Source organism: Ziziphus jujuba, chromosome 5 (genome assembly GCF_031755915.1).
Source record: "Ziziphus jujuba cultivar Dongzao chromosome 5, ASM3175591v1".
Lineage (NCBI taxonomy): Eukaryota > Viridiplantae > Streptophyta > Magnoliopsida > Rosales > Rhamnaceae > Ziziphus > Ziziphus jujuba.
In genome coordinates, this window is record NC_083383.1 from 22879285 (window position 1) to 22951107 (window position 71823).

General features: G+C 33.0%; 4 protein-coding genes across 8 annotated transcripts; 2 read left to right on the plus strand and 2 right to left on the minus strand.

Moving 5' to 3' along the window:
* The first annotated feature begins 2556 nt into the window (after nucleotides 1-2556).
* On the plus strand, nucleotides 2557-5562 carry LOC107421399 (ubiquitin-fold modifier-conjugating enzyme 1). Of its 2 annotated transcripts, none has more exons than XM_048475914.2 (3): nucleotides 2557-2973; nucleotides 3099-3160; nucleotides 3278-4372. In XM_048475914.2, exons 1-3 carry the CDS (start codon nucleotides 2641-2643, stop codon nucleotides 3315-3317), a joined length of 435 nt encoding a protein of 144 aa, XP_048331871.1. In that variant the 5' UTR covers nucleotides 2557-2640; the 3' UTR covers nucleotides 3318-4372. The 2 variants fall into 2 exon arrangements, with proteins under 2 accessions (XP_048331871.1, XP_015886115.1); XM_016030629.4 differs by lacking the exon at nucleotides 3278-4372 and adding an exon at nucleotides 5312-5562 and having other exon boundaries at nucleotides 2558-2973.
* A 257-nt stretch (nucleotides 5563-5819) lies between these two features.
* Nucleotides 5820-11376, minus strand: LOC107421398 (phosphoenolpyruvate carboxykinase (ATP) 1). The gene is made up of 12 exons (XM_016030627.4): nucleotides 10855-11376; nucleotides 10539-10732; nucleotides 10256-10409; nucleotides 9989-10073; nucleotides 8455-8555; nucleotides 7895-8193; nucleotides 7393-7566; nucleotides 7194-7259; nucleotides 6771-6949; nucleotides 6485-6654; nucleotides 6238-6406; nucleotides 5820-6145 (listed from the first exon to the last, which is right to left on the minus strand). Exons 1-12 carry the CDS (start codon nucleotides 11118-11120, stop codon nucleotides 6002-6004), a joined length of 2001 nt encoding a protein of 666 aa, XP_015886113.2. The 5' UTR covers nucleotides 11121-11376; the 3' UTR covers nucleotides 5820-6001.
* Nucleotides 11377-20546: 9170 nt separating this feature from the next.
* On the plus strand, nucleotides 20547-47523 carry LOC107421396 (uncharacterized). Of its 4 annotated transcripts, none has more exons than XM_016030624.4 (27): nucleotides 20549-20992; nucleotides 21600-21759; nucleotides 22108-22200; nucleotides 23936-24038; nucleotides 24197-24368; nucleotides 31331-31505; nucleotides 32299-32427; nucleotides 32522-33121; nucleotides 33232-33852; nucleotides 34712-34780; nucleotides 36635-36745; nucleotides 36854-37099; nucleotides 37669-37716; nucleotides 38757-38900; nucleotides 40111-40275; nucleotides 40358-40420; nucleotides 41315-41425; nucleotides 41567-41650; nucleotides 41746-41793; nucleotides 43026-43100; nucleotides 43438-43533; nucleotides 44360-44440; nucleotides 44531-44602; nucleotides 46197-46241; nucleotides 46356-46439; nucleotides 46538-46641; nucleotides 46979-47523. In XM_016030624.4, exons 1-27 carry the CDS (start codon nucleotides 20790-20792, stop codon nucleotides 47094-47096), a joined length of 4020 nt encoding a protein of 1339 aa, XP_015886110.3. In that variant the 5' UTR covers nucleotides 20549-20789; the 3' UTR covers nucleotides 47097-47523. The 4 variants fall into 4 exon arrangements, with proteins under 4 accessions (XP_024930588.3, XP_015886110.3, XP_015886111.3 ...); XM_016030625.4 differs by having other exon boundaries at nucleotides 20550-20992; nucleotides 24206-24368; XM_025074820.3 differs by lacking the exons at nucleotides 46197-46241; nucleotides 46356-46439; nucleotides 46538-46641; nucleotides 46979-47523 and adding an exon at nucleotides 45142-45821 and having other exon boundaries at nucleotides 20547-20992.
* A 1199-nt stretch (nucleotides 47524-48722) lies between these two features.
* Nucleotides 48723-52623, minus strand: LOC107421397 (probable beta-1,4-xylosyltransferase IRX9H). Its single transcript, XM_016030626.4, has 4 exons — nucleotides 51338-52623; nucleotides 50163-50412; nucleotides 49833-50047; nucleotides 48723-49110 (listed from the first exon to the last, which is right to left on the minus strand). Exons 1-3 carry the CDS (start codon nucleotides 52129-52131, stop codon nucleotides 49877-49879), a joined length of 1215 nt encoding a protein of 404 aa, XP_015886112.1. The 5' UTR covers nucleotides 52132-52623; the 3' UTR covers nucleotides 48723-49110; nucleotides 49833-49876.
* Nucleotides 52624-71823: the final 19200 nt, after the last annotated feature.

A 71823-nucleotide genomic window follows, 5' to 3' on the forward strand; every position in this document is an offset into this window, starting at 1 on the left:
TAGTTAATCTCTCTCTCAAAGGTACCTAAAAGAAACAATAATTATTAGTAGTTGCAATAATAAAAAAGATAAACATTCATACAATTTATACAAACCTCATCATGGGATGGAGGTTGGGATGGAGTCGATGGAGGTTGGGATGGAATCGTTGGAGGTTGGGATGGAATCGTTGGATGTTGGGATGGAGTCGAGGTTGGGATGGAGTCAATCTATCATCGTCGGCTTCATCATTGTCTTGTCATTGTGCGGTCATGAAAGCGTCTGTTATCTCCGAGTTAGTGACATTTCGCTTTCTGCCAAAATACATGTCACTAATACGCCAAGAGATGTTAACCCGCCTATTGGGTTCATAACCAAACCGTAGACCCATAATTATAGCGAAGTCTCTCCGCGTAAATCTAGCACCATGCCCTCCAAAATTGAATACCATAGAATCCTTGTCGTCATAAACACACTGCCTATACAGCATGCTGTTCACAATGTGGCCACTAAATTGTATCTCGTTGGCCTTCAAAAAGTGACCAAAACAATTATCCTCGAACTTCTTTATTTGGGCTAGAGTAAGCTTGAATTTAATATCGGACATGGCTTTCCAGAAGTTAGATCTACAACTAACATTTGCCCTCGATATCTCCGAATCCCAAAACCTTCATTGGTATTCTGAATCCATTTATCTGCAAATCAAATACAACTAACAAATCAAAACATATGCTTGTATATGGAAAGCAAAATCGAAAGAACCAAAAACATATTAAATAGTAAAAAAGAAATATCTAACGAAAATTCCGCCAAACAATTACAACTTGAAAGTTTAGAACAAAAAGATATTTATGCATATATTGGAAACAGTTTTCGAACTAGAGGAATCTGTTTTCCGATGAGAGAAAAATTTCTTTCCGACAGTAGGAAAATAATTTCCAACAAGAGGAAAACGCTTTCTTCCAGGAGGAAATTTCTTTCTGAGGTGGCAAACGCTTTCTGTCAGGAGGAAATTTCTTTCCGACAGGAGAAAATGTTTTTTCCAACACAGAAAATGTTTTTTCTGCCTGGAAGAAAAATTTTCCGCCAAGCAGAAAATTTTCCAAAACCTACAAATGACATACACCTAACAGGGTTTGTGCAAAATTATAATGAAAATGGCTAAAGAAACTTTTCGAACCTGCGCATATCTGGATTTAAAAGCTACAATATCTTCTATATATTAATGTACATTATACATTAATTATTATGGTTTCACATTCAAACATTCCATTAAATTCAACAAAAACACAACTTCATAATAGTTTTAATTTCACATTTCACATTCTAACCATGTAAGGAATACTTTTCTAATATGATGAGTTGGAATGTCTATTGTTATACTCGTGAAACATCTAGATACAGTTATCAATTTAAAGCACCAAAAAATTCTTTTTGGTATTGATAATGTATTATAAATTATGTTTAATAATTTCATGTATTTTAATATTATTTATTAAATTTTCTATATTTGGGTGATAACAAATATTCTATTTTCTTTAGTTACAATAGTTTTTAATATTTATGAACTATATTACTATCTTTATATTCTAATTATTATATTTTTATATTATTTTAATATATTTATTATCTCATATGCAAAATTCTATATTTTAAATATTTACAGTTTCCGTAACTTTATCTACATTTCCATCAATTTTACTATTTTCATAAGATCTTATCTTTGATATTTCCGTCGATATCGATATTTTCATCATTAGTTCCAGTACACACTAAATATATATATATATATATATATATATATATATATATATATTTATATATGACATTCCATTTCATAGCAGCGAGCAATCTAATTTTGTTGTTATATGAACTTATCGCAATTTACCAAATAAAAATAATAATAATAATAATAAATTAAATAATATAATAAAAGCTTACCTTTTTCATACCCCATTTTTCCAATTAAATGATTATCAATTATGATAATTTAATCTCAATTACAAATCTATGAAAAAGAAGATGAAAAGAAGGCCACAGCAAGGTGGGTCAGATTGTTGAAGTAGAATGGTTGGAGTTGAAGAACTTTACGGACAATGCCAAAGATGATAAAAGTTATGCAAGGAGTGAGTTACACATACTGGAGATGAAATGAATAAAACAGAAGTTGAATAATTGTTCTCATTTTTTTTTTTTTTAATGTGTCAAATAGAAGAATTTTTTTTATTTCATAAATGAAACCTATTTACTAATTAATTTCATACTAACCTTTTTTTTGGTAATTTAATGTAAGGGAAATGTTATAAATAAAAAAATAGAAAAATGTAGTGGAGAGAGAAAATTCGGTCGTGTAAGTGGATACCGGCGTGAATTTAACAACATTTGTATATTTTTATATACCTTAAAATTGAAAAACAAAATGATATAAGATTGGCAACGAAAATAGAATAAAATGGAATATTTCTTTAATTTAGATAAATATAACGACTACAAGAAAAATTTAAACGAAAAAGGAAGGGTGTTAACGTAATTTTACATTGCAGACCATCGTAATTTTACGTAATTTTAGAAACGTTTTTGGCTTGCAAAAGGAAAAGAGCCGGAGACAGAGAGAGGCAAAAGGTCGATCAAATCTAGGTTTAGAATTAGCGAAGAAGAAAAATGGAGGGTTGGGACCCCAGCACGAAGTCCACGCTGACCCAAATCCCTTTGCTTACGACGAAAGCCGGACCAAGGGATGGAGCGCCGTGGACGCAGAGGCTCAAGGAGGAGTACAAGGCCCTGATCGCCTACACCCAGATGAACAAGTCCAACGACAACGATTGGTTCCGAATTTCCGCAGCCAATCCTGAAGGAACGCGTTGGACTGGCAAGTGCTGGTACGTCCACAACCTCCTCAAGTACGAATTTGACCTCCAGTTCGATATCCCAATTACGTACCCTGCCACCGCCCCTGAACTTGAGCTTCCCCAGCTCGACGGAAAGACGCAGAAGGTTTTCATCTTTACCTATTTTTTTCTTTTTCTTTAATGTTCATTCATTTTTTTTTTTTTTTTTGGTAACTGTTTTTGTTTTGATTTTTTAATTTTTGTTTTTTCGGTGATTTGGGCGTCATTCAGATGTATAGAGGGGGAAAGATCTGCTTAACCGTGCATTTCAAGCCTCTTTGGGCCAAGAACTGGTAACTTTCTCTTTTGCATTATTTGCATGTTGATTTTTATATGAAGAAACTGATTCATATAAAAATGTATTTTTATTTTATTTTTTTATTTTTTTATTTTTTTATTTTTTTACTTAGGATCGGTGGTATAATTCTTCTAGGAATATGTGGTAACTGAAAGAAATCTGTTTTAAGAGTTTGTATACTTATACTTATGTGGAATTGTAAAAGAATTTGAACTCTTAATATTAGATTAGATCACTTGGTGGGTTCAGTTTTCTTTTGATTTCCTATGTATATTCATTTTCATATGAAGGAACTGATTTCTATAAAGATTTTTGGTTTTATAATTGGGCTCAATTCTTTTAAGAATATGTGGGAACTGAAAGAAATCTGTTTCTAAAGTTGGTGTGAAATATACTCATGTTTAATTGTGAAAGAATTTTGAACTCTTAAGGAACTGAACTCGAATAGATTAGATTACTTGGTGGGTTCGGTTTTCTTTTTATTTCTTATGTATAATGATCTTCATATGAAAGAATTGAAAGAAATATGTTTGTAGAGTTTGTGTTACATTATACTTATGTAGAATTGTAAAAGAATTTGAATTCTTTAATGAACTGAATGGAATTAGACTAGATTAATTGGTGGATTAGGTTTTCTTTTGATCTTTAGTAGTGATTTGGAAGGTAAAGGAACAAAAACTATTGGAATACATCTCTTGCAGATGGATTATTCCCCTTTTTGTAGGAAGTATTGCACTAAAGGAATTGTTTTGAGGAAATCGTTTACAGTATTACTATGTATTAGGTTTTTATTTACTATTTATAACCCTATAGAAGATTAATATTATACATATGCAATTCAATTGTCCTGTAAATTATTTGTTAATCATTGAGAATGGTGGGTTTAGTTTACTGGAATGGGAATGAGAACAATTCCCATTTCGTTTTTCTTTTTCTTTTTTTTCTTTTTTTTCTTTTTTTTTGGGGGGGGGGGGGCTTTTCTTTAATAATCTGTAATGGAAAATTGGGGACCTTTGGAATCCAATTCCAAAGGAACAGGGAATCCATCTCTGGACCTCCCATGAGAATCCAATTACAGCCTCTCATGTGAATCTGATTCCCGTTCTTGAGTTTTTGTATTTGTACTTTTCCATTTTTATCGTTGTATTTCCTACCTGCTATTCTTTTTCTTAAATGAAATTTGTTGACTAATATGCTCATAAATACATTTTCTTTATTCATCCATCTTCTGTTTAGTTATAGTTCTTATTTATTTCTCTATTTTTCTGTTGGGTGATGAACTTTTGTTGGTTATCGGAGAAAAATACTGCAAAAATTTCAATTGATTTATGTCAGTTTTTTGAGCTGCTCAACTTGACCTGTGGCTGAACTACTTGACCCCAGATGAGTAGTTGACTTACTACTATTCTGGGTTTAAGTGGCAAGCCAGATTATGTTGTTCTTATTTATGCATATACCCAAAGCCTTCATGTTTTTATTGATCAAATGTTATTTAAATATTTTCTTTCATGTGTATGTCAAATTTTGTTGATCCTTAATTAAACATAAGTATTTTTCAATATTTTGTAAATATATAGTTGAAAAAATAAAATATAGTTTTGGAAGTGTTTTGCTAATAATATATTTGGTATACTGATTACTAATGGTTAAGTAAATGTCTTCATGGAAATGAGTTTCGTTACTGTTAAAGTATCTTAAATTTTAGCAAACTAAATGAGATCCTTTATTTCATCCTGATCAATTCATATTCTTATTACTGCTTATTTACAGATTCCTGACTGGCAAACAAACCATAAATGTAAAATTAGTATTTAGATGACTATATTTATTTATTATTTATTATTTACTAAGTTTTCGAGTTAATGGAAAGCACTGAGGATTTATTTGAAATATGAACCTACTTCTAGTCCTATCATTTTGGAGTGGCAATGCATGAAATTTATAAGCACAACGTTTTGATGTTGGGTTTTACCCCAAAAAAATAAAAACAAAACAAAACAAAACATATTTTCATGTTGGGATTTGCTTACATGTTTTTCAGAACCTATGGGTTGACTTTCACTAAATTTTCACCTTGCTTTCCTTGGTTCCTTTTTATTCGAGAGTAGGCTAATTGTTGTTTTCCTCTTTTTCTTTCGTCATACAGCCCTAGATTTGGTATAGCACATGCACTCTGTTTGGGTCTTGCACCATGGTTGGCAGCTGAGATTCCAATTCTTGTGGATTCTGGCATGATTAAGCACAAAGATGATGCTACGTCGTCCATAGAATCATAGTTGTTTCGATGTAATATAGAGGCTTTTTTGTACGACTATACAATGAGCTTCAGATTTCTTGGCCAAAGCAAATAAATGTTGATACATAACTGTGTTATTTATAGGATTTTCCTTTATGTTACAGTGTGTTGCAGATATCAGGATCTATTAAATCACAGAAAAATCTTTCACTAAAAAATCTCTATGCTTCTGTTGCCTATGATAAGATGCGACACGCTGGTGAAAATATGATTAAATGTGGCAAATATTTTTTATGTGCAACAAAATTTTGCACTGTTTCTGTAGTTTTGAAGAGGTTAGATCTATAAATAGGAATGGATCATCTGAATAGGAATATTTCATCTTTTGGGCGCAATGAAGGAAAATTGAACTGGAGGATTAGCAAGACAATCATGATATTGCAAAGCGTAGCCAAAACAGCATATTGACATATTCTTAGTTCAATTCACCCAAAAAAAAAAAAAAGACGTTCTTTCTTCATACACCGTGCATCTGATAGACTGATAAAATTGAGCATAAACATTATCCCATTTCAGTTTTCCTACAAAGTAGCTTTCCGATTAAAAAATGGGACCAGCTGCAAGAATTTCGTCAGTAAGACTGCTGTCCTTCCCGATATTGTAATTAGTGAATCCATCAAAGTTCTTCTTGAACAGACCGGCCAGATTTAGTAGTGTGTCTCTGTAGACCTTCTTGTCTTGCCACTGTCATTCAAAAGATTCATGTTCCTCGTTAATTTAGTCATATCCAGGGAATATACCAAGGGAAAATTATGAGGAATAAGAACCAAACTCACAGCGTTTATTGGATCAAGGATTTCAGATGGCACGCCCTCAATCTCAGTGGGGATTTCCAGACCAAACACTTCAGTCTTTGTGTAGTTTGCTTTCAAAAGGGTGCCTGAGTGAATGGCATCAATGATCTTCCTGGTATACGCTAACTTGATACGACTACCAGACCCATATCTGCAAAAACATCACTGTCAAATAACTTGAACAAATTAAATGTATCAATCAAATTTGAGATCAGTAACAATTCTATACCTCCCACCCGACCAGCCGGTGTTGACAAGCCACCCAGTAGCCCCATGCTTTTGCATCTTTTCCGCCAGCATTGCTGCATACTTGGTAGGATGCATCATTATGAACGCTGCACCAAAGCAGGCTGAGAATGTAGCCTGCGGCTCCTTGACTCCATCCTCTGTTCCAGCAACCTATGTTTTCATTGGTAGTTCCCATTAGTAAAATTTTGTTAGAGTCCCAAAGCATTAGCCTTAATGGTCTTCTCAAATAGTATAAAAAGTGTTTGATAACAGAGAAAGACGAATACCAGAGCTGTGTAGCCGCTGATGAAATGGTACATTGTCTGGGCCAAGGTTAGCTTGCTCACAGGTGGGAGAACACCAAATGCATCGCAGGCTAGAAGGATAACATTTTTGGGATGTGGACCAACACATGGTATCTTAGCATTTGGAATGTACTCTATAGGATATGCTGCACGGGTGTTCTCTGAAATATTGTATAGAGCAAGTCAAAGATATGAATTTGCATAAAATAATTTGACTAACATATCTGAAAACAGAAATAAAATGTATGCATTTTATGCATTTCAACTTTCCATGGAAACAAGATAGAACTTCTTTCCCTTCCTTAGCCCTTTGTTTAATAGAATATAAGTGCCAAATATAGCACTAGAAAAAAGAAATAATGACAACAAAAATGATACATATGCTACAGGGAAATTGAATATTACCTGTGACAGATTTTTCAGTGTAGTCCACTTCTCGAGTATGCTCGTCAAACACCACATTCTCTAACACTGTTAAACATAATAACGTTAAATGATGAAGCTAAGGACCATTTACATACTATGCATATTCATTGTGAAATTCATCTATTAAACTTCCTTTTTAGTTTAGTCTGAACAGTACTTTTCAGCATTATAGCCATACCAGTCCCAAACTTGAGAGCATTCCAAATATCTGGCTCCTTCTCCTTGGACAAATCAATGCACTTGGCATAGCAACCTCCTTCAATATTTGACACACCATTCTCACTCCAGCAGTGTTCATCATCTCCGATTAAGTATCTATTATGATCTGTAGATAGAGTTGTCTTCCCAGTGCCTGAAACAAACATATTACGAAAAATTTTAGATATATAGTAGGCTCCGCTTCTTAACAGTTTAATTTTTGAGTTTAATGGTATGCTAATACTACATTTTATAAGAGCCTAAAAATTTTATAGTTGGGTATTTCAATCCTGCTATCCCAATTTCAATTAACAGCATGTGTAATGCCTACTTTTAGACTAAAATGGGAGAATCAGATTTACATAGTAAGGCCTGCTTTTGTACCGATTTAAGTTTTTGACAACAGTCATAATTCAATAAAATATATAATCATTAACAAAGCAAAATTTGTAGTTTAGCCACAACAATACAATTCTCTTTACCTGATAATCCGAAGAAGAGTGCAACATCGCCATCTTTCCCCATGTTGCAGCCAGAGTGCAGGGAGAGGATTTGACGCTTAGGCATAAGATAGTGCATTACGCTGAACAGACCTTTCTTCATTTCCCCAGCATACTGTGTTCCAAGGATAACCATTTCTCTCCTGGCCAGATTGAGGTCTATGCTAGTAGAGGAAGTCATGTGGTGAGTGTAACGGTTGCATGGGAACTGCCCAGCGTTGTATATGGTGAAGTCAGGAGTACCAAAATTCTCTAGCTCTTCGTATGTAGGTCGAATACACCTGCAGCCGACCAAGTTATTGCTAGTATATATATATATATAAAGTAAATACATTATACATTTGCTCCATCTCTGAATAGAACCTTGTTAAAAATCTTAGACAGACATTTCAATGAGTGTTTAAGGATTTCAATTCTAATATAGTTTTAAATTGATTCATAAGAGTGCTATCCTATAGATTTTGACATTTGATGATGCTACTTTTGCACATAAGTAAAACACTGGTGATACAGATTTTTTTCAGTTTCTTTTCATTACTTACATGTTGTGCATAAAGAGAGAATGGTAAGCTCTGGCCGAAACAATCCGAACTTTAATTCTATGCTCTGGATCCCAGTTTAGAAATTGGTCATTCACAAATACCTGCAAAGCGAAATTGTTTTATCATGCCTACTCCTATTTGAATAAACTACAGGAAATGATAAAAAATCTGGATCATCCTGCTTGTCATGTTACCACTTTCCCCTCCAGGGGGAAAACAAAAGCCACATCGGTTCGATTAATTAATCCACATCCTTATTAAACGATATCAGAAAGAAGTCAGTAGTTCGTTAATGAAACTGTCTTGCATTGAATTTTAGAACATAAATTTGTGGATATTGTAAATTTTCATGCGATAATGCTTGTCTAAACACAGCAAGCTCACATAAATAAAAATTAATAAATTAAAAAATTAAAAAACAAAATCAGTAAAAAGTTCATTCGTGATGAAAACACTAGCCCACTCCACGCATCCACCAGAAGTGCTAGCGCTATTGATGACAAATTGCACTACCAATTAAGTCACAAAAGGGACATAGAGAAAGGAAGCAGATGTGCTTTTATTCTATTCCACACCTTCTTAATCTTAGGAGTTACCAATAGCGCTTTTTTTTTTTTTTTTTTTTTTTTAAGAATAACCACTCTCTCAACCAAACATTTCCCAAGTTCCTATCAGCTTTCAAAGTACTGGTCAGATATACAGATCCTCGACGTTTTTCTTCATCCACATATGTTTTGTTTATTCAAGTATCAGGTCCTATTTGGAAACCATCCACAGTAGATAGGCATTAAGGTCCAGCTGAGCGTCACGTGAAGGACCTGGGTCCCTGACACTGTTTTCTTAAAAAGTATGTGGGCCAAGAGGGAAAGCTGTGGTCATGTTTCTGTTGGGATGTCAACCCTCTAATCTCTTCCACCATATGTGAGTATACAATATTGTATCACAGATATTGATATTCGATTTGAACTCTAGATTCTGTATTCTGTTAATGGATACAGTCCAATAATCCCATCAGCATAAAGAAAATTCAATTAATTTTGTATATTTCTAACCTGTCTTTATATTGTTAGAAGTATATATTTATGCCCTTGTGTACCATTTTCACAATGAAGATAAATATTATCGACAGTGTCTGGTAAGAAAAAATAAACCAAAGACCCAACTAGTTGCGCGACAACTTCCTAGAAAGTGATAAGGAAAGTGGCAGACACCAATTATAGTATATACTATAATAAAAGAACAACAAGCCATCGTTATACTCTGTTCCTTGCAACTGTGGCTGATTCCCTTGAATCAAGGAAAGGATAAGGATCCAGCAAATTAAGTTGACTTTACAATATTGCCAACTAATTTACACGTTTATCCCCCATTTGTTCAAAGATGATGGACTTATTCCAAGATTTTGACCCTCTAAGCAATCATATTAAAGTATTATTTTATACAGTTCATACTTTTTCCAGCAGTTCTGAATAAACTAATAACCAAAGATAGATTAATTGGAATTTTGGAGAGCTGTTAGTAATCATTAAAATACCTTGTCCAAAGAGTTCAAATAATCCACAGCTCTTTCTCTGTTCACCAAGAAAGTATGTTCGTCCATTTCAATATTTGGCGAACCCCTAAACAATAAATTAAAGTGAATATTTAATTTATTAATGAAATGACAATTCATATGGTAATTGCTTGTAATTCGGTGCGGCATATAATAAGAAAAATTAATAAAAAAAGTACTAGAAATATATAATAATTTTGATCATTAGAAATCAATGGGATAGAAGTGGGTAACGGAAGCAACACTTACTTTCCCCACCAAAGCTCCTCTTCGGTTGTCTCATCCTTGACAACACGTTTATCTCTTGGGGATCGGCCCGTCTTTGCACCAGAAAGTGTTGCCAATGCACCAGTCGATGTTATAAACGAACCTTTCTCATACTTTATAGCTTGTTCATACAGTTCTGGGTAATCAATGGACATCACATATTTCATTTTCCAGGAATTTCCCACAAACCAAACAGCAAAAAATGATATAATAATGGAAAAAAAGGAAAAAAAAAAAAAACAAATTGACGTGAACATATTATTACCAGCAGGAGAGAGATTGTAGAGAATATGTGTAAACTTGAGAGCACTGTCACTGACGCCGAATTCCAAAGTGGGAATGTGATATTCGTGATGATGAACAACTTGGGAAGCTTTTGGGCTGATCTGTGATTTTCTCGCTGGGTCTCCTTTCACTACCTTTGGACCTGTTTCCCTCATCAACGATGCCAAAGAAGCACTATTTTTTTTTTTTTTTCCACACCCCAAATTCAACACCAACATTTGAATCAGCCAAACAAAAACTCTTACTCCAAATTGATCGCAAATTCGATAAGAAAAAATCAAAATTAAGTTATACACCTGATGGATTGGAGCTGTTGCCTCTGACGTTGTTCATCGGAAATTGCAGCGAAAGGTCCCCTTGGAGTTCCTCCGATCGGAGTGGTCGGCGTCGACTTCTTCTGCTGAAGAGAATGGAGCTCGTCGATCGTCTGTGCCTTAACCGGACGTGCACTGTCGTCGTGACAAACCTCCTCCGCCGTGTTGTTGCCGGTTTGGATCTTCGCCAGCCCATGCCGGCCCATACTTCCGCTCTTTGTGAAGCTGAAAGCTCCGTTTTCCGCCATATTTTCCGCCGAGGAAGAGAAAGTTGACAGCGATAGGCAGTTTGGCAAAAAATTAATGAAAAAGCAAAGAATGAGAAACTGTTTCTCGTGTGTGTGTGTATATATATATATATATATATATAATGGATCGGGATTTATATGGAAACGAAAATGTGAAAGGAAAATGAAGGATAAGCAGCAAAGGCGGAAGAAGTACAAGTGTCAGTCAGACAGACGTAGGCCAAGGCTGGGAGCACCAAGGGGAGAGAGAGCATCCGAGTTGGATGTATGCTGGCGGCTGCAACCGTCTACGCTCCATTAATTTTGTATTCTTTGATCTTAATCATACTTTTTCATTTATTTATTTTTTTACATAAAATATTCACGTAATGTATACCCATAATATATTATGTTATGCATTAGATAATTTCTAATTTCAAAATTTCAAAAACAAAAAAAAAATTAAAGATACATGTTCTTTTCAAAGATGTGGTTCTTGACTTTATACTAAATATGAAAAGAAAATTCAATATTTTTTAATTGTCAAATTAAATTATCACATGTAAATTTTATTAATAATGTCACAGTTTAAATTTTTATTATTTTTAGCTAATGTCACTAGTGAAGGTTCAAAAACAATCCTAAATGGGCTTCAAAATTTCTTATGAAATAATCAAAAACTAAATTAGGTGTTTGATAAAAAATTTTAAATAAATCTAATTCTCTGAGAATCTACGTGCCTTAAAAGGATTTTGAGAAACAACATGAGAGTAGCATTTTTTAATCTTATTTTACCTTCTCCTTTTGATTATCACTAAAACACCAATTTTTATCCTTGTTAATGAAACTAATATTGTTTTCAATGGGCGCATATGCATTAAATATTTGTTTTTTTTTTTTTCCTTTTATAACAATGAATAAAAAATATTATGTTACATAATATTTAATAATATTTTATACAATAAAAATAATTTGTTTTACAATATTATAATAATACTACCAGAGAGATTTTTAATGGACATTTTTTTTTGGTGCATTTTTGAGATAATTTTAACTTCGACTTTGTAACACCCCTAAATTTAAACTTCTGATTTTTTAAATAACTATGAATTTTTATAGTATTTAGATTAAAAACTTTTAAAAATTTTCTATGAGAGGTTGGAAAAAAGTGAAAAAAAATTTCATATATATTTGCTTGCAGTGTGTTGAACTTTTATGCATTTGTTGAACTTTTTATTATTATTTTTTTGTACTATTCTTTGAGCTTGTGGCTTATGATACAAATTAATACAATACAGTCATATGTATTTCAATGTTCTCTTTTATTAATTTCTTTTAGTATTCTTATGGATATATGTCTAAATATATATGTACTAAGAAATTAACTTTACCTTATGAAGACCTCTTAATCTTCCTATGCTTGTGTCTTTTATTAAAATGTATTATTGTATTTTTGCAAGATAGGAAGATGATTTTTTTTTTTTAAGTTATTCGAATTTTCGGTTTTGGAAAAGGATTTGAGAGGGCATTTTAGACATTAGATTGATCAAAAATTTTAAAATTACCAAACTATCCCTTCCTTGTCCATATAACCAAATTTAACCATTTTATATTTCACTAACATTCATCTCCATGTGATTAACCATGTGTATAACCATAATAGATGATTTTAAAAATAATCTATAATAATTAATTATATTTAAAAATATATTTAAAATTTTTGTTGTTAATAAGTATATTCAAATCTTTTTTTTTTCTCAATTTGTACTATAAAAATTTATTAAAAATTATAAATTTGATCATATAATACTATATAATCATATAATTCTAATTCAAAAATATTTATCAATATAATTTTTTTCATATATGAAATTTTCCTATCTAATTTTTTTTTTATTTATGAAATTAAAATTAAAATTTAAATGCATATGTATAATTTAATTCAAATTCAAATATATTTAAATAATATTTTTCATATAAAATTTAAATTTAAATTAAAATATATTTTTTGATTCTGTACAAATAATTAATTTTCATATATGAAATACTAATAGTGTAATTTTATTAATTAACTATTTATTTATTTATTATTATTTATCCTATAAACACATTTTTACCTTATAAGGTAAATTGTTTATGGAATTCAAATTAATAAACATTTACTTATTTAATATAACATTCAAATTCAAATTTAAATTCAAATATATTTATATGATTTAATTCAAATTTGAATATATTTATGTAATATTTCCATCCATCGAATTCAAATTCAAACGTATATTTTGCTTCTATGTAAATAATCAATTTTTCTATATTAAATTTTTATAATATAATATAATTATAATAATTATTATTATTATAACCTAATTAACAATAATTTGGATTTAAAAAGTGGTATATATCAAGGTTCAAAAAATCGATATCGATGGAAATATCAAGAGTTTAAATATCAGAAAATATCGAATACCGATAAAAAGTTATAAAAAATGATGGAAATTTGTTTTAAAAAGTGAAATTTTTTTATTGAAACTTTAGAATTAGTTTATTTAATCCATTGATTATAAAACTTGATAAAATATTGAATGGATGTTATATCCTTCTTAGTGAATTGATTTATAATAAGCATTAATAATCATAGATGAATTATTATTAATAAAATATATAAAAAAATACATATATGATAAAATTATTTATTAACTAAAATATATAAAACGATTATTACAATTATATTGTAGTTCATAAATATCATCTTAATATCACATAGAATTTCTTGGTGGTTGATAATTATCGGTTCTTCTTCATTTTAATTTTGAGATGTGAAATGTGAGAAGTAGTTATGAAAAGTTGTATCTCCTGATAATTTTGCATATAATTATTAATATGCCAACCATATGGATTTTGCATTATTGGTTGACTATCTGCATAACTATTACTTTCTGATGGTTGAGTTTGAGATGGTACCCATAAGTTGTTATTTGATGACATTTCATATATATCCATTAAATAAGGATTATGAAAATGACTTTTAACCCTCATAAATCCAAAATTTGTAGAAATTGAATCTTCTTTTTGTTGTGACATCTACATTGTAGATTTTTATTTACGTATATAGTGTTTTCCAACAGCACCGAATCTTTGACCTGCATCTCTGCTCCCATGATCCTCATCTTGTGTTGCATGTGTGTAATATTGTGCACCAACAAACGGGCTTAATCCAACTTCTTGACTTGGTGATTCCCTTTGACCACTATCGCTTATAACTTATAATTCAGATAATTTATTGAAGTTATTTTTATCATCACTGGAGCTAAAGTAACTACTAAGAGTTTCAAATTGTGAATGTATACCACCTGATGGAGCTGAAGTACTAGTAGTTTTAGTTGGCTCTCTCATAAGCCTTTGAAATGAATCACCACTACTAGAATTTACTTCTTAAGCAATCATTTTTTAAACATTTATTCCCTCTTTTTTAGCTTGTTGAGCAATCTTTGAATCAGGATTCCTTTTATAATCATCTAAATAAATATCTCTAATCCATTGGTACATTTGATTGCCCTCTTCATCATCATCTTCCATTATAGTTTCAAATATTAAAATTTTCAAAGTTCAACAATATAATCCACAATATTTGTATTTTTGCTTTATTAATATTTAATAAATAAGTAGAACTTATTAATATTATTCAATTCAATTCATTCTATTTTGCTTATATCACTAAATGCCTAAAAAGTAATTAAAAGATAAAAAAATTATCATTGAAGTTAATTTGATAAAAAGTTTTACTGAATATCAACAATATTTATGAATTTTTTAAAAAAACTTAAAAAAATATCCGATATTTTCAAAATTTCAGTGGAAATTTCATGTAAATTTCAGAAATTTCTATGGAAATTATAGATTTTTTAACTAAATCGTTAAGGATTTCATGTAGATATTTTATGAAAATTTTCATGGAAATTTTGCCATGGATATTATGGAAATTCTATCCATTTCCATGTTAAACTTAAATTTTATTTTAATCCTTTCAAAAAATGGAAATATCGAAGAAATATCGGATATTTTAAATCTTGGTATATATAATTATACCATATATATATATATATATAGTTTCACTACCATATGTATCGTTTTGTATATTATAATACAGATCAGCATCAAATTATATATAATTTATGATATATTGTATATATTTTATTTTAATATTATATATAATTTGATTATGACCTATATTAATATGTATGGCAATATTCATTATAGTAAAATTATATATATATATATATATAATATTATAAATATATATTTATTGTTTATTTAAAATTTATTTCAAAACAAAAATTTATTTCAAGACAAAAATTAATTTTATATATATTTGGATACAACCATAAAAGATAAAAAAAAATTATATTTTTTCAATCAATTATTTAATATTATAATAAAAATATATATTTTTAAATGTAACCGATAAAAGTAAAATTTTCATACTTTTAAATAGCTGCTTTATTTAGTAACTGATATTTTGATAGAATCATAAGTAATTTAAAAAAATGATTTTTTATTGATAATTTCGGAAGAAATTTGGAATGATAATTGCTGACACATGGCACAGGACTCTTCCACTTTTATATATTATATAAATGTTTACCTTCTAATTTTTTCCATCTACAGAATTTTTCTATATAATTTTTTTCTATCTATAAAATTTAAATTCAAATCCAAATGCATTTATATAATTTAATTCAAATTTAAATGTATTTAAATAATATTTTTTATTTATAGAAATTAAATTCAAATGTATTTTTTTATTCTTTGCACATAATTAATTTTCATACATTAAATACTCATAAAGTAATTTAATTATTATTATTATTTATCATATAAACATATTTTTACCTTATAAAGGTAAATTATTTATGGAATTCAAATTAAAAAATATAAACCTATTTAATTTTTCCATCTATAAAATTCAAATTCTATTAAATTCATATGTATTTATTAACTGAATTCAAATTCAAATATATTTATATAATATTTTCTATCTATGAAATTTAAAATTCAAATATATTTTTTTATTCTTTGCAAATAATTAATATCTCCATGTTAAATCCTTATAATATAACTTAATTATATTTATTATTATTGTTAATATAAACTAATTAACAATAATTTGGATTTAGAAGAGGTATATATATACATACCATATATATACAGTTCTATTACCATGCGTATCGGTTTGTACATTATGATATATATTAGCATCAAATTATATATAAGTTATGGTGTGTTGTATATATTTTATTTTAATATTACATATAATTTGATTATAACCTACATTTAATATGCATGACAATATCTATTACGGTAAATTTATATATATGTAATATTATGAATATATATTTATTGCTTATTTAAACTTTATTTCAAAATAAATTTTGATTTTATATATATTTAGGTACAACCATAGAAGGCAAAATTTTTTATACTTTTTCAATGAATTATATAATATTATAATAATAAAAATACAAATTTTTTAATACAACCAATAAAGGTAAAAAAAAATTCATATTTTTAAATAGTTGCTCTATTTGGTACTGATTAATATTTTGATGGAATAATAAATAATGAAAAAAGAGATGATTTTTTTTTATTGATGATTTTGGAGGAAATTTGGAATGATAATATATTGATATGTGGCATAAGACTCTTCTACTTTTATATATTATATAGATTTTTTCTCCTCATCGCTGGAGCTTCTCTCTTAAGCCTCTCACTTAACTTTTATTTGCAAAATCTCTTTAATCTCTCTTTAGTTCCATCTTCTTCTCCTCTTTCTCGTTGAGTCTTCCTCATCATCTCTCAAATATTTCTAAGCTAGCTTATTCTTGGAACTCCTTGGAAATGTATGGTTTATATCCTTAAGTTTTTTTGTTGGTTTTGTTTTAGTTTTTACCGAAAGCAATGTTTAGCAAATGATTTGATCTTGTTGAATTTTTGTTGAATATTTTCATATATTTATGTTCTAAACTTTGAATATGATAGTTATTGGTGTTTTGATCTTGTTGCATGTTGGTTCCCAATTAACATTTAGCATTTTTGTATGGGAAAACTCATGTGGGCAAGGCTTGATGAACCCGAAATGGCAAAGGAAGCTTTATCATGAGTTTCTCCTATGATTTTCTGGTTGAAAATAAGTGTTATTACATTTGAATTATCCTCCATTTTATACCATAACGATGTGAAATCGAACCCCATGTAACCTACCAAAACCTCTTGCACCTGTCTATACTATACAATCCACCATTTGGAGCTTAGCGTTCTCGTTGACACACTTATGGGCACCCTAATAATATGAGATTAGACATCAGATAGTCTATCAGTATCTCTTGTACCTACTTATACCAGTTAGTACAATCCACCTCCTTGGGGTTTAGTGTTATCACTAACACACTTTTGGGAGGTATAGACTTTGATACTAGTTGTAACATCATGTCTTAACTGGCAGATTTATCATTCTCTGACAAGCTTTGGTATCATTTGTAACACCCTACTTTCATTGATAGACTTATCACTTTCTGCTGATATTATTCCCTAATTAATTACTGCATTCGATATGCATTCTTGTTCAAAGTTTCTAGAGGATTATACATCCTCCAACTAAAACATATTTAACTGTAGAGTTCTTTTAAACTCTGAAACCAACTGCTTTATAAAGGCATCAACATTATATAAGTAACTATTATTATATTTGAATAATTTTTCATTCCACACATAGGAAGATATAAGATTAAACACCAGATAATCTGTCCGTGACTTTTACGTATGTCTACATTGATCATCACACTAATGTTTTCAAATTCCAGTAAGGCCCTTCCTTAAAGTAATTCCAGTAAATTCTTTAATTGTATATATTGAGAAAAAAATTGTCAAAATAATTAATGTGGATATAATAATAGATGAAAAAAATTGTCAAAATAATTAGTGTGGATATAATAATAGATGATTTTTATCAACTTAAAAGTCATAGAGGTCAATTATGATTAAAAAAAAGAAAAAAATGTATATATATATGTGATCTTTTTTCATTTATTATTGTTATTTTTTTACTTTTCCTTTATATAAGTGGAAGAAAAATTTTAGTAATATGAATATATTTTTGAAAAAAGATACTTGTCATATTAAATTAAGGAACTAAAACTTTACATCACGTTGAAGTAAAACATTAAGCCAACCCGGCCCTCCTTTCAATTATATTTAGAGGATTATTACAAAGCAAACCATGTCTAGCTAAGCTATGGGCTACTTTGCTGTTGCCCTTGGTGTGAACATTACTCTCATCTTTTGAAAATAGCTTAACAGATGCTTGACATCTTCCAGAATATTACCTTCAATAGCCATTTATTTTGCCTTCTTTGATCATTGAGCAGTGCTAGAAACACTTGCTCTCACACTCGCTTGTGCACTCTCTTCTCGTTACATATTACACGTGTCCTTTTACTTTTTGCCAAAATCAATACATATATCGTATGAAATATAGCCCACATTTCTTCATCTTAATTACACGAGTGCCCTTAGCAGTTTTCTTTTTTCAATTTTTTTTGCTTTTAAAGTTTTTTTAATAATATCACATGAACGAAATTGCCTTGGATGGGGTTAAAGTTGGCGAGGCCACGGGTTTCTTGACTAATAGAGATTTTAATATACACACTTATATTTAAAAGAAAAAAATTTCAAGAGAATTTAGTATTAAATTTTTTATTTTTATTAATATTAGAATTATTAAATTTATTTTCATTTTAATAATATTATTGTCATTAAAAAATCTATTTATTAAATAGTGGATATTCAATATCCTAAGTGAATATCATTATTTCTATTAGTAAAAGATGCAAAAAAAGGAAAATAATAAAACAACAGAAAAAAAAATAAAGGTTTGAGAAAGTATAGGATATATGAAAAAAGTTAACAAAAAAAGTGAAAAATGAAAACCAATAAATTTTTAAATGATTGATAAAAGATGACCTAAAAAAAAAAATAGTTAATAAAAATTTTAAATTTGTTAAATTAATTTTCAAAATCAAAATATAAAATTGTTAGTTGTATTTTTATGATCAATTTTTTAAAAATTAAAAATTACAAATATGAAGAACATAGTAATATTTTCTTATTTTTAAAAAACTATTTCAAAGATAAGAATCGAAGAATTTTAATTTAGTAGATATAAAACTAATCATTTTTGGGGTTTGGTTTTAAAAAGTAATTAAAATTTGAAAATTTAATGATTTTTATACTAGTTTCTCTTGAATTTTTTTTTAAAAATATAAATGTTTATATTAAAATCTCTGGTAGTTAACAGATCCGTGGCCTTCACTAACTTTAATCCCATCCAAAACAATTTCGTGCATGTGATATTGTTAAAAAAAAAAAAAAAAAAATTAAAAAGAGAAAACTGGCAATAAGGGCACTTGTGTAATTAAAAAAAGAAGAAATGTGGGCTATATTTTATATGACATATGTATTGGTTTTGACAAAAAGTAAAGGACACGTGTAATAAGTAAAGACAACGGAGTGCACAAGCGAGTGTTAGAGCAAGTGTTGCAAGCACTGCTCTTGATCATTTGAATTGCTCTAGGCGAATCACTTTCAATTTCACACTATAGGAAATTTAGTTCCAAACTCACAGACAAAACCATCAAGTATCAATCTCTGCTACTAATGGCATGAAAGGTTGATTGAAACATTCAAAGAGCAATCATCAATTCTTCTTCTGAGTTTCGTATTACCACACCTACATCAGCTTTATCAATTTCTATATTAGCTCTTTTCTATTTCATCTTGTTTTAAAATTTGTATCCGCTTTATTACAAAATCTAGAAATGGTCAACCCTTCCAACCTTCCAATAGTGGATATATAGATGTGAGCTTCCATATATTCTCCATCTCAAATTACCTTTTTCTTGTACAATTCCATATCATAGGACAAAAGATGATTTAATTTTAGTAGTAACATTGTTATGCACTTTTTCAACTATAAATATTTTATGCCGTTATAATTTTTATTTTTGCATAAATATATTTTTATACCATGGCCATCTTAATGAAATTCCTAGATCTGCCACCACATGGATGTTCCATCATTTAAAATTTGCAAGAATACACCAATTTCTACCATTTCAATTTTTTTTTTTTTTTTTTTTTTTTTTTTTATAAATTATGAAAATCCCCTGAGAAGAAAGGTCTGGATCATGTAACGTCCAAGATGCCAGACTTGAAGGTAGTCGCCGATAAGCATAAAGCGGTAGTTGGCTTACATCAGCATGTAGGCCCACGACAAACCTGTAAAACAGAAATGTGTTCGTGAACATTAACCTCCCAATAAAATTTTTCATTTAGGGAAAAAAAAAAAAAAAGAAAAAAAGAAAAAAGAAAAATAAAAGGTTCAATTTTATTATTATTATTATTATTATTATTATTTTCTCCCAGAGAAAGAAAAGCTTTGGGTAAAGCCCTCCTGTCTCACCCCTTTCAATTCCACCCCAATTCGTTCTAATGCTCTCAAAGCCCCACAAACGAAAACCCTCTCTCCCTTACTTTCTCTTTTCAAAACCCTAATTTCAATTTTCAAACCTTGAATTCCAATTTCAATTTGCAGCCACTTCTCTCAGGCAATTGCGGCGTGCTACCACTAGGTCGGACATGGCTGGAGCTCCCAGAGACCAAGCACTCTCTCTCCTCGCCACGGCTAACAACCATGGCGATTTGGCCGTGAAGCTCTCGTCTCTGAAGCAGGCCAAAGATATCCTATTGTCCGTCGAGCCGTCTTCGGCGGCCGAGCTTTTCCCCTACTTGGTTGAGCTCCAGTCCTCTCCCGAAAGCCTTGTCCGGAAATCGCTCGTTGAGTGAGTTCGATAGCTTTTCTCTACCATTTTGTTTTGATTTTGTGTTTCTTTGCTCTTACAGGTTGATGAATCATCTCAAATTGGATTGTTGAAAAGCTGCTTTCTTTACTCTTTTTTTTCCCCCCTCCTTTTTCTTCCCCTTAACGGTTCTTCATCCCGGGAATGCATAATGCCTTTGTAATCTGGGCCTGGTTTTATGAGTTTGATTTAGCTTTGACCCGAAAACTATAAATTTAGAAGTTACTTTTCTTGAAAACCAAGAGTGGCAAGTGGGTATTGAAGTACGTCGTGTCTTTTGATTGTATTGTGTATTTAATCACAATGTATTAAATCAATCTTGAAATGGGAATACTAGTTTCCGTGATACATTTTTTATTTTTTATTTTTTGAGTTCTAAACCGTTACGGAATAAGGATAAAACTTACTAAAGTCTTATATGCTTACTGTTGCAAATTATACCTATATACGTAGGAAATGTAGGATGTTGAACATGGAGTTATTCAGTGTCACAAGGATTTTAAATATTTTGTTGCGGTAACTGTGTTTGCAGTTGAGTAGTTTGTCTTATAATTTTAGTTTAATCTGTTTGATCTCTTCTGACTGGCAGGGTAGTGGAAGAGATTGGATTAAAAGCAAGGGAGCATTCTTCAGTGCTAATGCCTCTTCTATTGACATTCTTAAAAGATGGTGACTCTATTGTTGCAAAGCAGGCTATTGTTTGCGGCACTAATTTCTTTTGTAGTGTTTTGGAGGAGATGGCATTGCAGGTATCTCTTTCTCCTTTATTCACATGTAAACATGTGCACTTTTTTGTTTATTTTATTTTTTCTTTCTGATTAGAAACAAATTTTAGCTGTCATACTTAACACTCCAATCACAACAAAAAGAAAAACAAACATCTTATTGCTGGAACTACCATCTTTAGAAAAATAGGATTCTCATTAGTCCATTATTCTTTATTCATAGATGATTCAATAAATTCAAAACAAATTTGACATGGACATTTTGTACACTACTCTTTTTTTGGTCTGAATGTATTTTATTTTTACATTTCCCTTCCCTAAACTTCATGTTATAATTTGTTCAAATATGCATTGCTTATATGAAAATTATAGTTTCATCGACATGGTAAATTGGAGAGATGGCTCGAAGAACTTTGGTCGTGGATGACTAAGTTCAAGGATGCTGTGTTGGTTGTTGCATTGGAGGTAAAATAGTAGCTTTATCGTTTTCCCCTTGTTCCTTTTGTTTGTCATAAATTTTCTTAGTCTTATGCAGTTTTATATATCCATTTCCTGTACATGATAAACTTCTTTTAGTTTTCCATTCTTGTATGTGTATGTGTATGTGTTCGTTATTGTAAACTCCTTTATGGGTGTCTAGGTTATAGATATATTTATAGAGTGAATTTCTTTATTAAACTAAGTGATGAATATGATTTTAGATGCTTCCATTCTCTCTGGTGATTTCTATGTGGTGGATATTCTAAATTGGAAGGAGGTAATATATATTGTGATTGTTAGAAACTTCCAAGGTCTCATTATGAATTTTTTTAAGTTGCCACAAAACCTAAAAGCATAATCTATTAGAAAGTTGACCTAATCATGTATTAAGCTAACAAAACTCATACTTTATCACACCACTTCATGTGTAGGTACCTTCAAATAACAGGACAAAAATTGACCTTATATATTAAATATGAGGGTTAACAGATCTCTTGTACCGTTTATCAATCCTAAAAGCTAGTAGTCAGGAAGTCAAGCCATTGTGTACTCACATTTTGCCATGATAACATAAAATAAAATCTCATGTATATGTCAAAGTATTTAAAAAAAAAAAAAAATGAAGGTTTGGCCTAATACCATGTTAAGTAACCATCAATTCTAAATGCTTGAGCTGTTAGCAAGTGGACTCTCTTTTATATATCAAAGCTAACACAACACATCGTTTTGAACAAAATCAATAGCTGAATTATCTGTATTGGAACTAATGATGATTATGTCTGGTCCATTATACTTAAAGATCACAAACATGTCTAAAATCTGAAAATAAAATGTTTACCTTTCCAAACATATCCAGAACTTGATTCATTTGTTACTCTGAAGTTGGTTAAGAGCATGTATATGACACTACTTGCTTGGAAATGTAAAATCATAGTGGGAAAATGGGGGCAATTGTCTCCATTGAAAGCCAAAATGTTTAAAATATTAGTTTAAACGCTTAAATAGTTTTAAAATAAATTATTTTGCCCCCATTATAATCCTATAAAATAATATTGTTAAAACTATTAGCTATTTACTGTGGTAGTTTGATACAATTAGTTGGCCCCAGCCCTAGCTACTTAAGCTTTTAGTTACAGTGGCAACTTCACATGGCAACGGAGTCTAAATATCTATTAACCCTCATATCCATAACCTAATTGTTTTGCTAGTGTAAAAAGTAATTTCTGGCCTACGTTAATGGGGCAAGTCTATGCATGGGAGTCTTATGGTTGTGTAAAAAGTAATTTCTGGCCTACGTTAATGGGGCAAGTCTATGCATGGGAACTATCTTCTTTTATAATATATGTATATATATATATAAATATATATTTATATACATGTATTATTATAGTCCTTATATGGTCTGAATATTTGCAAGTTATCCACATCTTAGAATTATTATGTATTACTATTTGTTTTTAAAATTTTCCATGTTTTCTTGGTGTGTTTGTGTTGGCTTGGTACAGTTAAGCATGCTTCCTTATAGCTTAAGTACTTTTGGAAGGGATGGTAAATTGATATGGTATTAGACCCTTGGTTGTTTGGTGATGTGTCTTTTGGGTAATTTCTTGTCTGAATTTGCAAGCTTGCCTTCATTTCTATCTACAAGGGGATGTAGTTCATAGCTATTAGATATCTTAAATATGTCTAGGCTGAAATTTGTTTTAATTTGACATTGCAGCCTGGTTCAGTTGGGACAAAGATTCTGGCATTCAAATTTTTGGAAACATATGTTTTACTATTTACTCCTGACATCGATGATAGTGAAAGACCTTCTGCAGAAGGTATTGCATTCTAACTAGAAGGTTAGGTGGCTATACTGCAAAGATGTGGCGTGGGTTTTAGAAAGTTGAATTACATATTTTTCTAATTTGCTTGCCAACCTGTTGAGGAGTTTGTTCCCTTTCAAGAAGCTTTATTCCTGTGGATAATTTGGCTTTAGATGTTACAGGAAGCAGGAGGGCATTTAATGTTTCATGGCTGGTTAGTGGTCACCCAGTTCTTGACCCATACTTGCTTATGTCAGAAGCAAATAGGACTCTTGGAATTCTATTAAATTTGTTGCGGACAGCTGGTAGCCTACCTGGTTCCTTGACGATTACTATTGTCAATTGGTGAGTGTTATGCTTGCTCTTTTTAAATGCTTTGTTCATTTTATTTTTGCATTTTGTGCAATATTACATTTTAGCATGAATAGGACTGCTTTTTGACTTTTGACTTTTTCTTTCTTTTGTTCATATTTTAGGATTTCTGGAGGCTTTCACATTTTCCTTTTTAATCTTTTAAACATGTAGTTTTGGATCTTCATGTTTAATGTGCATGTTTACTGGATCTGTTATCAATTATTTACAGGAAAATTTATCTGTTGCATCACATCTTGAGGTTTTCATTTTGTTGCAATGTTCCTTGTGGTTTTCTGCCTGAACTCTGAATAATGTCATTCTCAAAAATCTGTTTTTTCTTATTCTCCATGCTATTAAATATACCTTTTTTTTTCCATTTCTTTCTCCATTTGTCCATTGTGGCCTGCACAATGTAGTTGTCATGACTGTTTAAACTCTTTTCTTTGGTCTTACACAATAATTCTTGTGTTACATGTTCTTGGTTGTAATATAATTTCTTACATTAAAACCTTCATCTTTTTCGTTATACTGACATGCAGGAGGGTTTTCTTTTAAAAGGAGAGCAGCATGTCATGATTAACGAACAAATGTATGAATGTTTATTTTATTGCATAAACTGCCACTAGGAAAGTTGGTGGTTACTGGCTAGATTAGGACAGGAGGATTATGATTACTGTTCTAGAGTGTCGGCATGATCACAGAATCAGTCACTTACACTGGAATATAAATACAGGTGTACGTAAATGCATATAAGTTTTTTTCAGATGGCATTGATACATATGCCAAATTGTGAAACATTTTTGTATTTGTCAGTTCAAACGTTCAACTAAGAGAGTTCCAAAATAATTTAAAGTAAAATTGAGTCATGTATTTCTTATTCTTTCTCTGATGATACTTTGAGGCTTTTATTTAAAAAACAGTTGACATACTTTATTTTATAATGTTTTTGCCTTCTCCCCTGATAAAACATTCCCATACATGCATGATGTTCACTTGTTATTAGTAATCTGGATATTGCAAGAGTAATGTATTAGATTCCAATTTAATGTAATGTTATCGTGTCTCCTCACCAGTACTGATGCCGTTAAAATATCTTCAGATTAATCAAGGCTTTAAAATTTTAACACATAGATGCTAAACTGGATTTTTTCCTCTGTGTAACTATCTTGAAATTTATGAAGAGGATCACTGAAGCTTGGAAACAGGTTGTAGAACTCATTCAACTCCTTGTTTGTGATAGAACAAGTCCAACTGCTTGTTTGTGGTATTATTGCAGCATGCTGACCAGCTCTCTTTTAAGGAGTTAATGGCATTGGATACTGTTGCATTGGTGATTCAGATAATGGGAGTTACAGGTCTAGACAATGTTAAACTGCACATTGTTTGGGCACTTGGGAGCACCCGTCGCCAGTGATAAGATTGGATAACTCATGGAAAAAAATAGTCGACTGGTGTTCTGAGGGAAATATGGTGGTTAAGGCATGCAGTTTATGTTTTGCAAACTGTTAGAGAGGCCATTTGCTTTTTCTATTGTTTATGCTGTATGTAAATACAGTTGATAATGTGTGAGCTACTCAAAAATGTATTCATTATTTCAACAGTTAAGCACATTTCACACATATAATAATCAAATTTTCTTTTCAACCAGGGGTTACTGCAATATATTGATCCACTGCTTTGTTGTGGTTTCCAGTTTTGCATTATTTTTTTTATTTATATTTTTTTAACAATTGATGTTTTCTATCAATCTGTTTGTTCTTCTCCTCAACATTTTCTTTGAACTGTTATATGGTCATTTGTAGTTTTGAGCCTAGAATGCTACTGGTAACTCTTCACCTGTTTAGTTATTGGCTTTGGAAGGTGGTATTATTCTTTTTTGTTATTCCTTACATGATGGTAATACAAACTTGATTTGTAAAATTAGATTGTACTACCCTGACTATCAGATTAAATTTGGTGTCAAACTTTGAAATTTTTAAGTTGGTTCATTAGTCATATATGACAGCCAATATGTGCAGAATGCAAAAAGGGCTAGGTAACGTAACATATTCTTTACTCAATGCTTGGCAGCCATCATACTTCATGAGGAAGATGCATTTTATCGACTTGGTTAAAATAAGTTGCAAAGTAATTTAGTTGTTGACAACTTAGTTTTGATGCTTTTGAGTTCTGACAACCTGTCAAATGCCTCAAATTTATCATATCAAGTTTTCAGTCAGATTGGAGATAAAAACTTCACTTGAACTTGCTTTTACATCATTGTATTTTGAAGTTATTTACTGACAAGTATTCACCATCAACATAATTTTCAAAAATTTGTTGTCAATTGAATCATTGACCTAAACTTTTAAATCTTTTACACAATGTCATTTGTTCTCTGTCTATTTGTATGGAAAATGGTTGGACTTGATGTAAATTCATACAACATAATGTCTTTAACCATCCAAAAGATTTACATTGAAAGCAATCAACAAAAGATGCAGCAGAAACTGCAGTTGGATGTATGTTTTGTGCTATACAGGAAAATATAGTTAGATGAGATGGTGTATCATCTAGTTTATCTAATTATCCATGCTTGCTAATCTGTTTTTGGAGTTTATACAGGTGGCCATTTTCTTGCCCTTGTACAGTAATCATGATTCATGAGCATGTCCTGTGTTTTCAGACTATTCAATTTACTAAATATTTATGGCTTGTTCATCATTCAGAATATAAAGCAGAGAGTACATTCATTATTTTACTAAAATCATGTTTGAATTGAGTCAAGATGCTGCAGTTGTTGATATTTAGGTATATATGACAGCTAAACTTTCAAGATACAGTGTCACAATATGAATTGCAGTGTTCGTTATCAGTTGATGACTGTGAAAACATTTCTTTGTGGAACTGCAAAATACACTTAAAAAGGTTGACCGACTCGCATAGAGTTCAAGCTGTTGCAAGTGCTGAAATGAGATAATGCTCATACCCATCCATTCTCTTATTTGTTTTTGGCAAACACTTAGAATTGTGTTAGAAATGTTTGGAATCATGCTAAGTTGGATGTAATATAGATATACCTGAAGCATTTTTTCACACAAAAAATCACTCCAAATTCTAGTATAAATATGTAATGAATTTGTGTTGTCATGTATGTTAGAACTGCTACTTGTGTTTTCTTCCCACCATCTTCTGGAGCAACTCTAGGGAGCAGTAGTGCTGTTTCACTTATCCTATGACATGTAGCTTTAAATTCAATATCATACAATTTTTGTCTTGCATGGAAATAATATTTGCTTTAGAATATGGATTGCGATGTTATCATAGAACCTATGGATCTCGCAATTAGTTTCATCTGTTGATGTTATGATTCTGTGCTGATGCTTAATGGGGTATGCTTGTTTGAACTATCCTCTGTGCAAAAATTGGAAATTCAAGTGCTTAGTGGCCATAATATTGACATTAAGATACATGAGATGCCTTTTATTGGCGGTTTTAATTTGAACTTCTGGGAATGTATTCTCTTTCTTCTGTAACTCTTAAGATTTCCTTTGTGAAAGCTTGTCTTGATTTGGTGCGTTGAAGATCCCGCTATGTGTTTTCTTGGGCAGATAATTTCCCTGAGATCTTTAATTTGGCCAATCCTGTTTAACTGTTTTTGTTTTTGTTGTCAATTAATAATTTGTATTTATTAGTGCTATTTATAGTGACTAAGATACAGCTATGGACCCTTGTTGGAAGGCAATGTAGTTTGTTGGTGGAAGCTACTGAAGCAACTTGTTGTTTTTATTTGTATTTTGTCGAGAATTTATATATTTAGTGGCAGGAAAAGAAATTAAAATGATTGTGGAATGAAGTATTTTGATCCATTTTTGCTTGTAGATTATGGATGGCATTTAGGCTTTCCATTGTGAATTTTGTATGATGGATGATGTTAAAGTTTTACCTGCTAGATGAGCTATAAGGGTTGATTAGTGTTGATTTACTTTGTAATCTGCAGGCTGCATGAGAAGCCTTTTGTAATCTCAAAATCAATATCGTGGACATTAATTTCAGTTGAGGACTTTAAGCTTTCTGAGACTAATAAATTCTTGGCTAATTTAATTGCAAAAAATGCATATCCATGCTAAAAGTCTCCAGAATGATCATATTCTCTGTGCTTTGTATGTAAATTTGACTAATGCCACCCTAAATTGAAAGAGAAGCTGATGAAGCATTAATATTTTATACTCATTCAAGGATTAACCATGAACTAGTTATTAGCAGTTCTGATTCCAAAGTGTGAAAGTTGTGAAATCAGTCTACATCTCCATGTTTGAATGAAATGCTTTTATCTTTTCACTTGTAAATCTATGAACTAAAATCCAATAACTTTCATTACATTTTAACATTTTGTACTGTGGATGTTGGCTAACTAGTGTCACTTCCTGAATTTGTGTTTGAAACTTCAAAATGTTTCTTGATTATGTGTAAGAAAGTCTTATCCTAAGAGTATGGTTTTTTAATATAGAAATGTGATGGGTTTGTGCTCTTTTATTCATTTTTCCTAAAAAAAGTGTGATGATAGCTTATAATATCCATGCACAAAAAAAAAAAAAAAAATGTGTTGTTTTTTTGGGAGCCACAGGACGTTCCTGGAGTTTCCGTCAGGACTTTATTAAATAATTTCTGAAAGAGGATTTCATTCATTAGGTTGTCATGTATGTTCCTGGTTTTGAGGTTATGGCAGTGTATATCAGTATCTTATGTAGAGAAGAGCGTGTATCACTTTTATCATGATTACAATTGTGGTGACTAGGACTGAGTTTTACTTTTAATGGATCACTCTCTTCACTAAGACACATGCTTCACCCGCTAATGTTATTTGAAATTTTATTCACCTGGAAATTGACTTCAGAAAGTATAATACAATTTGAGCAGTCTAGTTATAAGGGTTGGTCAATCCTAAAAATTTATCTTAGGTTTCATCAAGGTAGAAGCGTTTTGTCATTGGCTCTTCATTATCTGTAGTTTAGATACAAGTTGGATTTGCTTGGTTGTTAGACCTAGGCTACATGCTTTCTATTCTTCCTCCTGGTGTTCCATGTGCCAAGATAGGGAGCGCAAATAATATATTTTTCATTAACAAAGTGGCTGAAATTTATGAAATAGACTGATTGGTGCGGCAGGTTTTCAGTATGTGCTACCATGATGTTGTGTGTCTTTGTTCATTGACAAGTTGGTTGGTTTTGGCCCTAGCAAAAGGGCAGTGGTCTTAGGAAATTGCATGCTTTGGGAATTTTCTGGTTAATTTAGCTGGAGAAAAAATTACAACATTTGAAGGCAGAGTTCAAGAGGGTGTTTTGTTATGGGATAGTGTGGGATTCTTGTCTTCTTCATGGGTTTCATTTTCTGTAGAGTTTAAATGTTCCCTGTTTTCTTAAATTAGAAAGCTGTGCCGTAATACGTTTTGTTATGTTGTTATGTTCACCCTGGCAAAGGGCAGTGTTCTTATGGAATTTTATGCTTTTGTAATTTTTCTGGTTAGTTTAGCTGGAATGGAATGGTACAACATTTAAGGAAGATTCAAGAGGTATCTCTTTATGGGATAGAATGGGATTCTTGTCTTCTTCTTGGGTTTTATTGTGATAAGAGTTTAAAGGTTCTTTGTTTTGCTAAACTAGAAAGCTGTGGTGTAATAGGCTTTGTTATGTTGTTAAGTGGATTCATTTTCCACTTCTTTTTTATTATTTATTTATTTATTTATTTTTGTTACAGCTTAGATTTTGTCTTAATAAAAGTTCTGAAAATAAGTTCCTTTTGCCCTTTCTTCATGATATCATAGAACAGTAGCTCAAGGCAGTTTATGCAATTTGGCAAGGCTTTATAAGCACAAAGCAAACCTTACAATTAAGTCTCAAAAAACACAGAGTGCAATCAATTTTTCTAGATGCCCATGAAAGAGTTGTCTAAAAGTGAATATGGTTGCCGATGCAGGGATTGCTTTCAAAACAGTTATTTTTGAACTTGTGCTAAAATTCACAGTTGCTAAAACTGTTGTCTATATTAACTTGATATTATAGTTGGACTCACTTCTTAATAGCTTAAGCTTTTGCAAATAATGGTAATTAAACATGGTATCACACTAAACATGTATAATCATATGTTCAAGTCTGCTAACCACTATCTTGTTAAGTAGCTTTTGCATCTGTCTGTTAATGGGCGAGCCTAGACATGATGTGGAGTGTTAAACTGTCTATTGTGTTAACTTGATAGTCATAGCTGGGCCCACTTCTTAATAGCTGAAATTTTTTGTGAACGGTGGTAGCTTACAATAACTATACCCCAGTCTTGATCCTTTTCTTTATTACATATTTATGAAAATTTGTGTTTAGTGAGTCCCAATTTCTAACCTCTTAATCTTGTTTTTTGATGGTGCTGACCTTAATATGTATGTGAGAGCCGGAGTGTTTATGTGTGTTTCTGCTAGCTCAATGTACAAAGTTGAGTCACTTCCTAGCAGTTTTAAGTTAGAATTGTTGTTAATATTATATGATATGGATTGATTTCTTTGGCTCACACAATATTTAGTCTTTGGGCTAGTTTGATTATTCATTGACTGCATGATGATCTTTGTGTTTAGCACTTTTCGCCTTGAGAATTAATTGTATTTTAAATCTTTATTCTGGTTGGTAGCCATTTCAAAAGTCTTAAGGGGTTTATGTTATTGAAGTGGTTGTCATGGTGAGTAGGTAGTTGATGGGATAAGAACTGGAAGTGACATTTTGTTATGGTTTCTGTGGCAGTTACTCTGGTGGTCATGTTAAGGGGTTTGGATGTATTTTTTATTTCATTTTATTTTTTCCCCCTTCTTTAGGATTATTTTCCACTATGTTGTTATGCTGGAACTGGCAATTCGCTTTTCTCTTAGTCCTATCACTGCTATGATCACTATTATTCGTCATTCATCTCATGTCATAATTATTTGTTGACAGTCTTGCGGCCATAGGAAGGAAGAGATCTAATCACTACAATACCATTCTCTCAGCCTTGCTTGATTTTGATCCAAACTTTGAAACAGTGAAAGGATGTCATACTGTCAGTATTCAATATTCTGTGAGAACTGCCTTTTTGGGATTCCTTCGGTGTACTAACCCAGCCTTTGTGGAGGTAAGTTTCTTTACATGTTATAATTTTGGTTGCTACCATTGCTATTATTGTTCTTATAACAATTATTGTTTCTGTTGTTCTTATAACAATTATTGTTGCCGCATCAATGACATCATCTTCTATCTCTAGTATTCCTGGAGCTGCCTAATGTATTTAGATATTTGTGGGTTTCAGCAGTCACAACTGTCTTTTCTGGTTTGGTTTTTTAACAACCACGCCTTTTATCAGATTCTTCTAACAGTTGTTTGTAACAAGATTCTTTGATTTGCATATATCTTGCGATGTACCTTCTCAAAATGAACTACAATGCTGAATTTTCTACTATTTTAATGACTTTAAATGTTCCCTCTTATGTCAATGTGTAAAGGACATCCAAATGATGAATAATCTGGTTACCATTATAACCTTTGCTAAATTTACCATTAGAATTACATTTTTTCATATAACCTATTTTTCTGTTAACTTTGTTCTCCCCTCTCATTGTGAATGTTTGAATTATAAAAAAGCTGAATCCTGATGAACTTACAATCTATAGGCGTGACTTTGTTTTATCAAAATATCCTTTTTACTGTTTATATTAGATACATTTTAATTAGTGAATCATTTCTAAATAATGTTATATGGATAGTTAAGTATTTTCCAGATAATCTCCCATATGCAGAGAAGAAAACATAAATTAATGATACAAGGGATCTTTATTATGCAAGGCATGCTGATGTCAATTGGGAATCCAAATGCAGAACTGAACCTGATACTTTTTCCTGACAAGTTGATCCTTTTGCTTAATTTGCAGTCAAGAGATAGGTTGCTTAGGGCTCTTCGAGCAATGAATGCTGGGGATGCAGCTGATCAGGTTATCCGGCAAGTTGATAAAATGATTAAGAATTCTGAGCGTGCTTCTCGTGATGCTCGGTTGGGCAAGGTAGATAAAAGTTTTGCTGCCTCCAAAAGTTATAATTTTCTAATCCCTAGAATCTGATAGCTTAGTTTTATTTTGTTGTCTTGGAACACCACAGGATGATCAACTGTCAAGCCAGGTACTTGCTTCAGGGGATCTGTTTAAAAAGAGATCCATGCCTCTTGATAATGATGCCTCAGCTAATGCCCATGATGTGGCTTTTAAAAGAACTCGTTATGGTTCAGAGGCCTATATGGCTTCACCAGTACAATTTAATGATTTTAGGAGGGATGAAGCTTCTGGTAATGGGCTGTCCACTGATTTACCATTGTTGGATGGTGAATTGACTCCTGTGGAGAAGATGATTGCTATGATTGGTGCTTTACTTGCTGAAGGAGAAAGAGGTGCTGAATCATTGGAAATCCTTATTTCAAAAATTCATCCTGATTTATTGGCTGATATTGTCATAACTAATATGCGGCATTTGCCGAAGTCACCCCCACCCTTGGCAAGGCTTGGAAACTTGCCAGTATCACGGCAAATAAGTCCTTTAAGTAGTCAAGCACAAGTTATGGTTGGACCTCCAGCAAATTCTGTGCAATCTCCTACTCTTTCTTCCCAGATGCCTTTCTCTTCAGCTACTATAACAAGTTCAGTGGTCTCTGATACTCCTGGTGTGAATAATCTTCCTACTGATTTGAAACGTGATCCACGACGGGTAATGTTTTAATTTTTTAATTTCTTTTGATTTACAAAACTTAAATATGTGTCATATATACATTTTAAAAGTTAGATACAATTGAAATTGATTCCTGGTAGCTTTTGCAGGATCCCCGTCGCCTGGATCCACGGCGTGTAGCAGTACCTGCTGGACTGGCATCAGCACCTACTGTAGAAGATACTAATGTTATGCTATCTGAATTTGATGGTCCTTATTCTTTGGCTAAACCTAATTCAGTTCCTGCTACAACATCGGTTGAAAATTCTCCAGTACCTCTCATCTCTAAAATGAATAGTGATGAGATTTTTGAAAGTCCATTAGTTTCTGGGACTGGTCAGCTAACTCCTGAGGAGGTTTTGGAAGGACCTGAGGAAATTGCTCCCCCACAACAATTAAATGAGTTTTCAGATGTCATTGATTCTCCTATACGCACACCTGATGAGGACTCAGTTGCTGTAAACTTGTCAGATATTCCAGTGAAAGAGGAGGCTGATACATCATCTTCTCTGGAATTTGATCATCATTCTCCGGTTCTTTCGAACACATCTGCATCTGAAGATACCTGTCAGGATTTACCCCAGCTTCCAATCTACGTTGAGCTAACCCAAGAGCAGCAGCAAGGTGTGAGAAAACTGGCAATTGAGAGGATTATTGAATCATACAAACATTTATGTGTCACAGATTATAATCAGATGCGTCTAGAATTACTTGCACGATTGGTTGCTCAGGTAATAACCTTACAATTATAATGAATTTCATGGACGAATTTAGTACAAAATTTATTTGAAAATTTTCAACCAAATGAAGTGTTTGTGTCTGTGGAAGTCATGGGGTAAAATTATGGTGTTAAGTAGGTAAAGTTACTGCAGGATGAATTTTTCTTGCATTCAACAGTTTTTGCTAATACATATAAAGATATCCCCTGCTGGGAAAAAAAAAAAAAAATTATAAATTGCCTCATTGTTTGTTTTCTATGTGTTATAATATATGTACATCACCTTATCGTTATTTCCTTATCTACTATCCTCCTGAACCCATCTCTGTGACCCTTCTTAAGATGTCACTTCAAATTTTTTTCCTTTTTTATTTTATTTTATTTAGGATGGCCTGTTTTGTTGAAGCTGGTGCATTCCTTCTGCAGCCTATTGTATACCATTCTGTTCTCCTCCCCTCATCTAATACTCTAGTTCTTCAATTCTAATTGTTGTATTTAGCAAGTGATCAGAATTCATGTTTAGGATTGTAGTGATTTCTTAATGTTTAAAACAGTAAAAAGTAACCTGTTTGTTGAATTGGTAATTGATGGCCATTCATGGCATTTTCAACTTTGGCAACTGAACCCTTAAATTATCTACTTTCACTGTATATGGTGATAGATAAATTAATTAGCTTTCTAGGATGTACAAAGGTCATGTATCATTCTTTAGATCTGTGTTTCTCTCTATGATCATCTGTGTTGCCTTTCTTTAATCAACTGTAGTGGGAAGTGTTCTGTAAACTACTAAACCTCTTAGTTGCTAATATTTCCCTTTTCATCGCTTTAGAAAAATGCATTTGTAAATTATCTATAACATTGTCTTCGTGCAGATTGATGCCAATGATGATGTCGTTATGCTGCTGCAAAACCATATTATCATGGATTACCATGAACAGAAGGTACATGTTATCTGAATATTGAAGAGTTCTGTTCTGTTTTGTCTGTAGAAATTTTTCTTGGTAATATTTATGACAGCTGCTTTTATGCACTAAAATTTGGTATCTTTAAACTTTCCAGAAGTTTTGTGGTTAAGTCCAAGTTAAGTAGTAAGCTAATAATGATAATTAAAAAAGTATGTTTTTATTGGTTTGGTTGACTGGATTAAAGTGGTCTTGCATATTGTTTTCCTGAATTGGGCATAAATTTATAGAACCTGGTGTATCCATTGCTAGATATGTTGTAATTGTCATGTAGTTGACTTGGAATGGGAAACAATCTCTAGGTCTTTGGCTATTATGCAATCAAAGATGCATTTAATTACACGTGTCATTTGAATAGGGGAGGAGTGAGGGTTGGCAAAGGCCATGGCATTCCCCAATTTTTTTCAGTTCCTTTTGAAGTATGTCTATGTATTTATTTATATATATTATAGTCCCATTCTCCTAGGCAATGGAGCCAAAGGATATCCTAGGTGATACACATCTCACAATGTGTTGTGCGACATGTAACTCTATTTCAACGTCCTACAACATGTTGCGGGATTTTATGTTGCCAATATCCTATGTATGTATATAGAAGGAGAAAAATGAGTGTTTTCTTTGTGCAATGGCCACTTGAAACGTAAAATGTTGCAGAATAGTAACATTTTAACTAAGAAATTATCATATCAAATTATATTGTTTGATTGAAAGTTAGATTTGTTACACAACTTCTTAAATATTATTTAGTAGTTCTCTTAACTATTTTTATTTTTTATTTTTTTAATAAGGACTGGATTTTTTGTATCTTAGTTTGTTATTTCTCAGTGAATATATACAAATTAAATATGTGTCTCCTCAAATTCCTATGGCCCCTCCACCTTAAATCTTTACTCTGCCCCTCTTTACGAGGAACATTATATTTTGTAGTAGTGGGATCATGTGTCTTGGATCATTCATAGCCTCGTTAGTTAGATGATGGCTCACATGAAGTTGGTGTGCCATCTAGGAAATGTTTCGATTTAATCTGGTTGTCCTTGTTTTTCCCTTTCTGTTTAGTTTAGTATTTCCTAGTTTGTTGCACAATTATAGGTTCTCATGCGTTTGCTGATGTACTTATGTTTCAATATTCTTTCATTTGTCAACAAGAAGAAAAAGCATGAAGGAAATTAGAATTCTCCACGGGAAAGTGAAAGAATGAGAAATATATTTGCACTCTGAGACAGTCACCCAACAACCCCCTTTCTCATGGAAAAAAGGAAAATAATAATAACAGACACAGAATTATACATTTGGAACCATATATCTTTGATGTTATTTATCATGCATAAATCTTTTCTTGTTTTGATCCTTGAATAATTGGTGCTAATCATGTTGTTGGTTCCATATTATATGACTTTGGAGGTCTACTGTTTGACTTTGTTTCTAGTGTTTCCTAGGTTAGATGATGTTTTATGTCAATCTGACTCCTATGAGGAAAGTTCATGAATATGTTGAATGGGTGGGTTGAATTGTATTTATTTGTTTCTCTGAGTGGTACACATTTTCATTCTGTTAGTATTTTCTTGGCATATATAGTTGGGCTCACTTTGTAACATATCAATGGTTACTTAACATGGTATGATAGCTCAAGTTGTTTTTCTGTTTCTATATTGGAATGTTTGTTATATGATTATTAGTATTCATTTTTTTGAGCTTGTGAACACTTGAGGGGCATTGTTATCATCTTTGTGTCACCATGATATATGTATATATGGTTGGTCCTACTTTTTAACAACTTAAACTTATGCAGTAATGGTAACCTTACAAAGTCTAATTTTTAAGTATTCATTTCAGGGGCATGAGCTTGTGCTACATGTCTTGTTCCATCTTCATTCTCTGACAATCTCCGATCCAATTCAAAACACCTATCCAGCTGTTGTATATGAAAAGTTCCTCTTGGCAGTGGTAGGCAATTTTTTAAATAAATAAATCTCTTTTGCATTATTTCTCTTTCCATATCTAACATTCTAGCATACTTCTGTTATTTATTTGTGACCTCATCTTTTGATGCAGACCAAATCTTTGCTGGACTCATTTCCAGCATCTGACAAGTCTTTCAGCAAACTTCTTGGTGAAGTCCCAATTTTGCCTGATTCCATATTGAGACTACTGGATGATCTTTGCTATTCCAACGTTACTGACCAACATGGAAAAAATATTCGTGATGTTGAGCGTGTCACACAGGGCCTTGGTGCTGTGTGGAGTTTGATTTTGGGGCGTCCCCAGTATAGGCAAGACCTCTTAGACATAGCTTTGAAGGTAACCGCTAGATGTCTTAGAGCATACATTTCATTTTTTCTTTAATTATAAGACAGCTTTTACATAGGTTATTGATTGCCTTAAAATCTTAAAAACTATTTGGAAACAAGCTTGATATTGTATATTATGCTTGCTTTGTGTAATGTGAATCAAATGCGGGTTTTACACTTGCAGAAATTAAGATAATTTGTCCTTGATGTTGTAAAATAATTCACTTTAGAAGCTTGAACTGTAAGGAAAGTTTCCAACGATTTCGTACAAGCTTAAGATTATCAAACTTATAATTTGGATACTGATTCTTTTATAAAAGAAAGTCATTTTATTTTGAGAAACTTTTATAGAGCAAAAGAAAAATTGTTTTAATACTGGAGTTGGTTTTGAAGATCACATAGTTTCTTTGAAAAACTTGAAATAGATTTAACCTCTAAATACATTATAAAATTCAAAATTACTAAGTAATTGGTAATTACTCAATGCACATGCATTTGGGGAGTTTTTACTGCTTTTAGTTATATATTAGTCTTGTTAGTTACTTTATTTGCTAATTAAATGGTAATTCCTGATGGCAGTGTGCTGTTCATACCCAAGATGAAATTCGAGCAAAAGCTATCCGCCTGGTATGTAACTAATTACTTAATAACATCTTGAAGTCTCCTCGGTGGGCAGGTTTCGATCTGTTGGATGATTCACTTAACAGATTAAAGTTCGGTTTTAATTATTTTTCAGTACCGGTATTTTCATGACCTCATTTTTATAAGGTTTCAATTAGGGTTCTCAAACTTAATACAAGCTAGCAGAGTCGGTAACAGAAAGTCATGGGGCTAAAGGGAAAGAAAGTTACGTTTGGATAATGTGACCATTTTGTTGTCAAATAGAACCAAAATGCATGACCTCAATTGTTATATTTTTATGTTTTACTTTTGCTTTAAAGAGTAGAATGTCCAAAATGAAACTCAAAAAAAAAAAAAAAAAAAAAAAAAGAAGATAATTGAAGTTTGTTATATTGTTGTTTTGCTTTTGGGCTAATGTTCAATATCTTTAATGGAAACCTGATGGAAAATAAAATTTTTGTAATTCTTAAAAAATAATAGCTGCTTAGTATTTGGATACTGATATTTAGATTATTTTTTTTAACCATATTATTCTATTATTGATTAAATTTTTATATTTAATTTCATGTAAAAAAGGACAAATTTAATAATTCTTATATCAATACTCAAAACTGTTATGTGATGACTATGATTTATATATAATAATAGTTTTGCAAGTTACAACTAAGTTTCTGCTTATTAGGTGTCAGTGTTAAAAACTATGAACACTAAGAAACTAATTTTACTTTGTTTATCAAGTTTCATTTGTAAAATAGTTATTGTCTTTCTAGTTACAATTTTGATTCATTCAAGATCAAAAAGTCACATGATTAGGATGTGATTTTATTTCCCTTTGCTTGCATATCCTTCTTTTATAATTGTCTTTAATTGGATGAAATTTGTAAATTGACAGCATTAATTGTAACTTTTTAAACTTGAGGGCCTTGCTTGAATATTAGTGAAATTCTAATGTATTAAAGAACAGTTCACCATAAAAGTTTTGTTCCCATCTGAGGATGTAAGAAGATGTTCTCATATGTACTTTTATCTTTATGCGTCTGGGACAGGTGGCTAACAAACTATTTCAGTTAAGTTACATATCAGAAAATATTGAGCAATTTGCAACAAATATGTTGCAATCTGTACATCGCGGTGTTTCAGATGTTGAACATTTGCAATATGGGTCCACTGAGCAAAGAGCTGAAGGGGAGGTAGGTTTTTTTAAGTACTTTCTCTTTCTTTTTTTTTTTCTCTCTCTCTCTCTCTCTATCTCTCTCTCTCTCTCTATATATATATATATCTCTCTCTCTCTCTCTATATATATATATATATAATATTTCTATATATATATATATTATATATTCATTCTTTGTCATCTTTGTTCCAACCATGAGAATACTAAGTAGTGAAGATAATTTGTTGTCAATTTTTGTCTTTTCTTGGTCCTTAACAATGATACCTGCATTATGGAAGCTGAGGCAGAACTTTTGAGTTTTGCACATGCATGGCCTTCTTAATGTTCTGTATTCATTTTGTGGATGTCTAAATAACTTATTCCCTGAAAATGTAATGTTGCTTGTGTTCAAGGTATGTGGCATTTTGATGATCCTAGTTCCACAATGTTATTTTGATTGCATCTTTTGGAAGGTAATGGGGATCAAGGAAGTGAAAATCCTCTAGAGGAAACCTCCTTGATGGATCCTTTAATCCCTGGGGTGGGCTTGGACGGCATATATGCCATGAGTCCTGCATAACATTAGCAGGATGGACCAAGAAGTTTGCGTTGACAGGGAAGAAAGTTGATTAATTCATTATGGCTAAGTTCACACAATCAGTTCCTCAGTTACGGTGTTCTTAAGCCAAATTAAAAAAACAATTCGGAAACTGGATGTCATATTTCTTTCTGGGACATGCAAATAAAGTACGAAATGAGTGTATGCAATTTAAATTTACGGTGATATGTCTACGAGCTGGTCTTGGGCGTTTTGGAGTTTTATCAATATCCTGTGGTCTGGGTAAGGGCAACAGTAACATAAGAATTCAAAAAATTTTGAAAGATTCAAGTTTCAAATTTTAGATCATAAAAAAGGTTAAAATGTGTCTCTGTGCAGAAGCTTATGTGCCTTGCAAGCCTTGTTTGTTGAACCTAATATTGTGTCTGCTTTATGTTTTAATGGGAATCTTACAATTAAAAACTTCACTAGGGTGGAGATGGAACTTATGGTTGTATTGTATGTCATGCCTTTTTTGCAGATATATGTAACCATATGCATAATGCATGTACAACGTGTAACATTACTTTTTTGGGATTGCTGTATAAGGGCCAAAATATCTTTGATGTTGTTCTCACATATATATATATATATATATATATAAAACTTTTCTCAAATTTTTAAATTTTCTATCTTTTTGGCCTTTCAGGTTGGAAGTCAAGAAACATCGGTCAGTGGCTCTCAAATTTCAGAGTCTGGAAATTCTGAAAATAATTCCACAAGTCAGGCACATCTAGTTTCACAAAGTTCAACAACCATGTCTCTTCCTGAAGTTCAGCGAGCCATTTCTTTATATTTTGCTTTATGTACAAAGGTTTGTATATTCCTCCTGCATGGCAGGTAAAGTTTCTTTTCTGTTTTTGTTCTGGCATACTAATGCAGATTTTTGCTGTCAGAAACCAAATCTTCTTCAACTTGTTTTCAATATTTACGGACAATCTACGAAAACTGTGAAGCAGGTATTCACTTGTTGGTTGTGATGTCCTTTATACTTGTTAACATTGTATTTTTACTTAAAATATTCTTTTGAATTTTACTGTGCACTATTGGTATTTAATAGGCTAAGTGGGTATGCTATGTGAGTCCACTTCATGATAGTTCAAACTTTTGAAATTAATAACTTAACAGGGTATCTAATGTCAATTATCTGTTTACTCTTGTATCTGAATCTTGGTGACTTTTGTTTATGATAATATATGGTCATGGACATTAAGGATTGGATGGTCTCCTATTATTTTCGGGGCCTAGATTAAGAGGAATGTTAAAGCACGTTTTCTTTCAGCTTGGTATAACATAGTTTAGTCCAGTTCCTACCAATTTAAGCTTATGTAACTTTAACAATCTATCATGGTTCAGATTGTCAGTCTGGTTTTCTGCCAACTTGCACACAGACACACACACACACACACACACACAAGAATTCTCCCATGAGTGATTATAAATCTGAATGAGGGACATGGCATGAAAAATGCTGTGGGATGCCACTTCGCTGTTTGAGCTTTTAGTTTCTAAACTAATCTAAACACATTTCATCATACACATGCTATGTCATGTGTCCATGCCACACGCGGATTGACAAAACCAACCTTTTGTGCATGTAAAAGTATTCTTTTGATAATTTTTTATGAATTGAGGTATAGGTAAGCTATCAGTAAACAAATAATGATTTCCACCATCTGGAAAAGTGACTTACTGTTCTAATGGGGGAAGCTGTTTTCCTCTACCAGTCCTAATTTGATGCCAAATGGCCTACATTAATCCAAACGATAAAAAATCACGGCACAGCTGTATGTTGCTAGTTATATCAATTTCACTTTGCCTGATTTTTTATGTTCACCTCTTGTATGGTGCAGGCTTTTCATCGTCATATCCCTATTCTTATAAGGGCCCTAGGATCATCTTATTCTGAGTTGCTTCACATAATATCTGATCCACCGCAAGGAAGTGAAAATCTTTTGGCACTGGTAGCTTTCGTCCCCTGCTTTTTTTTATTTTTTATGATAATGCACTTATTTTAATTATGCTTTCATTTTTGGTTTTTCTTCTTTTTTCTCTGTCACCCCAATAATCTAATGATGCATATGGTGGTTTTGCTATCTGCTAAGGTACTGCAAATATTGACTCAAGAGACGACGCTTTCTTCTGAACTAATAGCCACTGTGAAACATTTATATGAAACTAAATTAAAGGTTTAAACTATTTAACTAAAACTCTTTTCTTCCACTCAATTTTAATATTGCTATTTGCATCCTTAATCTTAATATTTGATTATTTTCTGATGCAGGATGTCTCTATTCTCATTCCGATGCTGTCTTCTCTTTCCAAAAATGAGGTTTGTGGCATATATGTTTTTTTTCTTCTTTTACTTTCCCCAATAGTATATTTTCTAGGTAATTTGTTCTATTCACTTCATTAATTGCAAAAATAGAGTAGGCAAAGTGCATGCAGATTTCCTTGACATTAATCGTAAGGAAGTTTGCTGGAGTCTGGAATTGAACATCATGAACTAATTATTGCATGTGCCAACATAATTTTTGTCTTTAAGGGATGAGAAAATTTCAGTAGCCTATACTTCCAAACACTTGAGGTACATTAGTCTGTGTATGCAAGTCAACACAACATGCAACACATGCTAAAAGCTCCCACGCACTTGTAGGACCATCTAGTAAATAGAGGGTTTAATTCCATGTTAGGTTCCCAACAAACACAAAGAAGTGTACCTAAATATGTTGTCAATTCAACACCATGCTTGATGCGTGGCATGTAATTAGCAAAGTATAAATATTTATCTTGTTTGTGTGTTAGAAGGATGCTTTCTAACCAACAAGAGCCTCTTTTTTGGATTTGAATATTAATTCAATTTTGTTAAAACTATCTATTGTCTTAGCATGGGAGACATAGGGCTTGGACATACTCTTCAACAATTTAAGTGTTTTGGGAACAGTAGTACCTGGCATGGTATTAGAGCTTTTCGTAATGGTGGTCATGTGTTGGAATCCTACTAATCTCCATTTCTGCTAATTAATTGTTTTGCACGTATAAGGCCTGATTTTTCTCCCAATAGTTGAGGGGCCTAAGCCTGACGGGAAGTGTAGGAACTATCTATTACTTTGGCTTGTTATACATGGTTAGGTTTCTTACTAACCATTTAAGCTTTTGGAATGTCTATTAACTTAGTAAATTTCAGGCCCAAGATTTATAATTAAAAGCCTTCCCTTTTTTTTTTTTTTTTTTTTATAAATTTAATTTAATTTATTATTATTATTTTTTCCTTCTCTTTAACAAGGATTTTCAAGTTAATGTTGATAGATGGTAAAGAGTAACAGAAGAGATCTTCAAGTCTATGTCAATACAATAGTATATTTTGTTCTAGTTCAATAATTGTATCCTTAATTAAAATATGGAATGGGTCTTGCTTGAATGACCTCTAAGAAACAACTGGGTTATCTTACATATATTGTTATTAATTCAAATTGAAGTGGTGCAGTATTGAGTCTGTTATTCTATTAATATCACAGCAATGTTTCCGTACTCTTGTGGTTTTTAATAACTTCATAATGGCAGGTTTTACCTATAATTCCTCGGCTTGTTGGCCTTCCTTTAGACAAGTTTCAGATGGCACTTGCTCGCATACTTCAGGTATTGCTGTCTGTTTCAACTTAGATACATATGCCATTTTTTTAGATGCTAAATATAATACACAGTGGGAGCCCATCAGATGACATGTATCCTCAGCAAAGGACATTTTGAAATGTAGGTCAATTTGTTACTGGACTTTTGTCCTTTTGCAAACAATTGTTACCAGACTTGCGAGAAAACATATCAGCTTACCTTCTAGTAAACAATTTGTGCTAATCAGTTTATCATTATATTGCAATAAGCTTGGGAAGATATTTTTCATTCGGTATTAAAAAGAGATTTTAAAAAGAACAAGAAAAAGAAAGTTCACAAAATTTATCATGTATTTTAATTGCAGGGTTCAGCTCATACAGGTCCAGCTTTAACACCTGCAGAAGTTTTGGTTGCTATCCATGGCATTGTTCCAGAGAGAGATGGTGTTGCACTTAAAAAGGCATGTTTCATTTCTAGTGGAAGACTATTAAGATGATTTTTGGGCTTATGTTTTTTATTAAGACAATGCTGCGTACCTCGTCATTCCATGTCAATTTATGTTTCACAAATCTGTCTGTATCCAAATTTCAGATACGTAAAATGGTTGATTCATTAAATGTCATAAACTTCTCTTTTTTTTCTGACGTTGTAAACTTTTCTTTATTGATATTTTCTAAATGTTGACAACAATCCAGGTCTATAATACTGTATTGGAAGGTTGTAAATAGGAAGACTGACCTAAATCTTAGATTGTTATAGCATCTTGTCTGCATTCCACCTATCTCAACCTTGGTTATGGTAATTCTACCCAAATTCATGTATAAATTGGAACAGGGTAAATTTGGATTTTTCATGTGTTTGTTAGTCTTTCTCATTGAAATCTCTGTCCAGGACATTTTGTAGAACAATCAATTGAAAACACAAAATCAACTTTTAGTTTTCTCCAATATACCAGTTAATGGCTTTTAAGTTGCTGTAGCATGTTGCCTGCATCCACCCTATCTCAACCTTGGTTATGGTAATCCAACCAAAATTCATGTTTAAATAGGGACAGGGTAAATTTGGGTATTTCGTTGGGTTTGTGTACCTATTGAAATTTACATCCAGGATATTTTTAGAACATGAGGTAGATGAAAATCCCGAAACAGACTTTTTATACGAGTCTGTTTTTCGAAAATTTGCTTTCCATTGTAATCTTTTCTTTTGGATCTTTAGTTCTGTTAATTATTATGAACGATCTTAGTCATTGCATGGATATGATTTATTTTATCTGTTTTAATTTGCAGATAACAGAGGCTTGCTCAGCTTGTTTTGAGCAACGAACAGTTTTCACACAACAGGTCTTGGCAAAGGCATTGTCCCAAATGGTGTGATATATTTCTTATAATTTGTTGCCATACAATAAAATAGTTCTTTCTAGTTTACTTTATTTATTTATTATTTATTTTTTATTGTAGATTGACCAAACTCCACTACCACTTCTCTTTATGAGAACAGTTATCCAGGCAATTGATGCATTTCCTTCACTGGTAATTTCCTTTTTTGCTCACTATTGCTACATTCAAATCTTGGTTGCCATTATAGTCATGGAGATTATTTGCACAATGCTTTTATTGACTGGTGCTTTTGCGAATCTGATATGTGATATTGTCGACTGCTCCTTATCTTGAGTTTCTAAGGTGAAATGTGGATTATAATCTCATTTTTGATCTATTACAGATGGATCCAATCAACATGGCTAAAGATCCAAATTGTAGATTAATATATTGATAAAAAGTGATGTCTGAATACACTTTCAAATATGATCCGTCTGATGTAATGAGTATATGGCATTTTGGTTTGTTTTGATTAATATCAAAATTTGAGACTAGATATGTTTCATTTTAAGATTCTCGTCCAATTAGAAATAAATTTCGTAAGAAAATTGTGTTGATAAAGATTTTCATGTGAAGAACTAGCCTTTTGGTTTAAAAGAGATTAAACTATGTGTTTTGAAGAAATGTCAGACATAGATCAGAAAAAAAATTGTGATTTTTAATTTGGTTGCCTCTTTTCAACTTCTTTGTAGTTGGGCTTGGATTCACTGCCAAACTAGTCGGAAAAGATTCGGATTCAGTTAAGGATCATGAAAGTTCATCACCAATTTTGGCCTGTTAATAGCCCGAGTTTCCAGAAATCTAGTTGACTTAATTTTAGTAATTTATGGTCGTCAGATGAATGAGCAGCTGAATACATAACTAACCTTTTGTTCTAATCCTTTTTATGATTCCCTTGGTCATAATGATGCTGATGAACTTTCTTTATATATACATTTCCTTAGCAATGACAGTCATATAAAGCAGGAAAATAGAAGTTTGCAATGGAAGGAAAATGATTTACAAAATTCGAATCTAATGAAAAGTAGTTACATAAGGACTTGATTTATTAGTAGTATTTTTTAAGCATTTGTCCAAATAAATTAAGGGTGCAGACTGAAATGCAGGTTCAATATATATAAAAGTGCTATTTTTGTATGTAGCACCAATGAATATTAATGACTCATATTTATACAAGGTCATGACCAATTATTACGGTTAAATTTTTTAAGCCAGCTTAAGTGGTGCAGAGATGAAAAAAATATGCCCCAGTTTGTTTCTGAATTGTTCTAATGTAAATCTGGAGCAAGTTTACAGCATTCTCTTGTAGCTAGTGCATTGGAGCGATTTTTTAAAATTCACCTTGAGGCCTTATTTAAAGATTGAAAATGATAGTTCTATCTATTATGTTTGTATTATTATTAAATGTTGTCCTTCATAGGACTAAATTTGATAACGTTGATTGCTTGTTAATTTCCAAATAATTGAGGTGATCTGTAAGAAATGGAAAAAGAATACTTTGCTCTTTTTTCTTTTTTTGGGGGAAATTTTGATATTTGGTGAAAATGCATATCAATGGGGCCTTGGGTTGTTTGTCATTTTATGAATTAGAAAAAAGGGAGTTAAAGACAACCATTTTCCAATTAAGTTGTGTTAGCTGTAAATATCAAATGACTTCACTGCATCTATGTTTATGGTACATTCAAGTCGTGAAGAATCTCAGTAAGATGACCTGATATTAGTTTATAACCATGCTTGCTTTATCCAGGTTGATTTTGTTATGGAGATACTTTCGAAACTCGTGAGAAAACAGGTATACATTTTATTTTTTTTTCAAATCCTTTTTTCTTTGTTAAGGTTTATGTTTTACTTCCACATATTGGCATCAGTACGGATCCAACTGATGCTATCCATGTTCTGATTGCAGGTGTGGAGACTGCCAAAACTTTGGGTTGGCTTCTTGAAATGTGTATCTCAGACACAGCCACATTCTTTCAATGTGTTATTACAGGTATATGATATTGATAATTATAATTTACTTGGACAATTTCCCATGTCTTTCATTGTGTATATTCATATGCAGCTTTCATTTATATTTGATGCTTGCAGTTACCACCGCCGCAACTTGAAAGTGCCGTGGGCAAACATCCAAACCTCAAAGTTGCCCTTGCTAATTTTGCTAGCCAGCCAAGTGTTAAAGCTTCACTGCCTAGGTATATTTTTGTGCATTTGCTTCATACACACTATTCTATGCAATTTTACTGCTTCTTTAGATCGGCTTATTGGGTCAAAAGGGTGATTCTGTATTTCTTTGGGCTAGTGGATACTGTAATGTGTATATGGCAGGGTGCATCAAATTTATTACTATTTTGTTAAAATTGTATTTCTAGATCTTGTAGTTTTAGGATACTGTGCTACCTGTGTCAGGTGAGTTGCTGGATCATCCTTAAGTTTATATTTTAACAAATTTAAATTTTATAGTTTTTCCATTACTAACAGGTTTTTGATGAGTGCTTCTGTGAATTAACTTATTGCTTTTGCATTTTGCAGATCAATCCTCTCGATTCTTGGTCTTACAAATGAAATGCATGCACAACAATCTCATCTCTCCTCATCTTTTCATCCTTCAGACACAAGTTCATCGGTTCAAGGAACTACACAAACATGAAAACTAGAGAATGTCGGGCATTTAGAAATTGACTAGCTGTACATGGTAGAAACTGTGACATTTGATAAATAGAAAACTGGTGGAAGGACAAAAGGCATATGGTGGTTGATCACACGGGTTATTTGTTCGCTGATTCGATAAAACTATAAGATGGATCTTTTCCGCTCCCGCAAGCATGGAAGAGCGATATATCGAGGGATAGCCCTCCAACAGATACCGATTTCTCTTTCCTTTCTACTGAGGCAGCTGCTCTGGGATATGTGCCATAGTTTTCTATTCTTTTGTTTCTATTATTATGTATGTATTCTTCAAATTTTGATTTGATTCAGTCTTGTTTCAGCTGATAAGCTGCTTCTGGCACATTGAGGTCAACAACAATCCGCTATTTGTACTATTATTTAGTTGTCAGAATTTTTTGTTCTTTCTATTTTCTTTTTCCATTTTTTTATGTATATTCTTTCTAGTTTTGATTTTTGTCCCTTCTGCCTTATGTAGGCTGTTTTAATTGATCGTGTTATACTGATTTTTGGTTTGATGATGTCTTGCAACAATGGCAGTGTTAGGGGCGCTTGTAAAGGAGTACTGGGGGTATCCAAATATTTACCAAACGAGGTGGCTGTAATTTAATGGTAGAAAAATATATGTAATTTAGACATAAATAAATGAACTATTAAACGGTTTAAGTGACAACCAATAACAATCCAATGAAAAGTTGCACATTATTTGTTATATCATTTGGTAAGCAATTTCACATCTCTAGCTCTACAATAAATTTAAAACTAAGAATTTGATCCCTGATGCAGTTCACACTTTCACATCGTGAATTTCTGGTAATAATTTCCACGAAAGCAATATATACCAGTGTTTTTATTTGCACTAGTGGAAATTCAGATAAATTATTTTCAAATATGGAGAAAAAAATTAACAATAATTTGTCTTCCATCCACCCTCAAGGGTTTGGTATGAATGTGCTTGCATTATTTACATAGTTCCCCTCTTTGTTGTATGCATTAGCTCTGTAGCACTGAAAATAATTAGGTCAAAATGATCCTATCTACCGTTGACGTCTCCAGCTCTTAAATTGGTGCCTCAATGTAGAGGATTCACTTCCTAGTCATCCTTCGCTTGTCGTCTTCATATTTCAGATGTTTTATGTATAAACGAATTTATATCCCTATGCTTTATTGATTTACGATCTGTTTTCTATAAAATTCAAAAACTTTTTAAGTCTAGAAGTTTCTATTTTCTTTGATTTGAAAAAGAAAAAGTCCTTTTACTTCAATTGGATATCAAGAAAACCTACACCTTACAGCACAAACGCCTCACTTCCCAGCGTACGGCTATCACGAACCTCTTAATAATAAGACATCCTGTATCATCCTAATTGCAATGTGAAAAAAAGAATTCAAGGGGCCTGCCAAAAATCCGACTTTTCCAATAATCAATCTGACCTTAAGAGAAGAAAGCAAGCATTAACAATTTTACTTTGTCTTACTAAAACAAAAGCTAGATTCCCCTTGCACCCTTAAATTATGGTGTCTATAATTGAATAAATGTCAACAATGCAAGTTCCTCGTATTGTCAAAATGAAATACTCATTTCAAAGAACAATGCCAAAACCAGATGAAATGCCAAAACCAGATGAACTTTCTGGAAAAATCAGAACTATTTTAGGAGATGCTGCCCTTACTTGATTTGATACATGGTCTACATCACATACAGGGTATAATTCTATAACAAACTTACCCCATAGCAATTAGGAGGGGTAAGGTGTGTACCATTCAAAATTAAGCAAGTAAAAACAACAAATACAAGCACTAGAACTCTACATCAAAAACGAAATTTCGATTTTGTAAAAGAATATCAAACAGGGGGGGAAAAAATCACAAATCTTTCTCTTTTCTTCGTCACTGCCGACTGAGCCTAATGTAGATGCTGCTTTATGCTCTGTTGGTGGAAAATTGAAGCAAATATCCATTTAGGGATGACGAACCACCAAGATAAAATATGATAACTGTCATAAAGGAGGTGTTGATTAGATCAGTTTTCATAAAATGGTTAAAATTTACTTATGCAATATGCATAACAATCTTCACATGACTGGTAAAGGACACACTAATACTCTTTAGCTCATTAAGAAAAAAAAAAAAATCTCTACTCAAGTTTCATTTTCTTTTATTTTATTTCCTTCTCTTTTTGATCATGTCTATGTTTTACTTGTTTCAAGAATCACAAGGGAGGGTGGTGAGAAGACCGTACACAGTATTTATGTCTAATTTCAAAACTATGAATCATTCTGATATACAAGGTTAATTATTATAGTTTGTCTTGAGAAACAGACACATGAATGTTTTATTTTATTCCCAAAGTATTAAATCCACACATTGCCCCTAAATCTATCAGTATTATTCATATTAGTCTAACCGTGCAGTTCCCTAATGAGCTTAATTATATGCTCCTTATGTGATTACATAAAGGAACTTTTTATTCGAATTTAGCTAATCTAAGCTGATGTCAATACGCAACTTTAATAAACTCATCTAATGAATTCGCATGATTAGACTAATCTAAGAGAGACACATAGTTTTATGTGGCACTGCTTAAATTTTCATAATATTAAGGATAAAAGTGGGGAAAAAGAAGATTATTGTTAGTTTAGCAAACTAAGCGTAATTAACTAAACATATAATGTATAAACTACAAAAATGTAGTGTTCTTAATACATTTATATCATACCTTTGTCAAGCTACATGAATCAAAATTGCAGGGTTAAAAGTTCATCACTTAATTGGAAGAGCAACATCAAGGTTCTTGTTAAGCTTCCATCCTTTGGGATAAACAAAACTGTGAGCTTCCAAATGCAGATGCCAGCTCATAATTTTTGAACAACCAGCTGGTGTACCTTCCATTTGATATTCATCTTCCACCACTTGTTCTATAAAAGTTGTTTCCTAAGAAAAAACAAAAGTCAGTGCACAAAACATACAGCAACGTAATACGACAACATGTAGCAAATTCAAGATGACATTGCAAAAGACTACGATATGACAAAAGCATGAACCATACTTGGAAACCCTCCTTCACAGCGTCCAACTGTCGAACTGGACGTGAAGTGGGGCGCCGCCATCTCTTTGGATCCCATAAAATTGTGCTATTAAAAGCAAATCCTGACATATCAACATGAAACCTACGGAGTCTCTTGCTCTTCTCGTTTGTGTGCCATCCAATTACTTGAGTCCTATTGCATACTGGACCTTCCAATATGGCCTTGTTTTTGCTTTGTGCTAGCATAGCAACAGGCCATGTGCCAAAGCGGCTACAAAGGCAAGTAGAAGAAGATATAAATTGCAGGAGGAAAAAGGTAGTTAGGGACAAAAAGGCTACAAAAGCAAGTAAATCAAGATATGGGTTTGTAAGAAAAAATATTATAGCTAGGGCAGAATGCAATTGGCAGCGATAAAGCTTTGATATTTACAAAACAGTCTTTATGACATTTAATGACCAAAGCATATGCGAGGCGACAATTCCTTCAAAATCCAACAATGGGAGGGTTTTAATCAGACAGAATAAATCACTAATCATGGTTATCTCCATTCTCCAATAGAAAGACAGAACACGGATTTATTCATCCTCCTTCAAAAAGAAATCATAAATCATCTTTCTCTCTCCATATGCTCAACAAATTTCCATCTCAAAGCATCAAAATCTAGTAAAATTACATAGAAGAAGAAGAAGAACAAAACAGAAGTAGCTCAAGGAAAATATACAATGCACAAAAGGAATCTAAAAACATCCAGTGAGTTAGTCAAAAGGAAACACGAAAACAGAGTAGCCAAAAAAAAAAAAAAAACGAAGCTCAAAAGAAATTTGCAGTCATTTGTTATACAGAGTGAACAAATAAGCCAAGACACAGTTGTTTAAATCAAGTTTATTCAACACTTAGCTATGCTACTACAACAGCAGAGCAATATCAAAATCTGTTTTTGTACCCAAAAAAAAAAAAAAAATGTTATACTTAAAAAGAAAAAATAACTGTGAATAACTAAACGAGAACAAAGAAAATTCAAGAAACTAACAATATGCCCAAATAGCATATGTGATAAAGTATATGATTCCATTTTAGACACGTATCTAAAAAAGCCAAAATACCCAGCAAGCATAAACAACCAATCAAATCAAATCACCCAAAAACAGACGAAAAAGCAAGCAATCCAACAAATAAAAGAAAGATTCAAATGTACCCAATATCTCTCAAGCTATCGAACAACTCGAGCGAATATATATTGTCATCATCAGCAAAATAAACAATGCCATCGAGTCTATGCCGCTCAATGTGCTCCAAAGCAGTATTCCTCTGATGAACTCCTCGGTCCTTCACCTCCGTCGAGTTCTTGTTGCACACCAAGTGTCTATACACCAAACCCGTCTTCCTCAAAATCTCGGCAGTCTCCATTGATGCCGAATTCATCTCCACCACAATCCACAGCACCGGCGGAGGAACAAGCCGGAGCACCTGCCCCAACCTGTTCAAGAAATACGCCTGCAATCCCCTGTTGTACGTCGGAGTCACCACGATTAGCTGCTTCCTTGGCACGAATTCAATCCCATTCCCATCGTTGGCTCCGGAACGTGTTGTATCGACTCCGAGCCGTACGTCGAACACCAATTCATGGCGCTTCACGGCTGCGGCGGCGCCGCCGTCAACGCCGCCTTCTTTCTCCAGCTGCGCGTTGACGTGCGGAGGCTTGATGTCGAACGAGAAGTCCTGCGGACGAATGTCGTCGACGTGACCGTTCAGCATTAGGTCGAGCAACGAACCGAAGACGAAGAACAGCAAGCTCAATAAGAACACCAATGGCCAGCCTTTTCGCCGGAGGACACCGGAGAAGGTTGCCAAAGGCGACGACGACAACGAGTACTTGGAATTGGAGAGAAGCTGCTTCTGAGATTGAGAAGCCGCCGACAACCTAGCACCGCCGTTCTGATACTGCCGGTCATGGTAGGCCGGCGATAGGGTTCTACGGATCGACGCCATTGATTTGCAATAAGAAAAAACCAGAGCAAACTCACTGCTACTACATGATCCAATCCGATACTTTTACTTCGCCCGAGATTTTTCTATTTCGGCGAAACGAAATCGGCGAAGTAATTTTTTGTCTCTCAATTTTTTTTTTTTAATTTATTGCAAAACGAAAAAATTGGATCAAAGAAATGGAAGAGGTTGGAATTGGAAGCGAGAGTTAAGAGAAAGAAACAGATGGAAAAAGGTTTTCTTGGAAGGATTTTTAGGGTTCGGGGCTTTGGACTAAGAAGCCGAAGATCTACCTGAAAAGGCTGAAATTCTGCTTCTCCTTCTTTCACAGAGATTTTGCCGCGGAAGAGAGAGACAGAGAGAGGAGAGAGAAAGTGGTTTTATGTTTGGTCTGGTGCACCCGGAATGACAGACAGCACATGGGGATTTAGGTCCAGAAAGATGGATCTCTCGCTGGGTTGGGGGGTGGTTTTACACGTGGCGTCTCATCAGTAAAGTTGTACGCTCCTTCTATTTTTTCTTTGGTTTTGTTCCCAATCTTAAGCTATATATATATATATATATATATATATTTTGATTTTTTGAAAATTGAAAATGATTCCAATTAGAAATTAGCATTTGGCATTTCGTAATTGGGTTTTGGTGTTGGTAAATGTGAGTTTAACCCCTCTCACCAACTTTGTCTTTTTATATTATTTGTTTTTTGAAAATAAAAATTGTAATAATTTTGGGATAAAAGTAGAGAGGTGTTGACCAGAGCTTGAGGTTAATATCGATTTAATTGAAGAGCCTCGAGGATCGATTCACGATATTAGGTTTGTTTTGGGTTCCATAAATGTTCATTTTGGACCTTTTCTTATAATTTTTTCCCTTAATTTTTCTTATTTGGGTAGCTCATTTATTTCTTCGCCACTTCAATTTCAAAGTGACTTAATGAGCTTGCCGTAGTTTTAAGAGATATTCAACATTTTGTACCTTTAAAAACATTCTTTTTATAGCTACAGTTTAGTAATTACTTGTTTTCTATAAAATTAAATAGCCTAATAATGATTAAGGAAGTTATGTTTTGATATTAAATGATTCACAATATTCATTTCATGCTGCTAGGGTCAAAAACCAATTATTATTAACAACACTAATTTTTATTTTTAAAAATAAATAACAAATAAAAATGAAAATTGTAAAAGATAATAACTAAACTATTTAGTTAAAAAGAAAAAAACTAAATCTTGTTAGAACCAAAAAATTTGGTTCTTTTTTTTTTTTAAACAAAAAAAAGAAAAAAAGAAAAAGAAAAATATGGTCTCTTTGTTTATGTAATTTGTTTTTCTTTTTTGTTATAAGATTCTAAATAAATTAAATTAAATATTGTTGGAACAAAATTTTATCACGGTACACATGTTCATTTGAGTTTAGTTTTGAGTTAGAATTATAGTAGATAGGTAACCTTAAACTACCTATATAGGTTTATATAAGGAAATAAATTGATTAGCACAAATACCATGACAAAAGTTAATCTTTTTAATTAGGTAAAAATTAATTTATATCCTTTTAGTTTTACCATTATTATATATAAAAACAAACTCATTTATCAATTTTTATTAGTTTTTACTAGTTAATTATTAGTTAAAGAAAGGAGTTAAAAATCTTTATTTTATGATTCAATAACATTGTAAAAATATAATTTTGGCATTTAACTGATAAGATTAACTTATAAAAATTTATAAAAATAAAAAAATTAGTCTATTTTGATAATTTTAGGAAACTAAAAAAAGGAATTATTGATTTTTCAAAAAAAAAAAAAGTGGGATCTAAGTGAGATAATGGCAAAAATGAAAAGGTGTAAATTTTTTTTTTTTTTTCCTTTTATTTAGTGTGCCAACTTAGGGGGTGTCTTTCATACAATAAAGGGGTTATCGGTCTTATATAACATTTGGAACAATATTAGCTCATTTAAAATTGCATATTAGCCAACCATACAATTTAATAAGTTTATTGCCCAAAATCCTATACATGAGCCCAAATGATTATTATCTTTTGACAAGTCCAAATGTGCCTTATTAGTCCAAGGCCAACTTGCCAAGCCTTGCTAAAAGCTCATGTTTGAGTCAAAAGGATAAGAGTAACTTGTTAGGCGTGATTGCCTATTTGATAGGTGAGTCATGCCTCAACCATCTGGGAGCAACTATCTCACTCAAATCGTAGCACAATGGCCACGTTCAATTTTACCATCTCAAAAATCACTATTTGTAGTTATTGTCTCTCTCCTTAGACCATCAAAATTACCTACATTTATTCCTAAGCCTTCCAACTACCATATCATTCATTTCATGAGTGTTTCATCGTTCTGAATGCTATTAAGAGTTTTTCGTTAGTGGCTGCTCGCAACACTTTTATTCATTCTTAAGTCTCTAATCTATTTACTATATAAACTTTCTTTCTTAATTACTTTGTGTTGCTCGATTATTATTATGCCTCATTGTTTATGTCTAGCTGTACCATTGGAGTATCTAGTTAGTGAGCTTTATACTCATTAATCTACTCTATTTTAGCTTAATTATTTGTTTATTTCCTTAAGTTTTTGGTATTTTTTGATATGTTTTGTGTGTTTTTATAGAATCAGCTTCAATTGTAGAAAAGGAAGAACATTTGCTCAGTTTATAGAGTTTTGAAGCTATTTCGAAAGCATTTTATCTACAAAGGTAAGGTAAAGTAAGAGATGATTATTTTCCAGACATCATCTTAGTTTTAGAGCATATTTTGAAGTATCTAGCCAATCTTGACCAATAAATAGTCAAAGAAAGATCTCCAAGATCCATTCTTACATGGAGATAAATTTTTAGGTGTGTACACTCAAAGAAAGAGAGTGTACACCCCATTTTTGAACCGTTAGAGTGAAAAAGGTTAATTTTATGCATTTTCTCTAAGGTTTGACTTAAATACAAATTAATCTCCCCAGTTTCAAAAATATCATTAACCTCCTATTAAGTTTTAAAGAATTATCATATTCCCCATCAATTGTTTCACTCATACCCATTGAAATAATATTATCCACACCCTTTTAGGGGTGTTAGTTGTAATTTTTAAAATCTTATGTATGAAATTGTAATTAATACAAACCTTAGTACACTCTTAAAAAGAGAGAGTACACATGCCATCTCTCTTTCTAACATCAGAATTCATGGCGTGTGCACGCCCAAAGAAAGAGTGCACATGCTCAAAATGCCAATTTAACCATTTTTTCCCTTAGATTTTGGCTACTTGAAAATGAAAGCCTACCTTCAAGCCTTTGGTTTATGGGAAGTCATAGAAGAAGGTTATGTAGTGGAAGAGTTGAGAGCTAATGCAACCCAAGCACAAAGAAATGCACATGAGGCCGAAGTTGCCAAGGGGTTCAAGGCCCTCACTGCCTTGCACTCCTCCGTGAGTGATTCCATTTTTACAAGGATAATGTCATGCACAAGTGCTAGAGAGGTTTGGATAAAGTTTCAAGAGGAGTTCCATGGAAATACTAGAACTCGACAAATGCAAGTTTTAAACCTAAGAAGAGAGTTTGAAACCTTGAATATGAAGGAGAATGAGCTTGTCAAGGATTTCACGGAAAGGATGCTCAAAGTGGTAAATCAAATTCGGGTCCTTGGTGAGCAATTGACCTATCAAAGGGTAGTAGAGAAAGTATTGGTGAGCTTACCCGAAAGGTTTGAAGCTAAGATTTCCTCCCTTGAAGAATCTAGAAATCTTAGTGAAATAACCTTGAGTGAGCTCATCAATGCGCTTCAAGCAACCGAACAAAGAAGAGCCATTAGAAAAGAGGAGACCATAGAGAGTGCATTCTATGGTCGCCACGGCAACAAAAAGAAGAATAAAGGAAGGAAGAGCAACAACACCAACCAAACCGGTTTTACAACCAACAACAACACAAACAACAACAAAAGTGGATGGAATCAACAACAACAACAACAAAGCCATCAAAATCAAGGAGGGCACCCAACTTGCCGTCATTGCAAGAAGCTTGGACATCCACCATCCAAGTATTTTTGGAGGCCGGATGCATCTTGTAAAAGATGTGGAGGAAAATGCCACATTGCCAAAGTATGCAAGCAAAGGAGACAACAAGCCAATGTGGTTAATGTAGAAGCCGATAACCTATTTGTGGCCACATGCCTTAAGGCCACAAGTAGTGGTCTCGGTTGGCTTGTGGATAGTGGTTGCTCACATCACATGAGTTTCCAAAAGGATGGCTTTATGGAGCTTGACCGAAACTACAAAACCAAAGTGAAGATTGGTGATGGCCGGTTCATGAAAGTAGAAGGCAAAGGAGATGTGTGCTTGAACACCAAGGAAGGTACCAAAATTATAAAAGATGTGCTATATGTTTCTAGTTTGTGTGAAAACTTGCTTAGTGTAGCACAATTGGTAGAAAGAGACTTTGCTTTAAATTTTGCAAAAGATGGATGTATCATATATGATGCTTGTGGTAATGAGCTGTTTAAGGTACCATTGAAGGACAAAAGCTATAGATTGGACCTAGTTAAGAATGAACAAGCCTTAAAAACCAAAGTGGAGTCCATTTCTCAACTTTGGCATAAAAGGCTTGGGAATTCTAGCTATGGTGCCATGAAAAACACCAATGCCATTGTGAAGGACATGCCAAAGATTGAGGAGATGAAAAGCCTATGTGATGTATGCCAACTAGGGAAATCCACATGGCTTCCATTCCCTAAAGCCGGTTCATGGAGAGCTAAGGAGAAGCTTTAGCTAGTCCATTCGGATGTGTGTGGACCGATGAGTTTGTCATCAATTGGAGGATGTAAGTACTTCCTAACCTTCATTGATGACTACTCAAGGATGTGTTGGGTATATTTTCTAACAACCAAGTCACAAGTGCTTGAGAAGTTCATGGAATTCAAGAAGATGGTGGAAACCCAAAGTAATGCAACGATGAAGTGCTTGAGAACCGACGATGGTGGAGAATATACAAGCTTGGCTATGGAGGATTTTTGCAAAGAAAATGGAATGGTGCATCAATTCACAACACCATACACACCACAACAAAATGGTGTTTGTGAGAGGAAAAATAGGACCTTGATGGAGATGGCAAGGTGCATGATACATGAGAAGAACATGCCAAAGAAGTTTTGGGCCGAAGCCATATTCACGGCTAGCTACATCCAAAACCGAGCATACACCAAAGCCAATGAGTCCAAGACACCCTATGAGATATGGTATGGAGAAAAACCATCTTTGGACAACATAAAAATCTTTGGAAGTGTTTGTTTTCTTCATGTTCATCCACACATGAGGGACAAGCTTGACAAAAGGGCAAATGTGGGCATCTTGGTCGGCTTTAGTGAGGTTACCAAAGGTTTTAGGGTTTTCAACTTGGAAACCAAGAAACTTGTGGTAACAAGGGATGTGAGGATTGATGAAGACGCTGTTTGGGATGGACAAAGGAGGAGCTTCTTGTCCATGAAGATAATGCTCGGTTGGATGATGAAGAAGAAGAAACCAATGACAATGACAATGAAGAAAATGAAGATGATGAGGAGGATGCATTTGAGACCATTGGAGCCGAATTGGAGGTTGTAGATGGTGTTAGAGGAGAAAGGCCATTGTCCGAAATATATGAAAGGTGCAATGTTGCCTTGAGTGATCCTACCAATGCTCAAGAAGCTATGCAAAAGAAAGAGTGGATGGAGGCCATGCAAACCGAAATGGATATGATAGAAAAGAATGAAACTTGGTCTTTGGTTTCTAAACCTAAAAACAAGAAACCAATTGGTGTAAAGTGGATTTTTAGGACCAAGTTCAACTCGGATGGAACAATATGCAAGCACAAGGCAAGGCTTGTGGCAAAAGGCTATGCATAACAAGCATGTGTAGATTATGGAGAGACGTTTGCACCGGTTGCAAGAATGGAGACCATAAGGCTCATCCTATCCATCTCGGCCTCAATGTCATGGAAGGTGTACCACCTTGATGTAAAGTCGGCTTTCTTGAATGGTGTGCTTTAAGAGCAGGTTTATGTCAAGCAACCCGAGGGCTTCATTGTTCAAGGACATGAGGACAAAGTCTACCATCTACACAAGGCACTTTAAGAGTTAAAGCAAGCACCTAAGGCTTGATATGGCAAGATTGATGGTTACTTGACCTACCAAGGTTTTAGGAGGAGTTCAAATGAGCCAACACTATACATAAGGAATGAAGAAGGCATGATTGTTATCTCACTCTATGTGGATGATTTGTTGGTCACGGGTGAAAATGAAAAGAATGTGGAAGTTTTGAAAAATGAACTTGAAAAGGAGTTTGACATGTCAAGCCTTGGTGAAATGAATTACTTCCTTGGAGTGGAAGTGATGCAATGCTCTAGGGGTATTTTCATATCTCAAGAGAAATACATCAAAGATCTTTTAAAAAAGTTCAACCTTGATGAATGCAAGCCAATGTCAACACCAATGAGCCAAGGAGACAAATAGAAGAAGGAGGATGGCACACCAAAGGTAAACCCGACCCTATATAGAAGCATGATAGGAAGTTTGCTCCATGTATGTTCATCAAGACCAGATATTATGCATGCCACATGTGTTTTGTCTAGATATATGCAAGCACCATCCTAAAACCATTTTGTAGGTGCCAAAAGAATTCTTAGATACTTAAAAGGAACACAAGACTTTGGAGTTTGGTATGATAGGCAAGATGTGATGAGATTAATGGCCTACTCGGATAGTGATTGGGCTGGATGCTTGGATGATATGAAAGCACTTCGGGGTATCTTTTCTCACTTGGTAGTGGACCATTCTCATGGAATGCAAAGAAGCAAGCAACAACCGCTCAAAGCACCGCCGAAGCCGAGTACATTGCTTTCTCTTCATGTGAAAATCAATGCATTTGGCTTAGGAAATTATTGGAGGACCTTGGTTATCCTCAAGAGGGTTCAACCATTATTAAATGTGACAACACTTCAGCCATATCAATAGCCAAGAACCCCGTTCAACATGGAAGGACAAAACACATACCGGTGAAATATCACTTTTTGAGGGGGTTTGAAGAAAATGGAGAAGTAAGCTTGGAATGGAATATATCAAGACCGAAGATAACCTTGCAGATTTCTTCACCAAGCCACTTCCAAAAGCAAGATTTGAGACCTTGAGGAGTGTTGAAACGTGGTGATCTTGCCACAATGTGCAAGGTAGTTCGGTTACACTTGTACTCTTTGTTTTGCAACATCAAAGACCAAACATTATTTATGTTTATGCATTTTATTTTATCTTGTAATGTTTAAGAACAATATCCTTTTTGTAATGCCCTAAGCTCATTATCTAGCTTAAGGCCTTTTTTGTCTAGTTGCTGGAATTGTATTTCCAGCAACATAAGTCCACTTCCTTGGATGTCGTTTGAAGTAGGTTTGGGATTTGGACCTGAATTTTGGATATGATAAACTAGATATGAAGAGGAAGCAGCCGCAAAAATAATGGCCTAATTTGGAGCTGGGAAGGCTGAGTTAAGCCCAAAACAATCTGACCCTTGTGCAGTTTTGTTGCCCAGAAAACTAGGCAAAACTGCCTCGGGTTTGATTACTTTTGAATGGGTAAATGGACTTTGTTTTATCTAGTTTTTGGATAGAACATAGTTTAATATTCAAAAAGGCTTCCCTCCAATTTTCAAGCCAAATGGAGCTGGGTTTCAAATTCAAATGCCTTAGACAAGCTGAACTGCCCATTAAAGAAGGTTTCTTGCATGCCCAGCACATTGATTAGAGTTAGTTGAGGTAGTTTGGCTTGGTTGGTTACTTTTAATGCTTTTGTATTTATTGCTCAATATGGAAGCATGCCTTATTGTCTTTTTGATGTATTTAAAAGTATGAAAATTGTAATGAAAAATGTTGAGAAAGAAAATATTCAAAAAACAGATTTTGAAAAACAACATTTTTGGCTCTCTCTCTCTCTCAACTACTACATTTTGGTTTCTTCTTCTTCCCAAAAGCTAACAACCTTCTCAAGAACCCTAAACCTCCATTAAAACCAGAAACAAAACCTTAACAAACCCAAAAAAAAAAAAACAAAATCAAGAACCAAGAACCAACAACAATCATTCTTGACTAACACCTTGAATGATTGTGCTTTAGGGTACAACAACATAAACCTACACCAAATTCCATCACTTATTAAACTGATCAATAAAACAACAACAAAAATAAGCAAATATTGTGTGAATTTTTAATGCATAATTCTTAACTTTTCTAACCAAAAAGAAGGGAAAATAGCAAGCAATTTTCGGGTTCAATAAAGGAATAGACCATAATAGTATAAGACCAAAAATTCAAGGATAAAATTTGGAAAAAGATTCAATCAAATAACAAAAACAAAATTCAAATAAAGTATGAGATAGCTGTTGGTTGTAGTTTTTGTAATTTCAGTTTACATCTTAAATCCTTAAATTAATTTTAATCCAATCCATTATCACCAATATTCAAATATCCAGCAATCAATATTAAATGAATAAATAGCAACTCCAACAATTCTCAATTGAAATTCCACACCAAACAGACTCAAATTTTCAACTCACTCAAAACCGATTGTACCTTCCAAACTAACAAATTACAAAATTTTAAGTTTATGCAATATGTTCCCAAGATTCCTCTTTTTTTTTTTTTTTTGACTATATCAAGGCAACTAACTAAGATTAAAACAGCAAGAAAAAATCAACAATAAACCAAATTACTAAGAACTAATATGTAAAACCAACCAACAAACTAGAAACACAAAATTCAATTATCACAAAGACAAAAACCTAAATCGATTATGAATGAATTCTTTTTTTTTTTTTTGGAAATATGCAGAATGTGTATGAGTAGGAAACAACCTTTACCTAATGTTAAAATTATAGAATAACACAAAAAAAAAATAAAGCAAATAAGATAGATCAAACCTGAACAAAATTCGTCTCTGATATCAAATGATACGGACCTAGGTCAACTAGCTCCTAAACTTGTATTATACTAGCCCGGATCAAAATTAAGTTTAGATTCTAATGGTCACCTTGATCTTAATCAACTTTCACCTTGACTCTTAATCAACTTGTGATTGGAAACCTTGATATATGATGAAGACGCCACAATAGGTGATGGATGTCTTATTGATAAGTTAAACTAAAACAATCGATCTCTATTTGGTGTTTTAGGTGTTCAAGTGAAAAAGAGAATTCTTCTCACAAATAATTTTTCTGAATAATATTGTAGTATGCATTTAATTGAAAAATAAGCCCTTAATAGGGTTGAATTACAAAACAAAAACCCTAAATCAACTACGTTAAAACTGGCCAATGATGTTGAAACAATGGTGTGGCTGAATTTGATTTTAACTTTCCTAATCTAATTTGTATTAATAAATTTCTTAATTTTGAAAAAGGAATTAATTAATTTACAATTAAAATATTAAAATATCAACTTTCCTAAATAAATTTTTCTACCAAATAATTAAATAAAAAACAAAATAAAGACTATTTCCTAAAACAAAAAGTCAAATTTTAGAAATGGAAAGTAGTTGACTAGTTTTCCAAATAAGCTATCTTCCCCAATCACCAGCCAATTTAAGCTTCAAATCAGATCAAATCTGCCTTGTAGGATGCCTAATAGGATTAGAATTGGCCCCCCACGTTGCTATTGATTGGACTTATCAAAGCTTATCTGGATTACAAGAAACCACCTTCCCAGCACCAAAACAAGCAAAACCGGCCATTATTGAAGTGTGTGCACAAATGATGTGTTTGGTCAACCTTGCTCTTCTACTTTGGCATGATTTTATGGCCTCTTGGTGTGCTCAATTATATTCATAGGCCAATAAATCCATCCTTTGTTGCCCGGAGTCCATAAATGTACTGAAATAGCTTCCTGAGTCCATTTCTGCCTTCATAACTTGAATGCTCAGTACGGGGTTAAGAATCTTCGGGTATAATTAGGCCTTCTTGAGACTTAATCACACGTTGTATGAAGCTAACTAAATTTTTCTTAAATCTTTTAGCTTGTGCCCTTGTAATTGGTCCAGTCTTCAATTGCATAGGATCAGCACCCCAACAGGTTGTAGGTTGTGCGGGTATAGGCAGATTCTCATCAGAATCTATAAATTAAAAGTCTCAAACCTTGATTTTATGTAGACCTATCATGTAACTACTTAACTAATAATTAATGACCAACTCTGATTAGTGTGCATTTTCTCACTAGTCTAACCTATTTAAGCTTAATTATTTGTTCGGTTTCCCAAGCTTTTGAATTTTTTTTATACGTTTTTTTTTCTCTTAACAACAAAAAATGTGTGTTTTTGGGATTGAATTTTCTACTGTTTAAGGCAAGGATCTAGTCGCAAAGGATTTTTCAAAGAATAGGTTGAATATGTATGCCAAAGCATGGGATAAGTTTATTTGTTTGAAACTCTTTCCTACTTACTATTAGAATGAGATGACTATGTCATTAGCCGAGCTAACTTTTGCCATTCATTTGGATGACTATTAATTTGGACACATGGTTAGAGATTCAATTCATTTAAATATTAAAAAATACAAAGATTAAGAGTCTTACTCATCCATCCTTGATAGTTTGATTATGTCGTTAAGTTAGAGTGAAAGTTAATCCAGTTCAGGAGCCTTTTGTGAAGAGAGGATTGGTAAATGCTCAAAAAATTACAGATTCACGTGGAAGGGAGGTCAACATGAGCCATTGAACATGTCTTTTATTGATCAAGATATGAATGTCCCATTATCTCAAGATCTTTATGGCCAACAAATATTTTCAAGGGACTATAGGAAATGATTTACCTTTAAGAAAGTGGCTCAAAGTGCAAGCTCGGGTAAAGGAAAAACAATAGTGCAAGAGTTGTTTCCTAATTTATCACAAGACTCAAGCTCTTTACAACGCCAAGGGAATTCTTTTTCAATGTTGAACATGCAAAGGATGATCATAAAGCAAAATACTATGCTCCTGGGGATGCAAGTGCAAATGACTTCTATAGGGAATGCTAGTTTGGACATGCGATGAAGGTTCCTATAGAAGTCTACCTATGAGGCATGATTTCTTAATGCTCTTTGTGACCAAGTGGAGAGTCTTAAGGAATCAAGTTTGTCCTAACTCAGAGAATTTACTATAGTGTTAGAGTTTGATGTGGTTTTTGGGTTCACTTGGCCAAGATTGTTGTACACAAGGTGTTAATCTTGTGCAAAACCTTTAATCCAGTTTTCGATTTGGTATTTAGATGATTTTTGTGTTTGTTTTTGGTATGGTGATATTAAAGTTTGTTAAGGTTTTAGTTTGGAAGGAAGAAGAAGAAGATGAAGAAGAAGATAAGATACTAAAGTAGGCCACACAAACTAGAAGATGAAGAAGAAGATAAGATACTAAAGTAGGCCACACAAACTAGACAGTACAATTCATTTTGTTTTTTATTTCATTGTTGTATTATATTGGTACAAAACTTGTCTCATACATGTGAAATGTCTATGAGACCAAAAAAGAAGTCTTTAAAATTCAAAAAATACATATCCCACCCAATAATCTGATACAAAATAATCAAATAACAGCTGCACATGTAAGTGTACAAATATGACACATGTTGGTGAGATTTTGAACTTCAAAAAACTGTCTCCACCAAATCGGGTAATGCTACTTTGACCTGAAGGAAGGCTGGGATATCTTCATTCAAATTGCTTGAATCTTTACATGTGGCATGCTGAAATATTATCCAAAATAATTGGGTAAGGTCTCCAATTCATCTCAAACTCGTGGGCCATAACTGCTGAAAATCTCAACAGTTATGCCAACTTGCAACTTACATATCTTGGGCTTCCCAAGTCGTTTTTGAGTCATTATTTTTGATATATTTTCTTTTATATGTGTATTACAACATATCCAAAAATCATAACCTGGTTCTAAAAATCTAGAATATTTCAACCCCAACACAATTTCCAGCACATAGTCATTTTACAAAACAAAATCAAGACCCAAAAAAGAGACAATTTTTAAGCTAAATACAATAAAACTTAGGCATTCAAAAGACATTAAAAGGAACATAAAACATAGACATAAATATAAATTTAATACATTTAATAAAATATTTCTTGTAAAGAAAGAAAGAGGGTGCAAACCTTGGTCTTACATAAGGTGGCAAGATTACCACCTTTTCAACATTTAGCTATTCCTATCATTTCAAGGAAGTGAGCAAGGGCATTGTAGCCATGATTGAGGAAAGAAAGTTGTTGCTGATGATAGTGGATTAGATGAATACCACTATTTAAATGAGGAATATGATGATGATGAGGAGGATATCTAATAGGGGTGAAATGTTCCTGATGAGAATCCGCCTGTACGTATACAACTGACAACCTGCTTGGGTGCTGATCCTATACAGTTGAAGACCGGGCCAATCACTAGAGCTCAAGAAAAGAGATTTAAGGATAACATGGGTTAATTTATACAAGGAGTTATTAATTCTCAAAAGGGCTTGTCAATACCCGAAGATTCATAGCCCATTTTAAGCATCCAAGTGGTGGAGGCCGATATGGACCCAGGTAGTTGTTTTAGTGCTATTATGGATATTATGGACTCCGGGCAGCAAGGAATGGGTTAAACACTTCTTGAACTCAATTGATATCAGTAAGAGGTCATGGAATCAAGTCAAGGATGAAGCAAAAGCAACCAAAGAAGCCATTTGTGCATGGAAGGGATCGTTGGCCGAATTTGCTATATTTGCCACTGACATTGCTGTATTTTGGTGATTAAGCATTTTCTCTTTGTTCCAATCAAGGGAAACAAATCCTATTTGGCATCCTACATGGCATATGGGAGCTGATTTGGAGCCTTTATAAGCTGGAAATTGGTCAAAGATAGCTTAGTGGTCAAATTAGTCAACTAGTTTTTAGGAAACTATTTTTTGTCTTGGTTCTTATTTGTTTAGTTGCTAGAAAAATCAACTTAGCAAAGTTAGAATTTTATTATTTTGATTGCAAATTAATTAATTCCTAACTCAAAATAAAGGAATTAATTAATACAAATTAGTTTAGGAAAGGAAGGTGACAATCGGCCAGGCTTGGTTTCCTAATCTCTATGGTTGGTTTTGACTATTCTTTTGGGGTTTTATTTTGTTTGTTTAAAGCCTATTTAAAGGTTTATTTTTCAATGAGAAGGCAGCTTACATATTATATAGAAAATTATTTGTAATAAAGAATTCTCTTTGAACACCAAAAACACCATTAGAGAGTGAGTGTTTTAGTTTGACTTATCAATAAGACATTCATCAGCTATTGTGGCATCTTCATCATATACCAAGGTTTCTAATCTGAACTTAATTGTGATTTAGGCTAATATAATACGAGTTTAGGAGCAAGTCAACCTAGGTTCGTATCATTGGGTATCAGACCCGAATTTTGTTTAGGTTTGATCTATCTTAATTGTTTTATTTATTTTTGTGTTATTCTATAATTTTAACATTAGGTTAAGATTGTTCTTAGTTCGTACACATTCTACTTAAAAAAAAAAATATTACTAGTCAAATTAGATTTCCTTGTTTTACGGTATTTTTGCTTCCTAGTTTGTTGGTTGTTTTCACCATTGTTCTTGTTAATTTGGTTTATTGTTGATTTTTTATTTTAATTTGTAATCTTAATTAGTTGCATTCATATATTCAAAAAAAAAATAAAAATAAAAAAAAGAAGAGATTTGAAAGCATATTGCATTAATCCTAAAAATTATGCAATTTGATTTTGTTTGGAGTGTGGTCTCGGGTTTGGTAAAGTTTTTGGCTTTGGAATTGTAGTTTTTGGTGTGTAAATATTGCTACTGGAGTTGATTTTATATTATATGAGTGTTTAGAGAAAAAAGAAAGGAGGGAAAAGGAAGAAAAGCCAAAGATTAAAAAAAAAAAAATTACGAAAGGTCGGTTTTGGTTGAAATTTGGAGTTCGAATTTGTTTGCTGGATAATTGTTGAAGTTGCTGAGTTATTGCCTATTTATTCAATATTTGGTTACTGGACGATTGAATTTTGAGTGTTAGAATTGTGTGGATTAGAATTGGTAAAGGATTTGATACAAAGACTTAAATTACAAGAACAATAACCAACAACTATTCCATATTTGTTCAAATTGTTTCTTATTCGTTGTTTGAACCTCTTTTCTAAATTTTCTCCTTGAATTATTGGTTTATTAATATTATGGTCAGTTCTCCATTGATTCTGAAAATTACTTGTTGAATTATCTTATTTTTGGTTAGTTCGGCGGAGACTAGGTTTTGTCAATTCACTCGGTATTTGTTCGTTTTAGTTTCTGTTTTGTTGATAAGTTAAATTAAGGCAAACTTGTGATTTAGCTGCTATTTTTGTGTGTTTAATTATAACTTTGATATAATTCTTTAAGTTAAAAAGGCAAGAGAGTGTGAGTTTAAAAAAGGATAAAAGTCGAAACTAGTGTGCATACATGAGTGTTGAGACCTTGCTTGAGTGAAACACGTTAGAGAGTGATTTTGGTGAGAATTTTTGTGTTATTTATACTAACATGGTAGATTCAAGGATGAGAAGAGGTGATGGTTCATTTAGAATTAATGAAGAGGAATCCATTAGGTTCAAGGGAGATTTTTGAGTAGCAGAGAGTGAAGGTGAACCTATCGACATGATGGCAATCTTGGAACAACTCCAAAGAATGAATGCTCATTTTGATCACCTAGATCAAAGATTGGATAGAGTGGAAAATTCTTAAGGTGGGCCAAATACATGGTTAGATGCACATGGAGGTTGAGATTGAGGTCGAGGAGGCCGTGGATGACCTAGAGAAGAATTCAGGGATGGAAATTTTGAGATGATTTCGAACAGGGGGTCAATGATATTTTTTCTTTCCAAGAAAGAACAACCCATGTTAGGCATGGTAAAGAAGAAGATGATGATCTTGGAAACATTAAGGTCAACATTCCACCATTTATGGGAAAGAGTGATCCTGAAGCTTACCTAATGTGTCAGGAGCGAATGAAGATGAATTTTGGTTTTCAGAACTATTCGGAGGCTAAGAAAGTTAAATTGGCAGCTTTGGAGTTTGGATATTATGCACTCCAATGGTGGACAAATGAGCAAAGTACCCAAAGGATAGTTGGTGATAAATTGATTACTATTTGGCAATAAATGAAAGGAGGAATGAGGAAAAGATTTGTACCGACTTAATTATCATAGGTTGCTGCATCAAAGACTCCAATTATTAACTCAAGGAAGTAGGACCGTGGAGGATTACCACAAAGAGATGGAGATTCTCATGATAAGGTTGAGCATGAATGAGGATCAAAAGGTAACCATGGCAAGGTTTTTGGGTGGTTTGAACCACACTATAGCAACCAAGTGGAGCTTCAACAATATGTAAAATTGGAGGGGATGCTTCACGTGGCCATCAAAATTGAAAACCAATTCAAAAGGAGGGGAAGCTCATAGTTTGGAGGTGGTTCAAGCAGTGGGAGGACAAATCCAAGTGTTTGGATAAGCAATGATGCGAATCTGCCTGAACCCGTACAACCGACAACCCGCTGGGGTGCCGATCCGTTACGGATGAAGGTGGGACCGATCACTAGAGCCCTAGCCAAGAAGTTTAAGGACAATCTTGCTGTATTTATACAAGGAATAAGTCATATTCAAGAGGGGTTGGCCATATCTAAAGAACCAAGGCCTGTTTTACTTATACAAGCAATAGAAGCCAAAACGGGCCTGGGTGGTTGTTTTGGTACATTTTTGGAGGCCGGGAAGCATGAAATGGTTCCAATGCTTTATGGGTTCAATACATATGCCTAAGAGGTCATGGAATCAAGTTAAATCAGCCTCAAATGCAATCAAAAAGGGCTTGTACGGACAGCATCAACAATTTGGCCGAATTTGCTGTATTGCTTGCTGGCTTTACTGTATTTTACTGTATTAGCCTTTTCTTATTTTTCCAAGCATGGGAAACGTGTGGGACTTCATATTCAGCTTATTTGGCATCCTAAAAAGCATCTAGAAGCTGATTTGGAGCTCAAAGAGGTCAAAGATTGGTCAAAGTCAAATTAGTCAAAAAAGCTAGTATTATAGTTTCCTAATTTTATTCTACTTTTTGTTTTAGGAAACTACCATTACTTTTTAGTTTTTATTTATTTATTTTCTGGACAAATAAGTTTAGGAAAGTTATTATTTTATTATTTTCATTGTAAATTAATTAATTCCTATCAAAATAAAGGAATTAATTAATCCAAATTAGATTAGGAAAGGAGTGAGAATTTCGGCCACCATAGAACTCTTTATTGTGTGGCCTGTTTTACCTAGGGTTTTTAGGGTTTACTTTGTTTCTTTCAAAGCCTATTTAAAGGATTATTTTTCAATATGAATACAACTTTGATTTGATTAAAAAAATACTTGTGAGATTAATTATCTCTTTATTCTTTGAGAACACCTAAAACACCATTAGAGAATTGGTTGTTTTAGCTTGACTTATCAATAGGTTTTCCATCCCCTATTGTGGCGTCTACATTATACCAAGGTTTCTAACCACAGGTTGGTTAGGGGTTGAGGTCCATTCCATTAGAACTTGAACTTAATTAAGATCCGGACTAATATAATACGGGTTTAGGAGCAGGTCGTCCTAAGTTCGTATCATTTGGTATCAGAGCTAAATTTTGTTCAGGTTTGATCTATCATTATTTGCTTTATTTGTTTTTGTGTTATTCTGCAATTTTAGCATTAGGTTAAGGTTGCATCCATCCTATACACGTTCAGCATCTTAAAAAAAAAAAAAAAAAATTCATTCCTAGTTGAATTAGGATTCCCTAATTTTATCGTATTTTTGTTTCCTAGTTTGTTGGTTCTTTTTTATCATTGTTCTTGTTAATTTGGTTTTTGTTGATTTTTCTTTGCTGTTTTAGTCTTAAATATTTGCATTCATATATTCAAAAAAAAAAAAGAAAACAGGAATAAAAAAAAAAAGTTTGCGGCAACATTTTAAGAAAAAAAAAAAGAACTGCACATTTTGTTTATTTGGAGGTCACGGGTTTGGTGTTTGTTTTGGAGTTGGAATTGCAATTTTGGTAATTATTCTTGCTACTGCAGTTGTTTATGTTCTGTGAGTGAAAAAAAAAAAAAAGAAGAAAAAAAAATATTTCGGTTTGTTGGAGTTTGATTTGTTTGCTGAAAATTTGTTGGAGCTGCTGGTTTTTTATTATTTATTCAATATTTGAGTTGCTGGAGAATTATTTTTGCTGCTGGATATTTGGATTTTGGGTGTTTAAATTTTTTGGATTAGAACAACAACCAACACTATTCTATATTTTTGTTCAATTTGATTCTTGTTCGTATTTGAATTTCTTTTTCTAGAATTTTATTCTTGAACTCATAATATATTACCATCTGGTCCAGTTCTTCAAAATTCCAAATTTTTCTCATTAATTTGCTTTATTTTGTCTAGAAAAACCGAAAATAGGTATTTTCATTCCGTTCGGTATTTGTTTATTTTTGCTTACTGTTTTGTTGATAAGTTTAATTAAAACATACTAGTGATCTAATTGCTGTTTTGTGGGTGTTTTAATTAGAACTTTGAGATAATTCATTGAGTGGAAAAAGGCAAGAGTGTGTGAGCTTAAAAGGGAGTAAAAAGCCGAAACAAGTGTGCAAACACGAGTGTCGAGTCCTCATTTGAGTGAAACATGTAAGGGAGTGAAATTGTAAGGTCCTATTTTATTTCTATTGCATTATTATACTAACATAATAGAATCAAGAATGAGGAGAGGGAAGCCACCCTTGAGGATCAATGAGGAGGAGTCCGTAGCATTCCATGGCGATGCCCGAGCCACCGGGAGCGGAGACCAAGTGGACATGAGAGCTGTTTTGGAGTCAATACAGCGGGTTAGTGCTCAAGTTGAGCATGTGAATCAAAGGATGGGAAGGCTAGAAGTTTCCTAAGGAATTCTGAACACAAGAAATAGGCACGAATTCCATGGAGGACGAGGCCGAGGACGTGGAGGTCGCGAGAGACCGAGAGAGGAATTTGATGAGGAGCCATTCGGTGGAGACTTTGAGGAAGGTATGGATGAAACTATTTCTGTCCAAGATAGAGCTGGCCATGGAAGATATAGGAGGGAAGAAACAGATCACAATCTTAGCAATATCATGATCAACATCCCACCATTCATGGGAAAAAGTGACCCCGAAGCATATTTGGAGTGGGAAGAAAAGATGGAGATGATATTTGACCGCCATAATTATTCAGAGGCTAAGAAGGTGAAATTGGCAGCAATGGAGTTTGGCCATTATGCACTCCAATGGTGGACCAATGAGCAAAACACCCGAAGGAGAGTTGGTGATGACTTGATTACTACATGGCGACAAATGAAAGGAGCCATGCGGAAGCGATTCGTACCATCACACTATCATAGGTTGCTGCATCAAAGACTTCAATCTTTATCTCAAGGATATGGATCTGTGGAGGATTATTACAAGGAGATGGAGATGCTTATGATGAGATTGAACTTGAATGAAGATAGGGAAGCAACCATGGCAAGGTTTCTTGGTGGTTTGAATCGTGAAATAGCCAATCAACTAGAATTGCAACAATATGTGGAATTGGAGGAGATGTTGCATGTGGCTATTAAATTAGAGCATCAATTCAAGAGGAGGGGTGTAAGATCATGGTTTGGAGGTGTTTCCAACAGTGGAAGGTCCAATTCAAGTGGCTGGAGGAACAATCCCATCTATGAAAGCAAGCTAAAGCCGAAAGTCAAAGAAGAAAGTTCAAACTGGCCAAGGAAGGAGACTAGAATCAAATCTGTCCAAGCACCAAAGAATGAGGTAAAATTAGATTCTAAACCTTTTAGAACTCATGATGTTGTGTGTTTTAAGTGCCAGGGAGGAGGACACATTGCTAGCCAATGCCCGAATAGAAGAATCATGGTGTTAAAGGGCAATGACGAGCTAGAATCGAAAAGTGAAGAAAGTGAGGATGAAGCCAAGCAAGAGGAGGAGGACTTGGAGGATGAACCCGAAACCTTGCAAGCATCCAATGCTGAATTAAACTTGCTTTCTAGGAGAGTACTTGCTGCATACAAAGATGAGGATGAAATTCAAAGAGAGAACATCTTCCACACCCGATGTGAAATTCAAGGTAAGATTTGTAGTATGATTATTGATAGTGAAAGTTGTACAAATGTAATTAGTAACATTGTAGTTGATAAATTAGGCTTAATAACTATTAAAGATCTTGAACCATATAGATTACAATGGCTTAATGATAGTGGTGAGATGAAAGTAAACAAACAAGCCAAAGTAAAATTTAATATAGGTAGATATGAGGATGTAGTTTTATGTGATATTGTACCCATGATTGCTGGACATATACTATTAGGTAGACCATGGAATTTGATAAAGATGCTACTCATTTTGGTCGAGAAAATAGTATTGTTTTTAGGTTTAAAGGAAAGAAGGTCAAGCTGGAACCATTATCTCCTAAAGAGGTTTAGAAAAGCTCAAGGAAAAAGCAAGTATGGCACCAACGACTTCACCATGCTTTCAAGAAAGTAAGAATGAGGTTGCTGATCAAGGTAAGGTTTCTAAGACTCATATTGAGTGGAAAGATCAAGGAAAAACCAAAAGAGAGGGGAAAGAAAGTGGCAAACCCAAGAGCTTGGAGAAGGAAGGAAAATCCGAAGGTTTGCGCCAATCCGA

What these genes read in the sequence shown, in the direction of transcription:
- LOC107421399 (XM_016030629.4), top strand. Translation starts at nt 2,641, where the DNA reads ATGGAGGGTTGGGACCCCAGCACGAAGTCCACGCTGACCCAAATCCCT. An exon ending in TCGACGGAAAGACGCAGAAG is followed by an intron (nt 2,974 to 3,098) that starts GTTTTCATCTTT and finishes GGCGTCATTCAG; the next exon opens with ATGTATAGAGGGGGAAAGAT. An exon ending in CCTCTTTGGGCCAAGAACTG is followed by an intron (nt 3,161 to 5,311) that starts GTAACTTTCTCT and finishes TTCGTCATACAG; the next exon opens with CCCTAGATTTGGTATAGCAC.
- LOC107421398 (XM_016030627.4), bottom strand. Translation starts at nt 11,120, where the DNA reads ATGGCGGAAAACGGAGCTTTCAGCTTCACAAAGAGCGGAAGTATGGGC. An exon ending in GAGGAGCTTTGGTGGGGAAA is followed by an intron (nt 10,074 to 10,255) that starts GTAAGTGTTGCT and finishes TTTATTGTTTAG; the next exon opens with GGGTTCGCCAAATATTGAAA. An exon ending in ACTCTTCTTCGGATTATCAG is followed by an intron (nt 7,567 to 7,894) that starts GTAAAGAGAATT and finishes TGTTTGTTTCAG; the next exon opens with GCACTGGGAAGACAACTCTA.
- LOC107421396 (XM_016030624.4), top strand. Translation starts at nt 20,790, where the DNA reads ATGGCTGGAGCTCCCAGAGACCAAGCACTCTCTCTCCTCGCCACGGCT. An exon ending in CTAACCCAGCCTTTGTGGAG is followed by an intron (nt 31,506 to 32,298) that starts GTAAGTTTCTTT and finishes CTTAATTTGCAG; the next exon opens with TCAAGAGATAGGTTGCTTAG. An exon ending in TTGCACGATTGGTTGCTCAG is followed by an intron (nt 33,853 to 34,711) that starts GTAATAACCTTA and finishes GTCTTCGTGCAG; the next exon opens with ATTGATGCCAATGATGATGT.
- LOC107421397 (XM_016030626.4), bottom strand. Translation starts at nt 52,131, where the DNA reads ATGGCGTCGATCCGTAGAACCCTATCGCCGGCCTACCATGACCGGCAG. An exon ending in GATAGCTTGAGAGATATTGG is followed by an intron (nt 50,413 to 51,337) that starts GTACATTTGAAT and finishes TTGCCTTTGTAG; the next exon opens with CCGCTTTGGCACATGGCCTG. An exon ending in CTGTGAAGGAGGGTTTCCAA is followed by an intron (nt 50,048 to 50,162) that starts GTATGGTTCATG and finishes GTTTTTTCTTAG; the next exon opens with GAAACAACTTTTATAGAACA.